Source organism: Aotus nancymaae, unplaced genomic scaffold, assembly GCF_030222135.1.
Source record: "Aotus nancymaae isolate 86718 unplaced genomic scaffold, 86718_ANA_hifiasm-v0.15.2.pri h1tg000003l, whole genome shotgun sequence".
In the NCBI taxonomy this organism is placed as follows: Eukaryota; Metazoa; Chordata; class Mammalia; order Primates; family Aotidae; genus Aotus; species Aotus nancymaae.
This window is the reverse complement of record NW_026988414.1, coordinates 45231828-45303916: the sequence shown is the minus strand read 5'-3', so window position 1 is coordinate 45303916 and position 72089 is coordinate 45231828. Positions and strand designations below refer to the sequence as shown.

Below are 72089 nucleotides of genomic sequence, written 5' to 3'. Positions count from 1 at the left end.
CTCATCCTGCACCTTCTGTCATGTAGATGTAACACTTTCCACATCTTTCTTGCTGGTACTTTTCAACTTTCCATTTCCCTTTGATGAAAGGCCTTTCTGAATTCACGTACACACCAGGGGTCACAAAGACACACATCCACCCATAGTACAACTGGATACTGTGTTTGTGACTAGGGAGAATGTTGTTCATTTAGGTGGAACTGCTCAGCCAATTCAGTTTCCCAGTGGTGCCCTGCATCTCACTTGCTTTAACACACACGCCTCTGTAGAAGAATTATTTTCCTTTAAGGGAATCAGGAGTTTCCGCTGGAGGCATTTAGTCAATTGTGTGATTTTTTTTTTCCTTTAAAAAAGGGATAAAAAAGGCAAGGCATAATCATTTTAGTTCTTATTTTATTTGGGATCAAGAGATTTTTGTTCCCATCAAAACAATAAGATAAAGCGATTTGGCCTTTCCAATCTTACACCAACCCTGAGGTCCTGAGTTCAACCTTTCTCCAAAAAGAAAAATGTCAGGGCTGAAATGCACCAAATTCACCTAATTTTCTGTGCTTCACTCTTCAGGAAGATGGATTAAGATGGCTCACCTCACAAAATGGGCATGACTCACATGAGAAAATAAGAAATGTGGTTTGAGTAACTGTACTATTCTGAGGCAGGTTTTAGGCCCTCTGTGCAATTCTCATTTTATAGCTTACCAGGGACAATTGTGTAATTATACAGTGCACTCTTTCTATTGGCAAGATCCATTGATTCTTAAGTGTACATTTTCGGGCATCCAATAAACTAGGACTATGAGTGAACAAGGTTTTCTGCTCCTGGAACAGTGAAGGGCTAATTAGTTGCATTTGCAGATTAATGACTTTCAACTAGAAAGGGTGAATGCAAAGGGATAAACCACAACCACAGTGACAGAATGCAAATAAAAGTATTTATAAGGGCAGGAGGAGGGGTGGGGGCCAGGAAGGGCCATCGATTACTTTTACCCTCTGCACGGTGACACATTCCAATGAAAGAAGGCGTTCTGCCAGCCCGGCTGCCTTCAACAAAGCCAAGGCATAAACAGAATCTCTTGATAGATACAAGCAAGGCCAGGAGGAGAGGCAGAGAAAGAAATTCTCTACAGAAAGAGCAACAGGGATCAAGAAACCTCTCTCTCTTCTCACCCCAGCCAGCCTTTGCCTTCTCTTTGTCAGAGCAGCCTTCAATTTCAACTCTGCTCTCCTGCCCTGTCTCTCACCCTCATCTATATAAAGGTTGACTTGATCGTTTGCTAGGAAACATCCTAGCCAGTATACAGAATAACGTGTTTAAGTTCTCTGTTTATTCTCATTTCCTGAAATGACATTATGCATCTGAATTTGTCTTGTTATTATTTTTAATCCTCTCTACCACATAAGTACAAAGGTACTGTCGCCTTTCTTTGACTTACTGGGTTAGTAAAAAGGTCTTTCCTCCACTCATAAAATAAAATGAAAGAGTAGGAAAGGGGGTTGCACCAGGATAGAGATCACTGGTTCCCAGACTTCGGGATTTCACTGATTAAAAATATCTTAAAGGAAACTGGGGGGATTGATATAAGATTTAAATGCTATTACAGCCCTAAGTAATCCACTGAATTTTTTTTAAAGAGAACATTTTTATTTACCGTAATAATCAATATGTAAAAGAAAGCATGTTTTGCAACCATGAAAAAGGAAAGGCAATCCCAGAAAGTAAGACAGATATTTAAATATATTTAGCTTGATGAAAAATACCCTACCATCTCATTTGATTCATTTTATTTCTTATTTCTCCATATGTTGCTAGAACAAGATTTTTTTGGCAGGGGGCGGGGATGGAGTCTCACTCTGTCACCCAGGCTGCAGTGCAGTGGCACGATCTCGGCTCACTGCAACCTCTTCCTCCTGGGTTCAAGCGATTCTCCTGCCACAGCCTCCTGAGTAGCTGGGATTATAGGCGTGTGCCACCATGCCCAGCTAATTTTTGTATTTTTAGTAGAGATGGGGTTTTGCCATGTTGGCCAAGCTGGTCTCAAACTCCTGACCTCAGGCGATCCACCCGCCTTGGCCTCTGGCCTCCCAAAGTGCTGAGATTACAGGTGTGAGCCACCCGCCCAGCCAGGGGAAGATTTTTAACCAGACGATAGAGCCCATTGGTGTTAAACTCTTAAGCCAGGAACATGGTCTGGGTGCAAAAATGTCACATCTTGGGGCCAGACTTTCCTGATCCTAACTCTACTTCCAGGCAAGGTTATGACCCCCTTATAAATTCTCATTGCAATCTATGCTTTTCTCGTATGGCACTTATCACAATTGTTATAAATATATATTGCTTGCTGTCTGTTCCCTTTTTTGTCCACACTCTGTCTCCAAGATCTAATATAACATCTACCCATAATAAGCACATAGAATATTTTAACTGGATGAACAAAAAAATATTATTCTAGTTTTCACTCTGCCACTTACCAGCCAGGTGACCTTTGGTAAATTATTTAATCAAGCTGTTTCTTGCCTCATCTAGCTTGTTTGGGGGATCAGATCAGATGATGCAAGTGAAAGAACTATGTCAACTGTAAAATTCTATGTGGCTGCAATTTACCAAAAAGAACAATGGATGAGCCAAGAGGCCTTTCTTTCTTCGAGTTGTATTTCTCTATCTACACAGTTCTGTTAATTGCCTTTTGTTTCAGGCTTGCCAGCTAAATGTCTCCTTCCAGTTAAAATATAACACCAAAGTTAACCTTAAATTTCTAGAAGAAGGTAAAAAGAACACAAGACGAAACATAAGCAATCTGGTTTCCAGATCCTACCCTTCTACCAAACAGTCACAGCACTCACTGTGGTTCTCTATTTCTTGATCAATAAAATGGAAGATATAAACCAGCCCCAAAATCCTAGTGCATGGGAATTGTTTCATCAGGATGATAATATGAGAAATAAGCAACACTCAGGAAAGACCTTACTCTGCTATTTAATAAGCATTCTTGGGCACTTGTGATTTGCTAGGCATTTGTACATATTCTAATTAACTTTAAGTTGTTCTAAATAAGATAATGGAGCTGTTTAAATTTTTCTTTAAAATATCATCCAATGTTTCAAACTATATTTCATTGTCTTTCTGGTGTGGACACCTTGAGCCATCTATTAGATCACTTGGCTTTACTTTGCTTTTTGCGGTTTTGTTTTAGAGACAGGGTATTGCTCTGTCACCCAGCAGGAGTACAGTGGTGTCATCATCACTCACTGCAGCCTCAAACTCCTGGGCTCAAGCAATCCCCCTGCCTCAGCCTTTAGCTAGGACTAAAGGCATGTGCCTCCACACCCAGCTACTTTGCTTTGCTCTGTAACATCTTCTCTAGCATTGGTATACTTCATGAAGACTTAATTTTTTTCTAAACTGATGCTATATATGAGAATAAAAAGTTGAAGGCTGAAGTTCTTCAAATTCAATTCAGCAAATGTTGACTGGGTGCTGTAAAAGAAAAATTGCACCAGATCCAGTTAAACAGGTAAGAAACACTTTATTCCTGAGTATTGCAATAAGAGAGAGAGAGACTGAACTCAACTCTGATGAAACAAAAAGTAAAGAGGAGAAGATCTTTAACCACTAAAGCGAGTTAAAGGAGGGGTGATTAATGTAATTAGCCATCTGTGTTTGATAACTGTCACTTACAGAAGTTAAGATTCTACACTCTCACAGGATGGGAAAACAGGAACCCTATCATTTTGGATTATTGCTTTTTGAAGGGATGGCTCCCAGCTCCTTCAGATATTCCTGGGGTGTAGATTTACATCTCAAAAGGGCAGAGAAAAAATTTACATTTTCAAGTATTCTAAAGTAAATACTATTTAAAAAGAGAAGTCAGGGATTTATAGTCAGAAAGAAATTCATCTAAAGTTTAGTCAAGCTGAGGGCAGTGTTAAGGCGATCTTGGTAAGTATTCACAGGGCTGGGCTAGACACTTTGTCCCCTGCCTTCATGAAGCTTACAGTCTCTTTTTTGGTTTTCCTTATGGTTATTTGGGTACCTGTTCTTCTATACAGATAACTCAACTATATGATCACTCATCTGTGTGGCCCAAATCCAACAGTGTCTAGCCAAATGTCTTTTTGTTCAATTGGCCAGTGGTCTATCTCTGTGTCATTTCTCTCTCTGGCCAGGTGTCTTTTTAGTAATTGTCTCAAACCAACAGAGTTTCATGGTAAGGCTGGAAGCAGGATCTCAGGCTTGGGTTTAACCAAATTTTTCATCAGTAATAACATTTCCTCTTATCCCTCAAATGTGGTTATAAACCATGTATCTGTTTTGCAGTGACAGATCCTAACTTCAGGGTCTCTTCTATTCTACTCAAATCCCTCTGCATCGATTACTGATCTTAAATGTTTGTCTACCAATATTCCATCGAACTTATGAGTAACAACTGTTTTGTGTCAGCTTCCTCCAGTGTCCAGTTGTGCCTGGCCTCAGAATTCTTTGCATACCCTGGAGCCCTCATCTCCTACCACAGCACTCTCAGCTGCACTTTAAATGGCCCCCATCTCCCTTTCATTACATTTAATCACATGGTAAATTTAAAAGATGAATCCAGATACAGAAGGCTCGTTAACTTTAATGGGTCACTTTTTATATGTGGGTGAAAGGCCTTAAACCCTTGTAAATTAGGCTGGGATTTATAAACCATGACAAACGTGATGACAAATACTGATTTCCCAGTAAATTCCTTCAACACTCTATCCCCATACGTGATGAATTGGTGGTATTCCTTCTGTTATTATTTACACAAATGACTTTGGCATTGTCTTGATATGTGAGCAATATACTTAAATCCATGACAGATCTCACAGATTAGGGTAGAGCTATCTATATTCCTCATTTGACTTTTCTACTAAAAAAAACTGACTATAATACATATGTGAATGTAAGAGCAGAAAATTAAAAACATACTTTACATTCTCGTTAAAAAAAATAAAAACAGACCAACTTGAGGGAGATTCAGTGTTTCTCACATAACTGTTCAAATTACTGAGACTCTGGTTCTCTTTCACAAATTATACCTCTGTGGTAAGATTCCTCTTCAGGAAAACTATAGAGATCAATCGGCTCCAGCCATAACATCCTTAATCCCGCTGTTAGACTTTTATAATTTTCTGCCACCAGTGAGTTATTGCTTGACAAGTGTTTAAATGTTATACATTGTGAAGTTTAAATAAAAAAATTCTTTACACAGGAATATAAAAAAGTATATTGCCAATTATATAGATCCCTGAACACTTACTTAATCATGGAGCCAAGTGGAAAACCCTTCAGGAAGCCTGGCTTCTACCATTCCACCATACTGAAGGGCGCCTCAGGAAATAGGCATTTAATTTCTGCAGCCCCATTTCAAGCCCCTAATCTCACTTTGCAGTGCACTGTGCCACTTCTTGTCATCCAAACAAAATGCAGGTAAATGATGGAGAAACTCAGCTTATACCCTTTAAATATTTACCGGCTAGTCTATTCATAGTAATACATGCTGTAGTGTTAGACTCAATTTCACCCTTGAGTGGCTGGCAGACAGTTTGGATAGGCTTACTGAGATCTTTCCTTGGTTTGCCTTTGAGGAGAAGCCATTCCCTTATCTTAAGTGAATTAGTTTAAGAACTTTCCCGGCTAATCCAGGGACTCAACAAATCAGCCAGGCCTGCTGTATTGATGGCTCACTTAACCCAGCCCTGTTAGCTCCTGGGAAAAACATCCTATGGAAGGAGGGTCCCCTGTGCCCCACCTGACCTGATGGATGTGGACCCCAGTCACACAAAGGTTTCCTCATTTCTCAAAGTGAAGTTGGTGTAACTTGCTGAACAGAAAACCTACTTGATGAGTGTGTCATTTTCTTCCACTGCAGGGGCCTTATCCTGAGCAAAAAGGAGGCATTGCTCCCTAACCATGCCTGAGGCTCCCTTTAAAAATAGAACCATTTCCAAGGTCAAGGGAGTAGGAGGCAAAAGGCATTGACTGTAGGTAGACGCATAAATCTTCCTCCCTCTGCTAGTTGTCCAGGTTTTTATTGAAAGTTGGAAGTAGTTTTAAAGTCCATTCAAAATGTGATTCTCATTCTTTAAAACTGAAGTAAATGTAAACATACTGACATGAAAATATCAAAAGCATGAAATTAAATTTAAATCCCATTTATACTTTACACCATCTGTGTATATATGTACATATATTTTATATATTGATATGTATGTGTGTGTATATATACACATGTATATATTTGTCTAGACAAAGAAAAGGTCTGGATGGATCCACTTTCGAATACTATCAGATGTTTCTTTGAGATTCAGAGAGAATGAGGAATCAGAAACCAGAAATTTTACTATGAATTTTTGCATAGCCAGAATTTTTACAACAAGATTATATTGTCACTATCATTTTTTAAGTGTTAATAAAAAAGCGATTTCCCCTGTTTGCTTAATTTTTTATGACACTGGTAAACTTAGGCATCGAGGCTCAATGTTAGCCTGCAGATGGAAAAGCAGAGCCTAATCTCCCTTCCTGCTTAATGACAGCAGATAATCTGACCAAAGTGGCTACAGAGCAGATTGTGGACATTAACAGGAGCTTCCACAGGGTTTTTGACATGTCATTCCGAATCCTTCCCTGAGTGTTCTGATATCATCACAAACCCAACTCTGCATGCTTTATGGCTAATGAATGAATTGCTTCCAGAGCCAGATCTTATCCCTCTCTTCTCAAAGCATCCTTTCTCAAATACAGCCTATGCTTTACTAGGCATTAGCCTACTTGTGGCTTTGGGAAAATATTTAAATAATGTTTTGTTGGGTATTTTTAAAGGTAGTTATGAACAAAAATAGATTAAATCCCCTAGTCCCAATTCTGCCTCAAGGCTCCCAACACACAACCCCTCTAGGCATCAGAAGACCCAGTCATTGCTTTTCTGAAAGCAAAGGAAGGCCCATCATTCCATAATTACTCTCTTGTGCAGATTGGCACAGTATCAGAGCTAACACAACAAAGCACAAAAAAGACCAGGTTATAACATCTCTGCTGCTGTAAATTGAAATAATAAACTTTGGCAAACACAGAGGACAGCAAATTCAATTTGACAGTGTTCTCAAAGAAGACTAAGAACAACAGAGGGACGCTGGCTAAAGAGGATTAGAATCCATTTTATTTGATTATTACATCATTGGATGAGGCAACTTGTAATGCAATTCTCCCAAATTGTTAATTCAACATTCACGAAATAAAGGTAGAAATCAAATTATCATCATGTTCTACATTCAAAATCACTGATTTTCAGGCTGGAAAGAAATCATCTAACTTCCTTTAGCTTCGAGAACTCTTTCTTTAGGAAAACACTCAGGTGAAAGTCCAATATGAAAAACAGATCAATTCCACCTTGCTCACTGTGAAGGGAGAGGGAGAGCTGTAGCTGTGCTCACCTGTCCCGCTTCTGCACATCCCTTACTGCCCATCCCCTCTGCAAGAGCCTGTGGGGATCCCTGAGTCTCTACTAGGGCACATCATTTGGAAAGCAACTGATCTAGGCCATTGCCACCTTCATTTAAAAGATGCAGACTTCAACTCTCTTAAGATCATTAACTAAGAGTGAGGGATAGCGAAAGAAGTGAAACCACATTCTGGCAAAGATTCTTATTGGGAGATCAAGAGTAAATTGATCTTTTAAAGGGGTTAAGTAATAACAGTTAACTTTACTGAGCATTTGCTACCCACTAGAAATAGTGCCAAGTGCTCTGAGTGTTGTTAACACATTTGATTTGTACAAAATCCCCATGAGGTACTATTCTTATCATTAAACAGATGCAAGTATTTGGACTCAGAAAGTTAAATGACTAGCACAAGATCATACAGCTAAGAAGCAGCAGAACCAGTTCAAACCCAGGCAACGTGGCTTGAGTGGCAACGTGCCTACCCCTGTGCTCGCTGACCCCTGCCACTCACACCCTGGCTACCACGACTTGTTACCCAATTGCATTACTGATAAAATGGAAGCAAGGCAAACTTTCACTGGCTTTACCATACTCTGTGGACATAACTATGCGCATCTCCTGCTGGAACTAATATTACACTCAATACCTTAAGGACTGCCATGGTGACAGCTCCTATTCTAATCAAGCCAGGCAACAAACAGGCTACTTCTATCAAGAATACGCTCCTCAAATCCCAAGCTGTGACCAAAAGAGACACTACTGCAGAAACTCTGAAAGACAAAAACAAAAAGCCAAAGCAGGCTTGACAACCAGGATCTACCTCCTCCAAAAGCAGAAAAAAATAAGGACAGATCAAGCTGGGGTATTTGGGGACAAAACCAGACGTGGATAAATAGAGATGGGAAGAGAAAACCAAGGAACAAGTCACAAATAATCCTAGCAGGGGTCAGAGCAGATGAATCGAGTGTGAGTCAGCAATGAAGCACAGTCATCAGGAGAAAAAGGAAAATCATTGTGAAATATCCTGGGAGGAGTGTGACTTGCAAGGACTCTAAAATAAGCCTTCCAATGTCTATTCATCAGCTTACACCTTAAATGTGTTCGGTGTCCAGTACTGGCCATTACATTTTTTAAATAATGGAGAGAAAATAGATAAAGGCCAAAAAGTCACAGCAAAGTTCACTAGAAAGAGGACAAAAAGTCCTTTGGAAAAAGATTAAAATTGTTAATGTCGTTTAACCCACATGAGATAATACTGAGATGAAAAGATCTCAGCTGTATAAAATATGCCTGCAAGAGAATGATGACCATTTGTTCCCCATTTACACAGAAGAATTTATTCATTGGCTCTTTGGATGAACATTTATCAAGTACCTACTATGTGCTGGGAATACAGATGTGGAAAACACTTCTAATTTATATCCTGAAAGGACTTCACAGTCTGGTGAAGAGCTAGACATATAGATAACACTGCAGTGTGATAGTTACCATAATAAAGGCATATATGAAGAGCAAAAGAATACAAAGAAGGAAGTGGTAAACCCTATGACGGTGGAGGTGATGGGGGAGGAGATGACGGAGTCTTGAAAGCAGAGTAGGAGGTTTTCAGAAATTCAAGGAAGTGAAGAGCATTCCAAGCAGAGGGAATAATATGTCTAAGGGAGGAAGATGGAAACTGTGTAGCATATTCAGGAACTGGCAATGAGTTCGACAAAGCAGGAAATTGGAGCATAAGAGAAGAAAAGCAGGAGATAAGCCAGAGACATAGGCTGGGGCTAGATAATAGAGATGTTTTTATGTACACTAATAAGCTAGGTGTTAATATCCAGGCAATTACAATATTTTGTTACAAAATCAAAATACTTCCACGTCCATTAGAATGGGCCCTGTGGTTGCCATCCTCCTCTCCAGACACACTTTCCCTCCAGTGGGACTTTCAGACCCCCTCATAATCCAGTGACTCAAGAGTAATGCCTAGGACTGCAGCCTCCAGTCTCCTCTCCAGGCCTATAACAGTGTCCACTTTGATGGCATGATGGTTGTTAAAAATGCTCAATATCTGCCAACATTTGGGGACTTTAACCATAGCTGAAAGGGAACCACTGAAGAGTTTCAAGCAAAGATGTCACACAATCAGAATATCATAAGCTTAAAAGACAAATTATCGATTGTCAAAGTAACCAAAAAGGAATGAAGCCTCTCTCCATGGAAATATTTTAAAAGATACACAATTTTTTATCCTATAGACAGTTTCAATGCTGCCTGGCCTGTGGGTGACTGGATGAGATGACTCCAAAGCAGTTTTCACTTCATTTATAAGGCTATTCCATGAGCAAACATTGTGGAAACACTGCCTAGTTATATGTTCCTCCTACATCTCTGAGGGAGCTGAAGAAGGTGAGACAGCTGGCTGGGAGTGAGCCTCTTTGCGTGACAATCTCTATTTCACATGCTATAGAGGCACAGGCATCGTTTAGTGTTGAAATTCTTTTCACAGTGTGTGGCAGGTAACCCCTGGCAGTGGTCTTCTGTCCCAGAGCTCTCTACGCTGTTGCCCTCTCTTCACCAGAGACAGCTACAAGGCTAGAGCAAGCTGCTGACTTCACTTTTCCAGATGATGGCAAGCAGGCAGGAACTGTCAAGAGCAAGGAAAGAGCTCCAAAATCACCCAGCAAAACGAGGAGCCGAAGGAGGATCAGAAACCGCATTGCATCTCAGAATCTCACCCCTGAAGCTGTATCTTTCCAAACACACTATGTTTCACCTAAAGTCAATCATTTTCAAATGGTATTATAAAAAATTAAACCTCATCTTTTTCTTTTCTTAAAAAAAAAAAAAAATGTGTATTTCTTGGTAAATCAGTCCTGAATTTTGCCCTGCTTATTTTCTACATCTTTCAGTGACCTGCTGATCTACTACTGTGTGAATGTTCCTCTCCTCATTTACTGAGGATACTACTTGCTTTTCCTTTTTCCCCTCATGCTCACCTAATTAACAGTCAAGCAGCTTCTCATACAAAATCTCCAGGCTTTAAATTTTTCCGTCTGATTAGAAGTTTTAAAAAAGAGCTTTGGGGTTTTAAAACTGCTTTTTCCAAGAATTTTATGTGCTCAACCATCAGACTATCCATCTTAAACCAGGCCAGTGTGAGCAGCAGCCTCTAAAACTCCCAGAGACCGAAAGGCCTGTGTCCTGAGATGATCGTTAGATGTTTCAAGGGCAGGTCCTTTGAGGCCATGCTATGGCCATCTGAGCTTAATCACAGGTAAGACACAAGAGCCATCTTCAAAAGGCCCAATTTCTTTAATCCCTTTTTATCATCCTGTATTTTTAAGAGTTAGAAGAAGCCATGCTTTTAAACTTATGTTAATTCACTTAATAATCATTTATTAACCACCTACTAGGTGCCAGGCACTAAATTAGGTGCTGGAATATAATGATGAACAGAAGATATATATGGTCCACCACCTAATGGAGCGTATATTCAACAGCAGCAGTTCTTAACCTTGGTTGCATATTGGTATCCCCCAAAAAGCTTTGACTACTTCAAATGCACATCCACCTCCAGACCAATTAAATTAAAATCTCCAGGTATGAGACTCAAAATATTTTTCAAAGTTCCCCAGGTGACTCCAAAGAGCAGCCAAGGTTGAGAATTAGACACATCAATCAAATAATTACACAAATAGATATCAAATTATAACATTAATAAAGACTGTAAAGAATTTGTCACACTTTAAGAAGGCTTTGGTGCCATTCATTTACATAAACAACCAAGATTTGCCGAGCACCTGCTTTTATCAGGACTAAGAAGGTAATGTGACTATGGGGCAGAATCAGAAAAAACACTGGCCATCCTGGTTATCCTACAACCTCATGGGTCAGAACTGACGACTGAGCAGTTGGAGATTTCTGGTCATTTCCACTTCCTCCATCATAGGTGCAGAGAGAGATCAACCCACCTCACTCATGCCAGACAGGAATGTGAACCACAGGGCACAAGCAAAAGTGACAGCCAGACCTTCCGAAATGCTGGCAGGATATCTGAGCAATGCTACTTGATTTGAAATCCCATGCTCAGAGGATAAACTGCAGTAGTGTGATGTGGTATGATAATTTGAACTGATAATAAATGTCCAAAGAAAAGGAAAGAGGAAACTTCATACTAGGTCTGTTTGCAGATTTAAAGAGAAAAATAAATTCTGTAAGGCTCCAAGCAAGATTGTCTGGGATTTGCTAAGGGATATGTGCAGAATCCTTATATAATGAGCTTCTTTAAATAAACAAACAGCATTCTGGCTTTACAAAAGCTTCTGGATACAGGAGAGGTTATTAGAAAATAAGAGAGGTGGTGATTTAACCTCACCACTGCAGCTGAGAATGGCCTTCTAGATTTGAATACCTTCCACTCTCACTTGTTTGAATCATCATCCCTCAAGATAATGATGTTTTTTTCTTGTTTCATTTTGTGATTTTCTTTAAGAACTCCCCTGGCATCATTCATCTGATTTACACTGAATCGAAATTAACTGTACTAAACAACCTTTTACTAGTTCATTATATGCTTCTCTCCATTTATTTGACCTTCACCCCGCCTTTAAGTTGTAAACTTGACTTCATATAGATCACTACAGCTATCATCTAATTGTCAGAAAGCAGATAATATTCAACATTAAGGATTGATGATACATGGACAAATACATATCTCTAAAGATAAATATTTTTAAATCCTTTGCCATTCCATTTTTAATTACATAATGACTGTCATATTTTCTTAAACACACACTCAAAAACACCTTTAGAATGAGTTGAGAATTTGCCAGGTTTCCTAAGATCCCAAGAAGAGAGTAGCTAAGACTGGATTTTATTCCAAAGGGGAAGAAACCTTCATTTTTAATAAGTGCAGAAGATTTGGATTTAATTTAAACAAAGCACGAAATCCACTCTATGAACTTACCAGCTCTTTTCTGATCCTGCATCATTTGTCTATGCCATGAAGGATTAGACTCTAAGTTTGATTTTCTGGGGTCTGATGTAAAATGGAACCCAGAAGCTTTGCATGATCACACTGTTAGTCAAGACTCACCATTCACAAAACCTTCTCTTAATTTACAATTAATAATAAATGTAGAAACTGAGGCAAAAAGAAAACAAGATGAATCTGTGAATATGAGGAATACCCAAAGATCATGCTGTATGTTTCTATATGAAAGGTAGAGCCTTTGGCTCAGAGCTTTCTAGGAATTAGCCAAGTCCATAACATAATGCTCGGTAGTTTCCTCAGGCCATTGAAGCCCTATCTGTTCTGCTAAAGAGTGTGAAGAATTTTCCCATGATGCCACTTAAAATATCCCCACCTAGTACAAGCTCAATGCTGCCAGCTTAAAACAGCCCAACCCGGCCGGGTGTGGTGGCTCACACCTGTAATTCCAGCACTTTGACAGGCCGAGGAGGGTGGATCATCTGAGGTCAGAGTTCAAGACCAGCCTGACCAACACAGAGAAACCCCATCTCTACTAAAAATACAAAATTAGCCAGGCATGGTGGCACATGCCTGTAATCCCAGCTACTTGGGAGGCTGAGGTAGGAGAATCGATTGAACCCAGGAAGCGGAGGTTGCAGTGAGCTGAGATCTTGCCATTGCACTCCAGCCTGGGCAACAAGAGCAAAACTCTGTCTCAAAAAACAAAACAGCCCAACCCAATGTTATTTATCATAACAGGTAGGCAGCTAGATCCTGAACTAAAATTATATCTTCCAAAATAGAATTATATGTATAATACGTAGTGTGGTTAACATGTATCGCAAATACCATGCCAATTTACCAATCCTTGTGTTATAACAGTGTTCCATTCGAATAATTTTGGGATTGCCATAAAAGGCAATTGTTCCTTTTATAAAGCAATATCTAAGCAATGTATATAAATTTTCTTAAAAACACGGGGCCTGGTTATGATTTCACAAATGATTATCTCCAAAGTAGAAATAAATAAGATATCAAAGGTAAGGTGAGAATAGCTAAGAACAATACATTATATATTTCAAGACTACAAGAAAAGAAGATCTTTAAAGTTATCGCCACAGAGGGAAGATAAAAGTTTGAAGCGATGAGCATGCTGATTACCCTGAGTTGATCATTATACAATGTATGCATATACTGGAACATCACACTGTACCCAAAAAGCTTTACAATTATTATGCATCAATTACAAATGAAATCAAAAGAAAATTCCTAAGACAAATTGTTTCTAAAAACCAGGAGCTCACAAGTACCCACAACTCTCAACGAACCAAGCCATTGAAATGAGATTTGGTTAGTTTAAGATGTGGTGCCTTTAACCTATCCCCATTTTCCAATTGTCTTAACACTTGACTTGCAGAAAACAAAACAAACAAAATGCATTTAGTGGGCCCGATTAAACAAACCACTACATGGAAAATTCTGACTCAATGATACTTTCATAAATTTAGACCAAAATTAAATCAAAATAATGTGCATAAAGACAGAGTTTTAAAAATTAAATTAAATATTAAAAGACAATGTTGGACTTTTATGGAAGTTTGGAGTCAAATATGCCAAGCTTATTTACCTAAACATATATATGAAAAGTCTTGACACTAAAAGAATCAAAAGAATTCCAGTCAGCATTTCTCAGGCAGGGGAAGTACACATCACAGAAGTCATAACCCTTCTCTCTCAGGATCACTGAGAATGCTCTCTTCTTCCAAGTAAATTCCACTTTCCCAAACCCTAGGAGGGTCTTATAAAGCAAAAGCAACCTGCCCTAAAGTGATTTTTCACTGAGACAGCTACTTTAGCAGGATGCTGTAACACTGACCCTCAAGAAGAGAAGTCACTGAGTATAGATGGGGAAGCATAAAACTTGCGTTTTTAGAGTAGAGTCAAGGCCTAGATACTTGAATGTCTTAAGATAATAATCAACATTTATTACACACTCAGAGCACTCTGGTCTTTTGAGAAACATTAAGAAAAAAAGTAGAAAAATAAATGTGCTTAGAATTCTGCCCATGAAAGCAAGAATAGACAAATAGTTCAAAAAATAATAGTTTCTGTGTGCCAGGTATTCTGCCCAACATGCTAGGTGTCCTCTGCTTATTCTCCAGGCCAGGCTCACCATCCACGCTTTTCCAGCCTGCTCAGTTACCTGGGAGACTAATCCAAATGGAGGTGGGCACCCTTGCCCTCTGGCTTTCAGCTAGTTTCTGCCAATGGGAGTAAGAACCATGAAATGAAGAACAGGAGGGGAGTAGGGGTAGGAAGCTGGAGGAGGGTATAAAATCATGAATGAAGTAGGGAGCAAATCAGAAAGACGGAAAGAGCGGAGAAAGATGGAGAGACGAAATCAGAAAGATGAATTAAATATGATGCTGAGTGCCTAAGGGAGGGAATAAAGCAAAGGTCGCAAAACCCAGGAGGATGGGCTTGGCTTTCCTGGGAGGAAAGGCCCAGGAAGAAGAGCTCTGTGACAGACAGAAGCACTGCTCAGGCTGTGCTACACGAAGGGCAGGACTGTGCACGTGGATTCGTGTGCCTGAAAACCATTCAGAAGGTTATGTTCTCAAAAGGATTTTGTTGAGGTGTCTCAGTGCAGTCTTATCTGCCTCTGAGAGCTGCTTCACACAAGGCCTAAGAAACCATGTTAGAGGCTACAGTTGAAGAGAGGTGTTTCTCTATCTTCAGGTGTAAAAAGAGAGCAAGAATAAATGGTTCATGAATCTGCTGCAATGCCACACTTCAAGTATTTCATTTTAATACTATTCATTTAGAGAATAGATGAGGGAATCAGTAGGTCATTATGACCAGAAATATTTAAATATTTTAATACGACTGAAGACATAAATCCACACTGTACTTACTCCCTGATTTCTTCCATTCACCCAAAACCCTTCTCATTATTCAAAAGAGCTCACCAAATTCTGCCTCTTGAAGGAAAATATCTAGTGTAAAGGACTATTACATATTCCCACCATACTCCCCAAACTTGAATGATAAGCAATTGTGTTCCCCCCGGATGTGCATATGAAGTCTAGCAAATAAGAACATAAAATAATGACAGGAAGAAAACAACCAAAAGCTAAAATTATCAGTGGAGCTGATTAGCATATGTATAAGAGACACTGGTACAGATGTGGGATGCTTTCTTTAGAATGTAAGTTCTTGCAGCAGTGATTCTTAATCATTTTTGGAGTTGTGACATCTTATCATCATTTATTTGCTTTTTATGATCATCACCAACCTCCTCCCAAAAGCTTATTTTTAAATGAGAAGGAATAATTTTATTCTCAAGCATTTGCTTTTATTTTTACTCTCTCTGAGAATCACCCTGGAGGATCATACAAGTCGGTACAGTTATCAGTGGTTAAGAATCCAGGGAACTTAGCCCTTTGCCTTTCTTCTTTCCTATGGTAGCTATTTAATCATCCATGGGCAACAGTAAAGAGTGTACACAGAGGGAAGAAAACTGGAGCGGAAGTTATTTCCACCAGAAAGCTTTCAAAGTTCGGATAGGACATTTTGAAATAGACCTAGAAGAGCAGGGAAGGGATGTTGATGGGACATGCTTTTTCCCACATACACCTGTATTCCATTTAGGTAAATGTTATGAGTGTTGAGAATCCATCTCCACAGACCTCAGTGATTCACCTCATATAAACTCCATTCTGCTAAGCCGTTTTCATAGGTTGCATTGATTATTTGTGTGACTGTGAAACTAAAGCAACCATACACAGAACCCTCGATTTTGCAGTTTACTTTAAGTCAACTTTTAATTCTTTCTATGGGACTTTCTTGGAAGCTCTCTGCATACGCCAAAGCACAGGACATGATCCAGAGTAACTCATTTCTTTTCTAAAAGAAAGCAGTTAATCTTAAACAGGTTTTTTAGAATCAGAGTTGGAAGAGATCTTTTCTACTGAATAAAAATAGTCACCTGTGAATGCAACTGGAAACTAACACTAGACTATATTTCTTCCAATACACTTTAAATTCTTGTTAATGTTCATAACCCTTTTGCCAGGTGTGTAGCCACCAGATGTTAATTGCAGTCTCCTAACAAAGGTGCAGAAAGAAGAAAGGTCAAGTCCTAGATTATGTAACAAGCCAAAACACCCATCTCCCTACCAGTCTTTATCCATGCTTTCCAGTGATTCTTTTCTATTCGTAGGTCTCCAAAGGGACAAAGCGTAGTTTTGTCAGGGAACTGAAGTCTGGAAGAGATAACAGTGCACAACACTGATGAAACTAACTGTGAGCTTTACCCTGCAGCTAGAAGAGGAACACAAGGCCACTCCACATACTAACACGTATGTTGGCATATCTCAACCCACAGATTGAGAGACACTTGTCTCCTCATCCTAGAGCAAGGACTTTCTTTGGCCCACTTAGGTGGAGAAACTTATGTGATAGAAAATACCCTTTGATTTGCCTGGTTGCTTGCACAGACTGGCTACCAATCTGTTCCAAATTGTTAACTTTGTAATTCCAGACAGATTAAGATCAATTCTGGCTTTTATCTACCAAATTATTTATGCAACCAATACATCTGCTTCTCTCCTAGGGAAAAAAAATCTTCAAATTCTTTCAAAATAAACTGGGTGTTTTAGTCATAACAAAATGCAAAAATCGACAAGACATTATAATATCATTGCAGAGCAAATGCTTAAGTTCCATTTAAAGGAAATGTCATCACTGCATATCATATTTCTGGTTGAGCGCTACATCAGCCTAGTCAGAATGATGCCACCAAGACAAAGAGCAAGGGTAAGGGTGGGGCTGAAAGACAGGGAAGGAAGCTTAAGCCAGTATAATAAAAAAGGGAATAAACTTACAGCTAAACAGTTTACTTTTCAAAGGCAGCACAAGGGCAAAATGCTTTGCTCAAAGAGAAAATTAGTTTTCAAAGTATATGCATTCTACAAAGAGCCAAGTTAATTATTCAAAGCAGAGGCCCATGAATTCCCACAATTTAGTCATTCTATTCTGACAAATTCAGGCCCAGCGAGCTGCTTCTTATCACTAAGACTTTGATAATTGGCTTAGACATATCAAATAAACTTTCTGGAGAATTCAGTCATAAGCAGGTATGACATCCTAATAGGGGTTTTATTAGGCCTTTCTCTGTGCAGTAATGTATTAGCAATCACTGTGACATTTTCTGCTCTGGGGGGTTTTGGCCTTGCTCATTTTTTACACTTGCTAGAAAATAAATTTATTCACGGTAGAGATCTAATCCAATACACTACTCTGTTTACCCTGGTTTCTAAAGGAACAGGCCTCTCAGAATTAATGAAAAGTGACATATACATCATAGAAGAAAATGCACTGTCTTCAGCCAGGCATAACTGAATAGTAAGAATCCCTTATGAATCTACAAACTTGGGAATTCAGTTAGTACAGTCTTCTGTAGTCACAATTTTGCCTCCCATTTCATGTAAGAAAAAAAAAACATAGCCAATAGCACGTGTGGATTAAATTTCTCCTCTTTAGCAGTAAATGTAGATGAAAAATAATTTCCCTGAGAAAATGTCTACTGTATATTATCTGGTATGTTGCAATTTGCTCCTTTGCATTTAATATTCCTGACAAGCTGAAATAATTTTAAAGTCTTATTACCGTATATTTACATATTGAAAGTGGAGTTATTATTTGGGTGGAGAACAGTTTGGAATAATTAAAAAAAAAAAAAAAAAAGCCTGCCTACCTACCAGCAAAGGAGGAACAAAATGGATTGAATGATGAAACTCAGTGTCTTCCCATACACCTTCATTCTCTTGATTCATGTGAGAATGTCACTCATGTAAAGACATATAAGGCACCATCAAGGTAATAGTAGTTTGGACAGAGTGAAAACCAAACTGAGATATTAATGTATTTTTATCACGTAACAAGGAAGTATCAACAGAGGTCATTTGTAATTTAATACTCAATATTTTACCACCAACTTCCCATTTTCCATGTTAATGAAGACAAAAGTAACAGAAAAAAATACATAGATGATCTATGTAACTCATTTTAACCATGGGTTTTCTATCTCCTCCTTACCTAAGCTCTTTTTAGCCTCATATATGTTATAATTCAGAAACACTTCCAAGATCTAGAGTCCTCTCAAAATACCACCTCTACCTGCTGGAAGATGCCTAAAATTTTCTAGTTAAATCTTTTATGTGATGTTTTGTTCAATGTTAAAATTCAATTATATTTGTGAAAGATCCTGCATTATAGATATTGCCAACAACAGTAACTTCTGGCACCATGAAAAAGATGAATGTTGTGACACAACCAAAGGATGACACTAGCTCTCTAGCTACACATCCCAACCAAAAGAGAAACTCATAAATGACAGATAAAGAATTCAAAGCATAGGTTGCAAGGAATCTCAGAAAGATCCAAGATAGCATTGAAAATAAACTCTAAGCAACTTCTAAAGCAATCCAGAAAACAAAGAAAGCAATAAATATCTTTAAAAGAAATTAATCAGAGCTTCTGGAATTGAAAAACTGACTTAAGGAATTTCACAATACAATGAAAAGCCTTATCAATAGACTGAGCCAAGTAGAAGAAAGAATTTCAGAGCTTGAAAATGGGTCTTCATAATAAACCCAGTCAGATATAAATTTTAAAAAAAGAATCTTAAAGAATAAACAAAGTATTGGAGAAATGTAGAATCCTGTAAAACAACCAGAGCTATGAAGGAGAAAGAGTAAACAATGTGGAAAACGTATTTGAGGGAATAATATCCTGCTTGAGAGAGAGAATTCCAGATACAAGAAATCTAGAGAACTCCTGCAAGATACTATAAAAAACAAACATCACCGAGGAATATAGTCACCAGAATGTTCAAAATCAACACTAAAGGAAAAAAAAAATCTTAAAGTCAGGTAGAGAAAAGGGTCAGATCACTTATAAAGGGAACTCCATCTGGCTAAAAGCAGAAATCCTACAAGCCAGAAGAGATTGGGGTCTTATTTTCAACATTCTTTAAAAAAGAAAATTCCAACCTACAATGTCATATCCCACCAAACTAAGCTCCATAAGTGAAGGAGAAATAAAATATTTTCCAGACAAGTAAGTGCTAAGGGAATTTGTTACCACTAAACCAGCTCTAAACATGGAAATGAAAGAACAATACCTGCTACTACAAAACCACACTAAGTACATAGCCCACAGACCATATAAAGAAAACCTAGGCAGTTCCATTCAGGACATAGGCATAGGCAAAGACTTTGTGACTAAAGCACCAAAAGCAATGGCAACAAAAGCCAAAATTGATGAATGGGATCCAATTAAACTTAAGAGCTTCTGCACAGCAAAAGAAACTACCATTAGAGTGAACTGGCAACCAACAGAATGGGAAAAATGTTTACAGTCTAGCCATCTGACAAAGGGCTAATAACCAGAATCTATAAAGAACTTAAACAAATTTACAAAAAAACAAACAAATAATTCCATCAAAAATTGGGTGAAGGTTGTGAACAGACACTTTTCAGAAGAAGACATTAATGCAGCCAAAAAACATATGAAAAAAAGCTCAACATCACTGGTCATGAGAGAAATGCAAATCAAAACCACATTGAGATACAATCTCACACCAGTTAGAATAGCGATCATTTAAAAATCAGGAGACAACAGATGCTGGAGGGGATGTGGAGAAATAGGAATGCTTTTACACTGTTGGTAGGAGTGTAAATTAGTTCAACCATTGTGGAAGATAGGGCGGCGATTCCTCAAGCATATAGAAATAGAAATTCCATTTGACCCAGCAATCCCATTACTGGGTATATATCCAAAGGATTATAAAACATTCTACTATAAATACACATGCACACGTATGTTTATTGCAGCACTGTTCACGATAGCAAACACTTGGAACCCACCCAAACGCCCATCAATGATAGACTGGATAAAGAAAATGTGGCACATATACACCATGGAATGCTATGCAGCCATAAAAAAGGATGAGTTCATGTCCTTTGCAGGGACACAGATGAAGCTGGAAAACATCATTCTCAGCAAACTGACACAAGAACAGAAAAACAAACACCGCATGTTCTCACTCATAGGCAAGTGTTGAACAATGAGAGCACATGGACACAGGGAGGGGAGCATCACATACTGGGGCCTGTCAGGGGATGGGGGGGCTAGGGGAGGGATAGCAGGGAGTGAGGGGATTGGAGAGGGATAACAGTAGGAGAAATACCTAATGGAGATGATGGGGGGATGGATGCAGCAAACCACCAGGGCACGTGTATACCTATGTAACAAACCTGCATGATCTGAACATGTACCACAGAACTTAAAGTAAAAAAAAAAAGAATAGAATAAGCATTTGGTTATTTCAAAAAAATATATTAACATGTCTTTAACAACTGTTTATATGTTCATATCCTTACTTTTAGTTATATCGTACTGAGTCTGAGAACACAAGATTACTGCAGCTAAAAAAAAAAAAAAAAATAGAAAGAAAGGATAAACAAGATCAGTAGAATGCTAGCTAGATTAACAAAGAAAAAAAGAGAACAGATCCAAACAAGCATAATCAAAAATGACAAAGGTGGCATTATAACCAAACCCAAGAAAAACAAAAGATCTGCAGAGACTATTATGAATACCTCTATGCACAAAAACTAGAAAATCTAGAGGAAATCAAAAAATTCCAGAAAACATACAACCTCCCCAGATTAAATCAGTATGAAATTTAAACCTGAACAGATGAATAACAAGTTCTAAAATTGAATCAATAGTAAAAAAAAGCCTACCAATCGAAAGACAACCTGGACCAGATGGATTCACAATGAATTCTACCAGATGTGCAAAGAGCTGGTAACAATTCTACTGAAACTATTTCAAAAAATTGAAGAGTTGGGACACCTCCTTAACTCATTCTATGGAGCCAGCATCACCCTAATACCAAAATCTGGCAAAGATACAACAAAAAAAGACAACTACAGGCCAGTATCTCTGATGAATATAGATGCAAATATTCTCAACAAAATAATAGTAAACTGCATTCAGCAGCAGAACAAAAAGTTTATTTACCACAATCAAGTAGGCTTCATCCTTGGGATTCAAAGTTGGTTCAATGTGCAAATCAATAAATGTAATTCACCACATAAACAGAATTAAAAATGAAAATCATATGATCATCTCAGTCAATGCAGAAAAGGCTTTCAATAAAATCCAATCTTCCTTTATGATAAATACCCTCAACAAACTAAGCATCAAAAGGAATGTACCTCAAAATAATAAGAGCCATCTATGACAAACCAACAGTCAACATCACAGTGAATGGGCAAAAGCTGGAAGCACTCCCCTTAAGAACAGGAACAAGATGAGGATGCTCTGTCTCTCTACTCCTATTCAAGATAGTACTGAAAGTTCTAGCCAAAGCAATCAGGCAAGAGAAAGAAATAAAAGGCATCTAAATATGAAAAGAAGAAATCAAATTATCTCTCTTTGCTGGTAATATGGTTCTATACCTAAAAAAACGCATAGTCCCTGCCCAAAGGCTCTCAGAACTCAAAAACGACTTCAGTAAAGTTTCAGAATACAAAATCAATATACAAAAATTAGTATTTCTATATACCAATGACATTCAAGCAGAGAGCCAAATCAAGAATGCAATCCTGTTTACAATAACCACACACACAAAAATAAAATACCTAGGAATGCATCTAACCAAGAAGGTGAATGATCTCTACAAGAACTGGAAAGCACTGCTTGAAGAAATGAGAGATGAGACAAACAAATGGAAAAAATTCCATGCTCATAAATTGGAAGACTCAATATAGTTAAAATGGTCATACTGCCCAAAGCAATCTATTCAATGATATTCCCAAAAGCCCAAAGCAATATATTCAATGATATTCCTATCAAACTACCGGTGCCATTTATCACAGAATTAGAAAACAACATCCTAAAATTTATATGGAACCAACCAAAATAGACCAAATAGCCAAAGCAATCCTAAACAAAAAGAATAAAGCCAGAGGCATCACATTACCTGACTTCCAACTATACTATAAGGCTACAGCATGGTAACCTGTACAGAAACAGACACAGACCAATAGAACAGAACAGAGAACCCAAAAATAAAGCTGCAAACCTACAACCATTGAATCTTCAACAAAGTCAACAAAAACAAGTAACAAGAAAGGACTGTCAATTAATGGTGCTGGAATAACTGGTTAGCCATATGCAAAGAAAGAAACTGGACCCCTACCTGTCACCATGTACAAAAATTAATCTGAGATGAATTAAAGACTTAAACGTAAGACCTCAAACTATGAAAATCCAAGAAAACCTAGGAAATATCTTTCTGGACATCAGCTTTGGCAAAGAGTTTATGACTAAGATCTCAAAAGCAATTGCAACAAAAAATCAGACAAGTAGGATCTAATCAAACTAAAGAGCTTCTGCACAGCAAAAGGGACTATCTACAAAATAAACAGACAACCTACACAACGGGAGAAAATATTCACAAAGTATGCATCTGACAAAAGTCTAATATCTAGAATCTGTAAGGAACTTAATTCAATGAGCAAAAGGAAGTAACCCTTTCAGCTGTTCATACTTTAAAGAGAAATAAAATAAATAACAATAAATAAAAAACAAATAACCCCATTAAAAAGGGAGCAAAGAATATAAACAGACACTTCTCAGAAGGACATATAAATGACCACCAAACATATAAAAAATATTTTGTCAGCCAGGCGTGGTGGCTCACACCTGTAATCCAAGCCCTTTGGAGGCCAAGGCAGGCGGATCACCTGAGGTCAGGAGTTCAAGACCAGCCTGACCAACATGGTGAAACCCCGCCTTAAAAAAAAAAAATTTTGTCATCACTGATCATCAGAGAAATTCAAATCAATCCATAATGAGATACCATTTCACACAAGTCAGAATGGCTTTGTTAAAAAGCCACAGAATAACAGATTCTGGAGAGGCTGCAGAGAAGAGGGAATGCTTATGCACTGTTGGTGAGAATATGAATTAGTTAAGCCACTGTAAAAAGCAGCTGGAGATTTCTCAAAGAATTAAAAATAGAACTACTATTCAACCCTGCAATCCCATTACTGAGCATATACCCCCAAAAAATTATAAATCATTCTACCAAAAAGAAACATGCATTTGTATGTTCGTTGGAACACTGTTCACAATAAGAAAGACATGGAATCAACCTAGGTGCCTATCAATGGTGGATTGAATAAAGAAAATGTGGTGCAAACACACCACGGAATACTATTCAGCCCTTAAAAAGAATTAAATCAGGCCGGTGCAGTGGCTCATGCCTGTAATCCCAGCACTTTGGGAGGCAGAAGCAGGTGGATCACCTGAGGTCGGGAGTTCAAGACCAGCCAGGCCAACATGGAGAAACCCCACCTCTACTAAAAATACAAAATTAGCCAGGCATGATGGTGCATGCCTGTAATCCCAGCTACTCGGGAGGCTGAGGCAGGAAAATCGCTTGAACCCAGGAGGTGGAGGTTGTGGTGAGCCGAGATTGCACCATTGCACTCCTGCCTGTGCAACAAGAGTGAAACTCCATCTCAAAAAAAAGAAAAGAAAAAAAATTAAATCAGGTTCTTTGCAGGAACATGGATGCAGCTAAAGGCCATTATCCTACAGAATTTAATGTAGGAACAGAAAAGCAAATACCACATATTGTCACTAAGTGGGAGCTAAACATTGGGTACACATTTGACATAAAGATAAGAACAAGAGAACTGGGGATGACTAGATGGAAGGAGAGGGGAAAGGGCTGAAAAACTACATATCAGATACTCTGCTCACCACTTGAGCAATGGAATCATTCATACCCCAAGTCTCAACATCACACAATATACCCATGTAACAAACCTGCATGTGTTACCCCTGAATCTAAAATAAAAATTGAATTTTTTAAAAAAAGTAAGGCTAGCCCGGTTGTGGTGGTGCATGCCTGTAGTCCCAGCTACTCAGGAGGCTGAGGCAGGAAAATTGCTTGAAACCAGAAAACAGAAGTTGCAGTGAGCCAGGATTGCACCATTGCACTCCAGGCTAGCAATAAAGTGAGACTCTGTCTCAAAAAAACAAAAAAAGGAAGGCTAGCATTGGAGTCTACGTCTAGTAATAGAAGCAATCATTATATAATACCTGCTTTCAGAGAGGAAGGAAGTGGCAGTCATGCTATCTTACTGACTGTATATTCTGAGCTAGGCATTATACTAGGCATTTTCCACATTACAACCACCTTTGAGATAAATATTACTAATTCAATTTTATATATGAGAAAACAAAATCTTCGAAAAGTCATTTAACCTGTAAAGATACACATAGCTATACCATGTAATTAGAAAGGTAACTGCAGAAGCTAAGATTCAAATCCAGAGGTTGTTCTCAGTCCACAGAGATGGCCGTAAAAGCCCTTAGCATCCAATGGGTGAAAATGGTACTAGGCTGAATCTAATCCCCCAGAACCTGTGAAAATGTTAGGTTTTGTGGCAAAGGAGAATTAAGGTTGTAGGTGGAATTAAGGTTGCTAATCAGCTGACCTTAGATGACAGGCTATCCAATATCATCCAAGAGAGTGCCATGGAATCACAAGGGTTCTCAGTGGGAGACAGAAGCAGAAATGTACCAGAGAGATGGCAGCATAAAAAAGACTGTCTGATGTCGCTAGCTTTGAAGATGGCCACCAGCTAAGGAATACAGTCTCTAGAAGCTGGAATAGACAAGGAAACCAATTGCTTTTGAGCCTCCAGAAGGAATGCAGTCCCACCAACACCTTGATTTTAGCCCAGTGAAACTCATCTCAAGACTTCTGACTTCCCCAACTGCATGATAATAAGTATGTGTGGTTTTAAGCCACTATTTTTGGTCATTTGCTACAGCAGCAATAGGAAACAAATACAGGATGCTTCCAAGTTAGAGAAAGAGCAGGGACTTATCTCACAACTGGGCTAGGGTTAGCCCTGCCAGATTTAACTGAGTGATTGACACATACATCATTGGAATTTGAGTTGGGGGAAGAGTGGTTGTTTGTTTGTTTGTTTGTTTGTCTGTGAAAAAAAAACTCATGTGAGTTGTGTATGCAGAACAGAAACATGGAATTCATGGGACCTGGGGATGTAGAACAGAAACACAGAAAACTCTAGCTTTGGTAGAAGTGACCACTGATGGAAAACAAATCCTGCCTCCAATTTGGCACATGTGGAAGACTGGACAACACAGATGCTACGGAATGAAGCAGATGAAAAGATTCTCCAGAAGCCATTTGCAACAGGCACCCTTGGGTTCCCATTCCTTCCTTTCTCCCTTGCTTTCCAGAGACTCAATTAAGGTTGGCTCTCAGGAAGCCAAGTACTTCAGGAGAGGTGGCCACACCTAGTGTTCAGTGGATGACACTTGATTAATCTCAGCTAATTGTGTTAGTTCTATTACCAGTAAGTGGTTTAGAAGAGAGCATTCAACATAATCTTGGGCATGAGGCAGAAAACAAGGTCTGCAGAGACACTTCCAGAAATGCTTTCCCCTATTCTTGAAAACAACCATGAGGAAAGGTGCTTTCTCTTCTGGCTTTGGACACTGGTCTCTGTTTGGAGCTGCTGCAGAAAGCTGGCACACATACAGAGGCAAGCCTGACAATAAAAGTCAATATACACTGTGAATGGCAGAATAGAAAAATAAAGGCTGGGCGCAGTGGCTCATGCCTGTAATCTCAGCACTTCAGGAGGCTGAGACAGGTGGATCACGAGGTCAGGAATTCAAGATCAGCCTGGCCAACATGGTAAAACTCATCTCTACTAATAATACAAAAATTAGCCGGTGTGGTGGCACAGGTCTGTAGTCCCAGTTACTCAGAAAGCTGAGACAGGAGAATCGCTTGAACCCGGGAGGCAGCGGTTGTAGTGTGTTGAGACCACGCCATTGCACTCCAGCCTGGATGACAGAGCAAGACTCCGACTCAAAAGAAAAATGAAAAGACTCTGGGTTCTTAATGATGTCATCATACCACTGAATTAGCCAACCCTGGACCTCGCCTAATTCTAAAGTTCTTTCATATGAGATATAAATGGCCATTATTAAGTCATTTGAGTTGAGATTCTCAATTACTTGCAACAGAGAGCATCCTAAATGATACGATGGAAAGCAAATCAGTCATCAGTCTCCATGCAATATTCACTGTGTGTGGTTTGGTCTCCTCTCCTGTCATGGCCAACTGTGGCCTGAGCTATTCTTAGTGGACAGGAACCATCATTACCACTGATCTTATTAAAAGATGATGCATCTGTGTGTTAGGATGACTTAATTCTTGAGTTAAAACTTCACGTCTAAGATTTCCCATCCTTAAAGGTTTGGATTCATTTAGTAAGTGTGAAAGCAGAACTTCCATTACAGTTGATATCTACTAGGAGAGATTTAGGTATCATTAGACAACAAGAAACTAAGAACATCTACTCTTAACCACCTTCTTGCTAGATTTTGAAGCTTATGTGTACTCAAGCACACATAACTTTTGCTCAATGGCAAAAGAAAGCAAGTTCATACTTCTTTATTCACTGGGCTTAGGCCCTAACCCCCAATATAAAACTCACTGGTAAACTGAGCATAAACCCCTTGGCTTGGGTACAGGGGCCTACAAGGAGTCTCTGAAGTTGAATCCCACCTCCAGCCTCCCATTTAGGGAAAAAAAGAAAAGAAAATTAAAGAGATCAGTGCTCCAGGTACACACAGGTGGGAGGAAAAAAATGAATACTGGGTGGCCTTGCCATATTGCAATGACTATTGCATAAAATATGAAGACAGGAGAGAGTCACAGCTATGTAAGTGATCTTTTTAATGTAGAGAAAGCCATTGGACCCAATAAATATGGTCTCAGCAGGGTCATAAAATGTGACCAGTAAGATTAGTACTCCACCTCCAAAGGAAAAGAAAGCAGATATAAAATGGGAAGCTAGCAGATGCATATGAGAAAAGTTCCTCCTCAGTATCTAGTCTTTGAAATCTCTAAGGCTTTCCTTTTATAAAAGGATCAGTATTGTACTACTCTTAAAATGTAATGCAAACTTCATTCATAACTGATTTTTACTTTATGGCTTGGATCTGCCTTATGACCTATTACATCTCTAAGTATGTATTTCCCATGGCTCTACGAAAAAGTGAAAATCATAATTGCAACCAAGTCCAGACAATATGCAGAATAATAATGCAGTTAAAAATCCTTACTAGAGTGCTACCTCATTATACACAGGTGGTGTCTATATGGTGGCTAACATACCCATGGGACAAAACAGCTGGCCTTACTGATTGTTTGGCCAAACTTCACTTTGGGGGATTTGGTGGAGTTTTTTGGCCTCTACAACTTCAAGTGTCCCAGAATTCACCAGTGTGCAGTCTGAGCTCTATCCTAAACCATCAAAGAAGCCAAGAAAATGTTATTCTTCAAAAAAAATCTGCTCTCCTCCCTCAGAACTCATCAGCCACACTGGACTCTTTTACCAATGTCCATGAAACTTCATTTTCTCATTCCTACTTTTATTTTCATTGCAATCTTTTCATAGGTTAGCCGCTAAAATGAATATTCACCACCTCTGCACGCAACTCTTTCTTCAGTCTTGTTCTATTTTACCTTTCGAGATTTAGATCATATTCTTGAAGTCTCCGTTCCTGCCAAATGATCATTTTTACATACCATACTGTCTCCTATAGCTTCTGATTACTCATTCTATTCTTTGGCCTGTTCTATCATTTTAATGCCTAGCATATTAACAATAGAAACATCCATGATGCAATTCAAACTATTTTCATCTGAGGAAACTTAGTCTCAGAATTACTGGAACTAGAGAACATAGTGTATGCCTTTGCAGCATAACAAACCATCACAAAACTTGGCAACTTAAAAACAATGAATTAGTATTTTTTATGATTTTGTGGTTGGTCAGGTTTTTTTCTATGATCCCTTACACAGCTGCATGCATCTGGAGGGTCAGCCGGACAAGAAGATATAAGATGACCACACACGTGTAGAAGTTAGCATTGCTGTGAGCATTAGTGTCTTGGTCCTATTCTGCTGACTTATCCTCCAGCAGATTTTCTTATATGGTGGTCTCAGGGCAACAGTTCAAAAAATGGAACGTGAAAGCTACAAGGCTCTTGTGGCCTTGACTCTGTAATGCATATAATTTCACTCCCTCTACATTCCACTGGTCAAAGCAAGTAAGAAAGCCAACCCAATTCAAGGGTATGGGGAAATAGACTTCAACTCTGGTTGAGAGGAGCAGCAAAGTCATGTTGCAAAGTGGAATTCGTACCAGATGGGAGGAACTATAAACATTAATCTATCACACGAGACAAGGAAAGGACCAATTGTCAGGCTGCACTGATACAGTACCCATGAACACTGAACACAGGCTCCTTAGAATGCTTCAGCCTAGGGACAGGATGGGATCCAGGGTCCAATGTATAGGGAGCCAAGCAGATCATTACAATACTGCTTTACCATTGCTGAGTATGGCCCTGATGCAATTTGAAAAGGCATGACTATAAGATACCCTATTACTGAGGGAAAGCCAGTATAGACAGCTCCACTCATGTTGAGAGTAACTAGGTGACGTCTCCATGTTCCTGAGTCTGGTCATCTGTTTTTTATACCACCAAATGTGTTTGTCAACATGCTAAGATTAGGTTGGTATCCTGGAGACTGGACCGTGCTAATCAAACACAGGAGTATAAAGAAGGCACTTGTGTAAAGAACACTGCTGTAATTTGCAAAGATAAAATCCATTAGAGGGTTTTGATTCTTGAGCACCTGCTGCAAAGCAACATGAAAACCCAAATCATATTCAAAAAGTAACTTGGTAATAATTAGATCCAAGTCAGGGAGCCATGTGGTGAAATGAAAGGGGCATGAGCTGGATTTAAATCCTGTCTCTTCCAACTACTAACTCTAAGATTTTGGCAACCTCTATCTGGAGAAGAGCTCTCTCTCTCTAATCCTTAGTTTTCTCATCTGTACATTGAGAATAATTACATTTACCTGGAAGAGTTGCTATAAAATTAGAAAAGGCTCTAGAACATTGTAGTGTGCAATAAATTATAAGTATAAAAAATAGAGTGCTTAATTCTATTGTAAGATATTAATACATACACACTTTAATATCAGATAACACCAAGCTCTAGTCGCTGGGTCATACGGTGAGGACATCCTGTCTCCTGGACTTTGATGGAACACTGTTAACATGTTTAGAGAAATGCAACCCAACCTTTAAAATGTTGCATGACCCCTGCTCTGCCAAACCTTCTGAGCATCTGCTGTTTCTATTCTTACTATGACTCATGCGTTTGTAAAGGACTTGTAAACAAAGAGAGAAATGCACAAGAAGTGCAGGACAGTCTCATAATTTTCCAAGACCTGAATGGAATGTACCCACTGAGGTATGAGAAACAATTCAGCTGATCTCCCAAGGATGAAGATATCACTAATGGTGTTTTATTGTATAGAGTTTAAACAGCAGTCTTAATAACAACCGTATCAGAGGCAATTTTCCCACCCCAGCACGAATACATTGCAATTTAAAATTAAGATTAATTTTCCACCATGATTCCAAAGGAGAGTCAATGCTCTGTCAAATAAAATGGCAATATAAAACTAGGATAGGTGAAAAAATACATAATTTTTCTAAAAAATGAAAGTAATTTGCTTAAAATTATATTTCAAATATAGTTAACTTCATTTTTCTTTTTTCCAAAAATAATTTACTCAATAATGTATTATTTCTTCTTTCTTCCTCTTTCAACCATTGCACTCAGTCTTATATGCTTGCTGAAATAAAAGAAGATGCCAATCATTTTGATGACCATTTCAGCTATTAATCTTCATACTAGAAGCAGAAAAAATTGGTCTTGTACAGTTTGGATTCATCTACTCAAACCTTCAACAAGGAACATCTACACAGGTAAACTTTCCATCATTCTGGAAACACTGACCCTAAATAAGACTTGTTCTGAGTCATATGAGAAATCTAGAAATTCCCAGGGCAATGGAGGGCATTAGCCAAAGCCAGGTAACACTGGGATTGAGGGAAAGTTCACTAGTCAGCGATTCAGATCACGGAATCAAAAATGAAGAAATCTGTGCTCCCTTTAGACTGGAGTTTTTAACTATGGTAGGTACTTGCCTTAGTCTGTTTGGGCTGTCATAACAAAATACCATAGACTGGGTGACTTAAACAATACAAATTTATTTCCCCACCTTTCTGGAGGCTAGACATTCAAGATCAGGGAGCCAGCACGGTTAGGTTCTGGTGAGGGCTCTCTTCCTGGCTTGCAGGCAGCAGCCTTCTTGTTGTGGCCTCATGTGGTCTTTCCTCAGTGGGTGCATGTGAAGAGAGAGAGCAGTCTCTCTTCCACTTCTATTAAGGGCACCACTTCTTTCAAATTAGAGCCCCACTCATATGACTTTATTTGATTTTAATTTCCTCTTTAAAGGTTTTAGCTCCAATTACAGTCACTTTAGAGGTTAGAATTTCAACATATAAATTTTGAGGGGACAAAGTTCAGTCCACAGCTGTGCTCAAAATATAAATAAGTAACTGACAAGCAAGTCAAAGCATGAAGGCAAGGAATAATGGGACAACTAATACTGTTTAACCCAGCCTACATGCTAATTAAAGGGGAATATTAAGGGATACGATTGGAAGGCTGGTTTGAGACCAGATGGAGAAGAACCTTGAATATGAGAGTAAGCAAAATGACTTTACCTTATGGGTAATTGGTTAGATAAAGAAGGTTTTCAAGCAGACAAGCACCATGGTTAATGCTGCACTTTAGAAAAGTATGATGGCAAAAGTATGGAGAATAACTGCAAGGAGATCAGATGAAGGGAGACTAATAAAGAAGTCCCTTCAGTAGTTCAGTAAAGGCTTACTTAGAGTGCTTAATCTTTACAGAGTTCTTACTAAAAATGGGTATGGAAGCTTTTTTCTCTATTTGGCAGATGAGGAAAATGAACCTGTAAACCTCCAAGTCTCTATGGATTAAGAGACTAAGTCATGATCACATGGCTGATAAACTGCAGAACACTAGCATCTGGGACTTCTAACCCCAAGTTCAGTCTCTTTATTCAAATAAATATTTTCTAAGTCAAGAGAAAATGAATAGTTTCCATATGGTTTCCATTCCTCTTAGAAGACAATCCTTATTCTTCTTTAGTAAACTGAACAAGTTTTGGAAAGAATACATCAATTTGGGTTTTCCAAGTAAAAAAAGAAAAGTTGACTTAAATTCCACATTGACAGAAACCTGACCATCATGGTTAACTGAGACCGTAGGTCCCAGTAGGCAGGTGAATCCAAATCCTGCCTGAGCCATGTACTAGTGTGACTCCCTAAGCCTTATTCTTTTCATCTGTAAAATGGAGTGAACATGCCATGAGATCATACATGAAAAGTTCCAGCTGCATAACAAATTTCAATAAATATAAACCATGGTAATTAAATGCACATTTCTCTGTACCTGGTATTCTTAACTATATTAAATAGGAAAGCATATTTCAGTTGTTTAAGCAGCACAAGTTTGTTGAGCAGACTTCATGCTGGTCTTTAGAATCAAATGTGGTTTTCATAGCTGGAAGAATAAGTCACCTGTTGCCAGGAAAATGGCAAGAAGCTTATTTTAAACAATGAAAAAAAAGGAAAATATTACTCTGAGCATTTTTGTTTAATTTCAAATATACAGTCAGAAAGGCAAAGAAAATCCTTGTCTCTCAGAAAAAAAAAGATCCTATATCTACTAGAAGGTCAGGCTTGTAGATTCAGTCTCTCAATGGTATATGTTTATGCTAATTTGTAAAGGTACATTCTGTTGATTACAAATAAAATTATTTTGCTTGGCAGTCAAGTACAGGAAGACAAATATCAAATCTCAGTAGCTACACTTCCAGCTGTTTCGCAAACAGAGATAAAAGGTAATCCCTGAATAAATAGCATTACTTTCAAGATAAAAAATCAAATTTCAAGTGTACAGTGTTCCATAGGCAAAGCCAGGTTCACTCCCAAAGTTTCCAATAATTGGGGTTGAATAATATTTATTAGAAGAACTTGTGCATTGTGTTGAAATTGACAGGAGTGGTGCTTTTTGGCTCAGCATGATGCTAATATCAGTAATTAAGAAAAAGCTTAAAGAGCATCTGCAAAGTGTTTAGCTCGATAAATCTCTTTGCAAGTAAATTTACTGTACTTCATTTTTTTCCAAATATACATTTTTTAAAATTTTAAGGTCATATGGTATCACCCTCATGACTTCTAAGCCCTACCAACACTTTTGCAATTATCAATACCACTGCTACCACTTTCTCCATCACTTCCTCACTTCCAGTCCCAGCTCTGCTCTCAGCTCACCATCTTCACCTCTAAAACCTCCATTACTAGTTCCACCACCACAAATACCATCAGCTCTACCACCAGTGGTACCAGTTCAATCACCAATGTTGCCCACTCCACCACCACCACCATCATCCTCATCATCCCCATGACCATCTCCACATATCCTTCACCATCATAACCAACACCATCCACCAACCATCACCACCCCGTCTACTACCTCCTCATCACAGTCACCACTAGTGTCCTCCTCAGACCGCTAGTTGTATCAAATGCTATAGGCTCTTATGGTTTCCCCTTCCTTCAACACAAATCGTTTAACAGGAACAAGTGGCAATGTTGCAGTTTAGTGATTGAGCAGTTAATCAGTTTATATTCATATGGTAAACTCAAACTCAATATCTGCTGAACTGCTCATTATATAGGATAGAGAATAATGTGAAAATAAGAACGTTTTTTCTTATTTAGTCAATTTGCCACTGCCATTTTGACACCATAATTTTCTTTAATGTGGCCATAATTGTTTAGAAATTTACCCATTTTTCACCTCTCCTTCATTCTCACTCTACAATACATACCCGAGAGTGAGGTTGAGCTAGAGAATGAGGTTCAGGTCTAGGAAAAACTAAATAGTTTGCATATTTGGTAATAGTTATAGTAAAAGTATAATTTTTTTTTTTTTTTTTTTTTGAGACACAGCCTCGCTCCGCAGTGCAGTGGCACGATCTGGGCTCACTACAACCTCCAGGTTCAAGTGATTCTCCTGCCTCAGCTTCCCGAGTAGCCGGGACTACAGGCACGTGCCACCACACCTAGCTAATTTTTGTATTTCTAGTAGAGATGGGGTTTCACCACGTTGGCCAGGATGGTCTCCATCTCTTGGCCTCTTGATCCACCCCTCTCAGCCTCCCAGAGTGCTGGGATTACAGGTGTGAGCCACCGCACCCGGCCCAAAAGTAGAAATTTTAATGATAAAAACGTACCTCAATCAAAGGAACTACATAAAAATCACAAAGTCAAAACAATTCTTGGAATCAGAAACCTATGTTGAAACACCCACTTTGTAAAATCTTTATTCATGTGTAGACAATTAACAATGTGTTAAGCACTATGATACTACTAACGCATTTCCTGCAAAATACATTACACAATTATTGTAGTGACTCAAAACATAAACTCACATACAAAATGTTTCATGTCATTTAGAATTTCCCGACTCCAACTTATTCATGTGAAAAAAAAATTGATCAGCTAACATTTCTCAGGCCAATCGCTATGCTCACCCATTATGGCCAAAAGTACTTTAACTTAAAGAATCCATAATAACTCAAAGTGTCGCATTATAAAAAGATGTTACCTGATGAGAAGCAAATGGAAGATTTGAGAAATAATATTTGGTCGATGCTGAGGAACAAATGTGCTGGATATCCTTCGTCAACTCCTCCCACCCCCGTTTACTCTCGAACTTTGTCTGTTCTGCATTTTAGGAGGTTGATCCTTGACTCATCACTAGATGAATCCCATCAGCTGGGTTTCCTAGCCAACTGGCTTCTACTTAGACATAACCAATTTCTCATCATTGCTGTCTGGGTGCCTCAACGTGTCTAACCCTGCTCACACATCTGAATGTACTCACACCATTAGAGCTCCTTAATTTGAGCCATCTGCTATGAATTCTACTTCCCAATAGCACCCTAATTTAAACAACAATGAAAAGGAGTATTTCAATGCTCTACTTAAAATACTTTGAGAAAAGATCGTTAGCAAAATCTAGTATATAGAGTAAAATACCTTAGCAGCCTGCTTAAAACTAGCATGAAAGAAAATAGTCAGGCAAGATTTTTTTTCCCATGATGTATCTATCTCTCCAGCTTTACCCCCAGCCCTGAATTAGAAAAGATGAAGGGAAACTAAACATTACATTTGAATTTGCTTATCTCAAGCTACAGAGTAGAGACTTCAGGTACAATTCTACCCAGGCAAAAAAATAGTGTGCATTTAGAATGTCCTTATGCCACACCTCTTGAGAATTAGGCATGGCATAGAGAATGCAGAAGAGGAATGAAGCTTCATATTAAAAATCTCTTACATTTTGGCCAGGTGCGGTGACTCACGCCTGCAATTCCAGCACTTTGGGAGTCTGAAGCAGGTGGATCACGTGGTCAAAAGTTTGAGACCAGCCTGACCAACATGGTGAAACCTCATCTCTACTAAAAATAAAAAATTAGCTGGGCATGGTGGCACATGCCTGTAACCTCAGCTACTCAGGAGGCTCAGGCAGGAAAATTGTTTGAACCCAGTGAGCCAAGATCACAGCACTGCACTCCAGCCTGGGCAACACAGCAAGACTATGTCTCAAAAAAAAAAAAAAAAAAAAAAAAAAACTCTTACATTTTTATGATGCCAGAGTTTCCAAAATGCTTTTGCTTCTTTCATATTCTTTGGCTTAAATATTGCATAATTAGGAAATCAAACTGTAACAGTCAATGGAGAAGGCAAACCTAAAAGAAAAAAAGAACATTGAATAATAGTTTTATTATTATAAGAAGTAAATAACATCTAGAGAGTTGGTATACAGGGCAATCTCATCTAATAGAATTGTCCCAATTCTTGTAAAAAAATTGACTATAAAGCAATTTTATTTTAATCAAAACATCTTTCCATTGAGCCAAAGATGTGTTCCCCACAGGAAATATTTTAGTCCTAAGTCTAAATAAAAATCACATTTAACAATGCAACAAATGCCTCTAAAGTCAATTAACTAAAGGAAAAGCTATAATATTCTGACAAAACAATAATCACATTCGAAATAATTCAGAAAATACAAATAAAGTCTCCAGAATAACATTCCCTTAAGGACAGATCCACACAGAAGCAAAATCACCTGAATGGGCTTCAATATAAGGCAGCCACACACTTAAAAAAAATTAAAAAGCCATGCTCTTAATTAAATCTACTTGTGATTATTGTGGAGTATCATCTGAGGGACCCTGAGGAGGTCCCATTCAAAATTCTTTCCTGTACTGCTGTCTGGCATTTCATTCCTGGTGCCTTATTTCTTCAGGTTAAATATTTCTTTCTCCCAGAGTCTTCTTTCAAGGTAGAAATATCTTTCAGAAGGATAACTTGTTGCACCTTAGAAGTCATGTTCTTCAAATTGTAATTTTTGGTCCATCCACATGAGAATTACTACCAGGAATGCTTATTAAAAATGCAGATTCTTGGCCGGGTGCGGTGGCTCATGCCTGTAATCCCAGCACTTTGGGAGGCTGAGGCAGGTGGATCATGAGGTCAGGAGTTCAAGACCAGCCTGGCCAAGATGGTGAAACCTTGTCTCTACTAAAAATATAAAAAATAGCTGGGTGTGGTGGCAGACACCTGTAATCCCAGTTACTTGGGAGGCTGAGACAGGAGAATCGCTTGAAGCTGAGTGGCAGAGATTCTAGTGGGCCAAGGTTGCTCCATTGCACTCCAGCCTGGGCAAAAGAGTGAAACTCCGTCTTAAAAAAAAAAAAATGCAGATTCTTACTCCAACCCTAGACCTTCTGAATCAGCAACCCATGGGTTGGTCTGGAAGTCTGAAATCCTAACAAGCTCCCAGAGGCATGCTAACACTTGAAAATCACTACTCGGTGTGAATAAGGTCATCAAACTCTCCCTCTGTACTATCCCACAGAGGGGAAGGATGTTACCTTGCCCTGTGTATATTCTGTACTCGAGTACCAAAGTGTTTATTCTCTGAGACGCTAGAGTCCTGTAAGGATGCAATTTCAGTATACTCCAGGGCAGGGGCATTACAGTCTGTAAAGCATATTTTATTCACTCTCTATGTTAATCTTTGTAGCAGTTCTGGAAGGATTATTTTTACATCAATTTTCTATATGAAAAGATAGATTTTCAAGGAAAATCTTTCCCAAGGTTACAAAGAACTGACATTCAAAACCACATCTTCTAATGCTAATTACCATGTTCTGCGTTTAGTCTGTAACACTTGTAAAGTTAAATAGCTGATAAAAGGTGGGGACCAGCCAGGTGCGGTGGCTCACGCCTATAATTCAGCTCTTTGAGAGGCTGAGGCGGGCAGATCACCTGAGGTCAGAAATTTGAGACCAGTCTTACCAACATGGAGAAACCCAGTCACTACTAAAAATAAAAAATTAGCCTTGCATGGTGGCACATGCCTGTAATCCCAGCTGCTCGGGAGGCTGAGGCAGGAGAATCACTTGAACCCGGGAGACGGAGGTTGCAATGAGCTGTGATTGTGCCATTGCACTCCAGCCTGGGCAACAAGAACTAGCCTCTGTCTCAAAAAAAAAAAAAAAAAAAAAAAAAAAAAAGTAAGGGGAGGATGAAAAGAGTGAATAAAACTTAGCCTGAAATCTCAAATAATCAAAAGACAAGACCACAGAATGTGATTTAAAACCTTTATGTTGAGGTCAGGCGCAATGACTCATGCCTGTAATCCCAGCACGTTGGGAGGCCAAGGGGGGCAGATCCCCTGAGGTCGGGAGTTCAACACCAGCCTGACCAACATGGAGAAACCCCGTCTCTCTTAAAAATAAAAAATTAGCCATGCGTGGTGGTGCAAGCCTGTAATTCCAGCTACTCGGGAGGATGAGACAGGAGAATTGCTTGAACATGGATGGCGGAGGTTGGGGTGAGCTAAGATCATGCCCTCGCACTGCAGCCTGAGCAACAAGAGCAAGACTCTGTCTCAAATAAATAAATAAACAAAATTCTTATCTTGAACATTTACAATTCAAAGTAAATTGTACTGACTATATCTCAGTCAGACTGTAATACCACAAAAAACACTTGACTCTAATCAAAGGCTAACAGAATATTTGTTGCTCTCAGCCATTTGATTTTACACTAAGCTTTAAGAATCTTTTCCAGTCCAATGTAAAATTTTTAATGTTCCACTATGGACAGAGCACAGTCAAACAGCGTATATTTTGGCTCAGAAAAATAAAATAATCTAATTTTTATTAAGCAAAAATTTAAATAGGGACAAGGTAGAAAAATAGTATGATGAATCCACATGTACCCATCACCCAGTCTCAACAGTTACTGATTCTACCTACAATTCTTGAAAAAAAATTAATTTTTAAAATACTCCTTTAAATTATATAACGATATGCAAATTCAGAATTCTCTACTGCAAATCTTAAAATATTTCCTAAATAAAGAAGCAAATATGCATCTTAACAAATAAATTTATATACACATATTTTTAAGGGGAATGAATTGTTTTCCTTGTGAGAATGCATGCAAAATGCCTGTTTACAGCTCAAAAATGTGTGCATTTTCACAAGCTGTTTGATGGCAAGCACTAATGGTCAGAAAAAATAAAATTTAGTCCTTACAGTCTGTCCTGTCTTTAAGCAAAACGTGTGTCATTTACTTGGGAGCTATACAACAGATGTGAATTTAAAAGGAAGAGACCAGTTATAAAGCACTAGGGGGAAGCCGTGCAGATGTCCCTGTTTTTAATGTGTTACTATGTGGGTCCAATTTATCTCACTGCGAGTGATCTAGGACTTCATGAAACAGCTCCAGATTATAGATCACCCACACTCTTTTTTAAAGGCCTTACATTACAAAAAGAAAAAGCATTCTTAAACCTGGCCATTGAGGCACACAGGGTGGTGTCCTGGACACATTAAATCTGATAAATAAGATGGAAGGAGGGAAATGCTTGGGGGACCTCCATGCAAGGATACAGAATATAAAGACATGTGTAGACAGGGCTTATGCTTTTGTGGGAAGGCCATTTCTATCATCTCCTTACACATTAGATAGTTCATCATACCAAAATCCTGAAACAGCTCCATTATTATTGGGACAAAAAATTACTCTTTTTGCTTTCCTAGAACTATAGCTTTCTACAGACTTGGTAACTATCACCTATTGAGGGCTTGTTTTGTGCCAGGCACTAAACTAGGTCCTTAATATACAAACATAATCACATTTAATGTATATAGCCCTTTGAGATAGATATTGTTAATGGGTTTCAGACATGAAGACGCTGAGATTCAGTTATAAGTAACTTGCCAATCTTAAAACAGCTAGAAAGGGTCTGACCCAGGATCTGCCCTTAGTTCTCCTCTGATTCCAAAGTCTGAAGATTCTAAAGCAGCATATATATATATATATATATATATATATATATATAGAGAGAGAGAGAGAGAGAGAGAGAGAGAGAGAGAGAGACAGAGAGAGAGATTGAACAAATAAATTTTGACAAGTCCATATACTAAAATAATATACTCCTGTTTAAAAGATTAAAAGTAAGGAATGTATTGACATATAACCTCTATTTATTTTGGAGTGAAGGAAGCAAATTTTAGAAGTATACTGTAATAGAATTGTGCATGGAGGGGGGATTCAAAGATGCATAAGGACACACAGCAAACTTACCAGTGGTATTAGTTTCTTCTCATTATTTAAATTTTTTAAACTATATTATCTGATAAAAAGGATAACATTTTTCCATTTGAAACACTAAGTCTTTACTCTTTTCTCCTCAAAAGTCAAACTGCTGGTCTGATCCTGTCCAGTTTTTGAAAGCTGCATCAAGGGATGTTTTGTGGAAGATGAAGGATTTGTCTTTTTTCAGATGTCACCTAATTTGCAAAGCTTCTCCCGACTGCTGGAGGCAGAAATAGATGCTTCTTTCCTGGGTTCCCAGGACATCCTGAATACATTCCGTGTTATAACAGTTATCTCTCTGCTGTAAACATTAGGGTTATACCTCCGCCAAGCTCTGAGATCCTAAAGGGGAGGAACCACACTTCTTTTATCTGGCACATGGCATATGCTTAATAAATATTTGATGAGTGAATAAGTGAATGAGTGAAGGAAAGAAGGAATAAAATGTTGGAGATAATGTTTAATTTCAAAAAGCTGGCGATGTGTTCAAAACCCCCATCAGAGAACTATAGCAGCCCATTATGACCCAGTGAAAGTCTGAGTTGAAGGTGCTGCTGTTGAGAGTCCTGGATCATGAAAGGAACCTGGACTTTGGGATTAGACAATGGATGCAAATTCTGGATCTGCCACTTAGAAATTTTGTGGGAAAGTCTATTCATCTCTTTAAGTCTTAGAGCCTCCATCTATAAAATGAATAGGATAATATTGTCATTTCAGGTTTGCAGTGAAGATAAAATTGGATGAAATCTGCATAATGCCTGGCACATAGTAGGCATGCAGTAGGCATTTGCTGTCATCATTATTACACATCCTATTAGATGAAGAGTATTTGTACTGCCTTCCAGGAGCCCAAGAGTATAAAATTAAGGATTGCTTTTAGGCTATTGATCCAGCACTGACCATTCCTGTAACAGGATGTTTTCTAAATCCTCCAGGTGATCAGATGGGATGTCTGTCTCAGGGGGCATCCACTAGACCAGTCTGACTCTTGGCCAAGGAAGAATGACATGGACTCAAAGTGTCCCCTAGACAGAGAGTTAAGTCTTTGGTGACCTTTGGAAGCCTTGGTTTCAAGTAATCAAAGACAGTGCCCAATTTACAAAAAAAAAAGGAAATATCGGGACTTGAATGCATTATTAGTGGGAACAGATCCTGGAACAACCTTCCTTGTGAGGAGGGAGGAAGGGAGACAAATTGACAAAATCTATCAATGTGTAACGTATCCATTACTATTTTTAAAATTTATGTTATTTTGATTGTTGCATTGTTATTTTGCCTTTTTTAAAAATTTTGATGCACATTTGAGCAATTGTTCATCTAAGAATGTATCCTATGGAAAGGCCCGCAAAAAATGTGCAATTCTACACAAATAGCATGAAGCACTGTTTGCAGGAGTGAAAAATCAGCAACAAACCAAATCTGTAGGGAAATTATATATCCCTCTAGTGGTATACACTGCAGCTGTTAAAATGAAATAGATCTACATACACTTCCATGACAAAAATGTGCAAGGTATATGAATAAGTGAAAAGAAAATTGCAGGGCAACACGAGCTCAATTTTATTAAAAACAATAATAATAATGTTTGTGCATAGAAAAAACCTGAGAATGTATATTCTAAATTATCTCCTACAGGGTGATATGAGGAGGCATTCACTTTCCACTCTATGTAGTACCTTATCATTTAAATATTATAAATGAACATGCATTACTTTGATAATTAAAACACAAAAAAGTTATACTTTCAAATCTAAATTATTAATGGAAGGAAGGTAAAACATGGGACAAAGACTTTGTTAAAGTCTTAAACTATCCTTTTTGATGATTCTAGTCCCCAAGGCCCTTTGACCTTTAGCCAGAGAATTGTCCATGCCCTGTAATTCTGTTAGCTAACCTGACAGGTCTGAGTGATGGTAAATGAGACAGGAGAATATCTAGAATGACTTTTTTCTTTCTTTTTTCAAAATGAACAAAAGCCTAATGTACAACCTGGCTGTGAAATATGTAACTGGAGAAAGTATTGCCCCTTGGTTAAAGAAGTGACCTCCAATGGGCAATAATTCCTCCAGACTGAACATTTTGTTACAATTGTCCACAGAAACTTAAAGAGGTTATTTCCTTGATCTGCAGGGCATTCATTTTCTGCAATAAGCATCTCACAGTGTAAGTATATACCCTACATACAGAAGATTAATGGCATTTCTCTAGTGCTTTTCCCCTTAACTTCTTGATACAAGTGGTGTTGGTGGAAATGATTTGATCTGAATCACTTTTAAGCCTCGGCATTCAAGCATTTCTAGCTGTTCTCTCTTATTTCCACCACTACTGCATATTCTTTCCTTTAAAAAAAAAAAAGTCACCCCTACTCATTTACAATAAAATAAATAAATAAATAAAAATATTTCCCGTTTACCAAATTGATGAAATGGACAAAATCCAGGGTTGGTGAATCCAGGGTTGGTATACTTTTTAAGGGTGCAGATTAGTATGCTTCTTCCAGGAAATAGTTTGTCAACATGAATCAGAATGGAAAATGTAAATCCTTTTAACCCAGCCATCTTACACAACAGTGAAAAGACTTACGCTTCATGAAAAAAAAAAGTAGACACAACTGGTACTGTCATTTAGTATAAGATAGATAGGTTAAACACTGTGGAATATTCAGACAATAAAACATTAATTTTGAGATACGGATGTGTAGGATAGTGTTCCCCCAAAATTGATATTTACCTGAAACCTCAGAATGTGAACCTCTTTGGAAATAGGACATTTTTAGATGTAATTAAGGATCTCAAGATGAAATCATCCTGGGTTTAGTGTGGGCTGTAAATGCAACGACTGGTGTCCTTATTAAAAACAAAGGAGAGGCCAAGGGCTCAGTCCTGTAATCCCAGCACTTTGGGAGGTCAAGGCAGGCAAATCATTTGAAGTTAGGGGTTCGAGACCAGCCTGGCTAACATGGTGAAACCTCATCTCTACTAAAAATTCAAAAAAAATTAGCCAGGCTTAGGGGAGACTGAGACAGGGGAATTGCTTGAACCCGGGAGGCGGAGGTTGCAGTGAACCAAGCTCATGCCACTGTACTCCAGCCTGGACAACTAAGGGAGACTTTGTCTCAAAAAAAAAAAAAAAAAAAAAAAAGGAGAGAACACAGAGAGACACACAGACACATGCAGGGAGGAAGCTAAGAAACACTGAGGATGGTCCGTCCACACCACAGGAAGCTAGGAGAGTGGAACGGAACAGATTTTCACTCAAGGCCTCCAGAAGAACCAACCCATCAACACCTTGATTTCAGATTTCTGGCCTCCTAATTATGAGAAAATAAACTTCTGGCTGTTTTAAGACAGTTTGTGATAATTTGTTACAGTGGCCCTAGGAAACGAATATAGATACAATGTCTGGGATTTGTTTAAAAATGATCCAGTGATGAGGTGAGGAGTTGAAGAGAAATATAGATGAAACAAAATTAGATAACAGGTACATGGGGGGATTATATAATATTTTCAATGTTTTTATATATTTGAAATTTTGTATATTTGAAAAGTTAAAGAAAAATACTACGTAGATTCAAATTCACTGGCATAGAAAGGTATCTATGAACATATTGTTCAGTTGAATAAAATAAGTCACTAAGTTTCCTGGTATCTTATGATTTAACCTGAAGAGAGATTTCTGGAAGACGCATATCACAATGTTATGCCTAGTTATTTCTGAGTAGTGTGATTTGAGTTGATTTCTTCATCCTATTTGTTTGTATTGCTGGAATTGTTTACAACATGAATCGTTTGTATATTAAAATATTAACCTAGTTTCAGTAATAATAACAATATCCCTTCAAATTACAATATAACAAGAAATTCCTTCTGTACCTTCACTATGTCTTTGATAAGTCTGATATTTCTATACCCATTTTAATGAAGATGGAAGCTCAAGAAAATAACCTCCCTAACATCAATAAGGATTTTGGATCAGGTTTTGCCAAAATGGAAGGTGATGTCATTGTCAGTTGTTACACTGGACATTTACTTTTCACTCTCAACAGATGACTTTAAGAAGTTTGATCCCCACTCAGACGTCACCAGATACTGACCTGATGGTAGGACATTTGTCCAGCCTCTGGCTAGAACAGAGATATCCTAAAGCCAGTGTTCTCTCCTTGTGAATAAAGAGGGTCATCCTTTAGCACAGTGACATTCAAGTAGTGCTAGAGGAACGAATGAGAGTCTTCCTCCACTCCAACCAGCCAGGCTGATGAAATGCAAGGAAAACATCCAAAGAGGGTTCAAATTGTAATAGGCAAAAGAAGTAACTCTAGCAAGGAGTAAATACATGACATATTTGCTCCCCACTCCCAGGTCTGTAACAGCCACCACTAACTGACTGCCATTCTTTCAACCTGAAGGTTGGATGCCAATCCAACAGAGATCTGCTCCCAGTGGGGTTGGTACACACAGTGCAACCCATTTGCCATCCCTAGATCCTATGATAAATCAAATTCTCATCAAAGGTCAAACGACCAGTTTCCTGGCAAAATAGCAAAGTAGAAGTGAGTGGCATATTGGAAAAAGAGTACTGTTGTCACTGAGAGTTTGGGATTAAAAAAAACTAAGTATAGCCATACATTTCATTCAGCATTTACTAAGAACCTACTGTGTGTCAGCTGTAGTGATATAAAGAAAACTAAAACACAGTCTCTGCCCTTGAGAAGCTTACAGGAAGAGAAAGCGAATTGCTGTGGAAATTAGGAAGGTAGAGTTCAGAAAGACTATAAAGCAAGATGCACAAGATTCCACTTTGCGTGGGGCTCCCTGTCCTTGATTAGAGATACTAGTCCGAAGGTAGACTCAGAGCTTAGACTTTTCCAAAGCTACAATCCATGGACTGCTCCAGGCAAATGTACAGGCTTTTATTCTTTGCTTTAACCAGAAACCCACAAGGAGTGCAAGAAATCCAAAGGTGCTGATTCTCTGTGGATTATAGGAACAATCATTGCTATCATTTACTGAGCAAGTGTCAGGCACGTTTCATTTATAATCTCTAATCCTCACAACTCTGCAAGGTAGGTTTGTAATCCTCATTTTATTCACAAAGAAAATGAAGTTCGAAGAGGTGAATGACATGACCAGGAGATAGTCTTTAAGAGGGATTTAAACTTAGGTCTCTTTGAGTCTGTGTGCTTCGCAAGATACTAAATGGCCTCTGAAAAGGGAAAAAATAATGTGTGTTAGTGTGGACAGGTACACTAACACATGTATATGACATATACATGGCATATACCCAGGAAAGGCCAAAAACCATACAGTTACTGAGGAGGACACCTTTCTATAAATTACCGGAACTAAACAGTAATGCATGCCATTAACACATTGATAAAGACATATAAATTGAAGAAAGTGGCTTCTGATTATAGGAAATGCTCTCCAAAGCATTTGATTCATGGACTCAAATCAGGAAATAATTTCTCATTGCATACCTTCCTTAGTGTTTATATAGCAACTAAGAACCTAATCCTATTTTTTCAAAATGCCAGATTCTAAGAAAAGAGAACAAGCAGCCAGTGCTCACACCTGTAATTCCAGCACTTTAGAAGGCCAAGGCAGGCAGATCACGAGGTCAGGAGATTGAGACCATCCTGGCTAACACAGTGAAACCCCGTTTCTACTAAAAAATACAAAAAAATTAGCCGGGCGTGGTGGCACCTGCCTGTAGTCTTAGCTACCCTAGAAGCTGAGGCAGGAGAATCGCTTAGAACCTGGGAGGCAGAGGTTGCAGTGAGCCGAGATTGCCCCACTGCACTCCAGCCTGGGCAACAGAGCAACACTCCATCTCAAAAAAAAAAGAAAAAGAAAAAAGAAAACAAGCAGGGAAGGAAATCATTTCAACAGGACAGCAGCAGTAACGTTTCCAGCCTTGGTCTTGGTTGTGCCATTTCTTTCTTCTAAGTTACCATGAGGCCAAGTGACAGAAAGGAAACAAAGAGAACACAACCAGCATATTTTGGAGGAAGGTGAGATGAGGGGCAAAGGCTCACTCCATCTGTCCAAAGATCTCTAATAGAAAAAAAAAAAAATCTCAAGAAACAAGACCAATTTGACTCAAGGTACTACAAAATAAAAAACTTCAAAAATTAAAAATCTTCACATCAAATAAGAGCTTTCTTCCTAGAATAAATAAATCCCTCAGATTAGGTAAACATCCAACATTAAAACACACGATTATTGTAATTTTTTTTTGTATTGCCAGCATGTTCCAGTGCTCGTCGAAACAAAAGATTAAACATCCTTATATTTTTCTTGTGGTTTTGCTGCCAAATGCAAATATCTGACTGTAAGTAAGTCATTACTCTCCTGCTGTTGTGGTCTGATTAATTCTCACAATATTAGCCAGCAATTCATTTTATCCCTTGGCATCACAAGTCCAGTTGAAGGAGATAAGTGGCTGATAAAAGATCTCTGAGAACAGTTATAAATGATTCACTTTAAAAGAATAATAAAGCAACCGCTGGATAAGTGCAGCTGAGTAAACCTTCCATACATTGCACGAAACTAATTTAGTTTAAAAAACTTCGGCAAATTATAGTCAATAATCTTCACTGTCACCCCGCTGCTCACAAAACTTTTGAGAAGAAACTTAATGCTGAAATGCAAATATTTAATTAGATTTTAATGGTGAGGTTTATTTTTCCTAAATCTGGTCATCTGTCTCAATTACATTCCCCATTTTTTACAGTTAACCAGTAATTGTCATTCCCATGGGCTTTGGGGATGTTTTCTCTTTTCTAATTCCTACTTAGCATTTGCTTTTTCACAATGCAGTTCTTGTGGGAAAGGATTTGGTTTGTTCTGCTTTGGAAAAAAAAAAAAAAAAGCAACATTTGGGGGGAAAAAAATGCATGTTCTGAACAATGCTTTTAAAGCTAATTGTCCTTCTGTCCTAATAACAGAGAATCTTCAGCAGCTAAACAATTAATTGTCTTTTTTCTACCTCACTAAACAAGGTAATTAATATGCGTTTGTATTTATGTAATGCCTAAGTAAAGCAGTTCTGTATGTACTAGGAGATTCTAAAGCTATATTTCTTTCAAATGTATTCTGTAGTTTCAATTTTATACGAATTCGCAGAAATCAGTGGAATGTGACTGTTCACGTCCCTTCCTCCAAAACCAATATTAAAATCTGTCTTTCCTTCTGTTAAGCATAAAACTCTTCCGAACTGTTATGGGAGGAGATAATGAAATTGTTTTCCTGAGCCTCTCTGTTCTTTGTTCCAATCATCAAGCTACATATCCCGCTTCAGACCCACCCTTCTCTTTGTGATGGGGCAGGAATTCCGAGAACCACCTTTTGCCAGCTGCTTTGTTAGACTCCGCCAACAGGGGGCACTAAGGGAGACTAGAAGCGGGCAGGAGGAAGAATGAACTTACTCGCCCGTCCTGCCGGCGTTTTGTTCCTATGGGCATCACCCAGCAGCGCTTCTTCACCCTGGCAGCAGCAACTTGCTCCTGTAGCAGGATTTGATTCCAGTTTGCAGTTTTTCTGGCAATGTCAAAACAGTCTCGACTCACGATCTCGTAGACACCAGCACGAGCAAGCAGCGCACCTTCCCCAGAGTTCTGGGTTCCAGCCCCGGGGCGGGGGGCGGGGAGCGGGGCGGGGGGACCTTTCTCTAAGCTTCTAGGTTTGAGGATTTCAACCTCCTCCCAGGCATTTATTCCCCCAAACCAATGCCTTGTCACTGCTTCCCGAAGCTGCTACCTCTGTGATTATCTTAATGTTCATTTTTTGCACTTTCAGTTCATTAACACCTTTAGTGCAGTTTTTAATATTCAGTTCAGTAAAATGAATCGGTGTGGTTTTGGTCTTCTGGCCTGATCTTGACTGCCACAGCCTTGCTTATTTTTTAAAGCAGGTGCACCTGAGTTGGAATTCCAGCACTGCCACTTACTAGCTGTGTGATCTTGGCCAATTACTTAAAATTTCTGAGCTTGGGTTTTTTTCTTATGCAAAAGGGGTATAATATCCTAGAGCTGTTATGCTTAATGAGAGGACCTGAGTCAAGTAGCTTAAAGATAGTAAGGCCAAAAAATGTTGGTTCCTTCCCTCTTCACCTCTTTAAGTTCAAGTTCTCCTGTTTACAGCAGGTAAGAGTCATGCTCTTTCCTTAACAAAAATAAATGTGTGCTTCCTCCTTCCTTACAATACATACCGTATTGTGCCCACTGTAGTTCTGCAGTCTCCTTCCAGTTAGCTGCTCCATGGTGCCTTAATTCCAGGTGTGATCATCACAATAACTCCTTCAAGCCTGTCAATACATTTTTATGTTAACTATATTCTTTTCCACTGCTTTCTGGCAGCCCAGCTTCAAATTATTTTGCCAATGCTCATGACATTTTTCTCTAAGACATTTCTGCATTTCATATTCTCTTCCCATATGGTTTCTGGAACTGTCATTTTGCCCCCATCTCATTTCCCATACATTCTCACCTTCACCCCTCACTCCCCACTTACATTCTCTTACTTCCTGGAAATTTCACATATTGGTAAATTAGTTCCATATCAGGTCACACATGTCTTTTAGAAACATCAAATTTCCCTTTGCTCATTCACTTTTCCTTTGTGAAGCTTTTGGGGTATGGTTCAAAATAGGCCATTGGTAAATATCTACTGAATAAAAAATTAAGGAACTCTCCATTTATTCCAATCATCAATCTTTTTTGTTCCACCCTTTTCAGATTCCTTGGCTTTTACCTTCTGAAAGCTGCTATTTCCTCACTCTGGGCAAGGAAGAATAAACTTGGGTCATATTCCCCTTTCTGTTCCACTCTCTCCATTAATAGTATAATGCAAAAACAAATCTTCAAAGACACAAAGAGATACAAGCTATTCAAAGATATAAGGCAGTGTCCTCATGTCTAACCCTCTTTTACTCAAGAAGCACTCTACTTTCTATTTTTCTTGTATGATCTATCGTTTGATAAGACACTTAGGCACAGTATCCACATGGACAAGCCATATTTGGTTATTGGTATTCAGTTGTAGTTTTTGTAGCTGTATGCATGTGTGTGTGTATGTATGCAAATTAAATATTTGGTGAGTTGGCCTCATTTTCTCAAAAATCTATTTATTTATATCTACCTTATTGCCATAAAGGTGGTAAGGTAGACAGTCTCTGTTACAAATGGACACTCTTTCCATATAATTATGTTTTAAAATTGTTCAGTGTGATTGACCTCATGTTTGGGGCTAGGTCATGCCAAACGTAAAGTTTCACATTTTACTACTTCTGTATTAATATTCCTGCTAAATGGTATGGCATCTTTGATCCTTGGCATTTCGCCCTCATTCCCTCTTTTCAAACAAAATGGCATGTTCGTATCTTGGATTTGCCATTTGTTTTTTTCCACAGAACTCTATTTGGAAACCTACGGCAAGGAATTTGCCAGAGATTTGATGAATCAGGTGTTGACTTCTGTTGCAAGACATGAACAAGACAATTAAAACCATCTGGGCAATAGCCCTCCTTCGCAACCATTTTACAGATAATAAAACCAAGGTCCAGAGACCTGATCCCGGCTGGCCAAATGGCAAAGTGGGAATGGCAGAACTGGGAAGATGTTTTGATCCCCTGAATTTCGAACCAATGTTTGTTCTCTTTGTTTTTATCTTGTTACCTCTTTGGAAACCCCTAAGCCTTAAGCCTTCTTTCAAATCTTGAATGTCTGAAGGGAACTATTTCATTATTTCTAATCTCTTTTCTTTCTGCTTTCATGCATAATTTTTCTCTTTTTCTTTCCACCTCACATTGTATAAATAAAAATGTTAACATATCCATGACTCTTTCTCAGCACTGCACTGCCCCAACACTGCTACTATGTACAACCTTCTTAATTAAGAGGAAACCCAAGTAAAAAGAAGAAAATTAAGAAGCTAAAGACATTCGTAAACATGGGACTTCCAGTTTCAAGATGATGGACTGAACATACAGCACACTCCCTCTCTCTTTACAAATCAAAAGACTAAATGTTTTTAAAATAAACATAATATGCATGTATATACGATGCTTGAAAACAAGAAAGGTCACTTCCAATAACCAAAAAAATGTAGGAAATTTCTGAAATACATAAAACTTAAGAGAAGCAACAGAGAAATTCTGCATATTCATTACAGTATTTCATTAATTACCTCATGACTAAACCACAGCATATTCCTTTATATTATTTTGATAATATATATGTGATGTAGGCCAGGCACAGTGGCTCATGCCTGTAATCCCAGCATTTTGGGAGGCCGAGGCGGGCAGATCACTCGAGGTCAGAAGTTTGAGACCAGCCTGGCCAACATGACGAAACCCCATCTCTACTAAAAGTACAAAAATTAGCCGGGTATGGTGGCAGGCACCTGTAATCCCAGCTCCTCAGGAGGCTGAGGCAGGAGAATCGCTTGAACCTGGGAGATGGGAGTTACAGTGAGTTAAGATTGCACCACTGCACTCCGGCCTGGGCAACAAGAGCAAGACTCCATCTCAAAAAAAAAAAAAAAAATTCTGTGATATATTTTAGGAGCTAAGAAGAATGAGAAAAAGAGTAACATTTATATATTTAGTTCTAAAAGTAACCTTACAGATTTAGTGTTATCATCCCCACTTTATAGATGAAGAAGTAGAGTCCAGAGAAGTAACCTAAGACCTCTTAGCTAGTAAGTGACAGAATGGGGATGGGAGCATCGGTGTTTCTGGCTCTAAAGCCGGGGCAATTTCCACTACACCAAGATGTCTCCTCACACAGTGGAAAGGCAGGCACTTATTGGACATTGCCGTATGACAGGCATGGGACCAGACACAACATTATTTACTTACTTACTTACTTACTTATTTTGAGATGGAGTCTCGCTCTTATTGCTCAGGCTAGAGTGCAGTGGCAGGATCTCGGCTCACTACAACCTCCACCTCCAGGGTTCAAGGGATTCTCCTGCCTCGGCCTCCTGAGAAGCTGGGATTAGCAGGGACTACAGGTATGAGCCACCACACCTGGCTAATTTCTGAATTTTTAGTAGAGGCGTGGTTTCACCATGTTGGGCAGGCTGGTCATGAACTCCTGACCTCAAGTGATCCACCCGCCTTGGCCTCCCAACCTGCTGTGATTACAGGCATGAGTCACCCCGCTCAGCCTACATACATTATCAGTGACACTACATGGTTTAGGTAGTTTGGTTTGCCTGAGGATTTTCAAGGAATATGTTAGTAAGACAAAAATGACTAATCCCATTTACAGGAAGAAAGCTGAGGAATGCAGAGGACAAACCAGTTGACTAGAGTAACAGAAATCACCAGCTCCATTTAAGAAGAGAAGCCGTTTCATCACCAGGTAATGGTCACCAGCCACAGTCTCACTCCTAGTCCCAAGTTGGACCTAGAGTAAACCTTTGTGTGAGGACCAGTCAGAGATTAGGATGGCAGTGCTGTGGGTCTGAAATTAACCAAGATCAAATCCATGATCTTGTTCTCATTAGAGCATGCCCTAATACTCTGGGTGATGTCATACATAAGCCACATTTCATTTCCTTGAAGACATAAAATCATCACTGAGGGAATTATGACAATTCCCAGAAAAAAAAGACCAAGAGACACAAATGCCAGTAAGTCTTCCATCCTCTAGGAAATCTCAGCAACCTCCATAAGGGCTGGCTGGTGGGATGTGGTATCGGTAACTGGCTTGGAGCTCAGAAATCTCACAGATATGTCTTTAAGAGCTCCCGGGAGATTTTGAGCAGGAGTTTTTGATTTCCACTGTGATTCATCCTGTGAGCTTGGTTTTATGCAATAGTACCAATCTCATTTTAGGTACTCTCCTCAGGAAGAGAGCTCAACAACATGGAAAAAAGAAGGAAGAAAGGAATTAACATTTATGATGTGTCTACAATGTGCTTGGCTCAGTGTTCAGTGTTTTAACTATGTTATCTCATTTAATCTGCACAAAGATTTGATGAGCTAAGGCAGAGTATCTCATTTTAGCAGGTGGTGAAACTGAAAATGTGTGCTGTTGAGAAACTTGCTCAAGTTCACACGGTTAGTAGGGTCATGAAGGTTAGTAAGCTTCAACCATGGGTCTATTTGCCAATGAAATTTATGCCTTTCTCATTAAATTACCTTCTATAAGATAGAAAAATTATAAAAGCATTCTGTAAAATAGCCCATCCTATATATCTATGGACTTGAATATAAAAGTGAATAGCAATAAGTAATTTTTGTTATTCTTCTGCTAATCTCTGACTGGAAATAATTTGATATAAAATATCATTTTGCCTTTTTGGGCAAAATTCTGTCTAAATACAGAAAATATTGCATCATTATCTAGTAAATTGCTTTCTTACATGCCATAGTTTATTATCTGCAGATATTGTCAGGGTTTGATGTTTGAGTCATTATGCTTATGGGATTTAATTTTTAATGATGCAAAAATTATGCACAGTATACCATCATTTCTCTCCCAAAACCAGAACCTGATAGCTAATAATTGCTCCTTACCTAGTTTGCTAACGCTTCATGATATTAATTAGAGTGTAACTGGAATCAGAAAAGTGACTCTCTGAAAATGGCCTTTATGGATTCTGTGCTCATTTTCTTCCAGTAACTTCAAGATTAAAATTGTTAGGTACACATCAACAATTTTTTCCCTGACAAACTCTCTACAAACAAGATATAAGATCTAGAAAATCTGGCCAGTGACCTTTTCACTTCACACAAGTACAAATAACTCTGTAGTTGTATTTGTTGCATAATACTAGCTACTGTAACAATAAGCCATCAAATGAGTGGCTTACCACAATAGACAGAAATAAACCTCTATTTATTCTCATGTTACTCCCATACAGGTGTTCCCAACAATGGGTAACTTTCTTCCACATGGTAATTTAGAGACCTAAGTTTCTTCAATTTATGGTACTGCAGTTCCCTAGGGTCTTAGAATACGCTGCTTCCAGGAGTGTGTGTACAATGTTCAAGAGAAACATACACATATAATTAATGTATGCGCAAATCAATAAGAATATCTATCTCACATGGGTAATTGTGAGGATTAAAGTCATATACATATATTTATCTTGCATCATAAATACATAAATATAATTTTAATCTTCATGAGAACCTTGTGAGTTAGAGAATATTATTATATACATTTTACAACTGACAAAACTGAGTTAAAGTACTTTAACTTGCCTAAAATCACTGTTTTAGTGTCGATGACTGCTATGATAAATTACCACAAATATGGTGATTGAAAGCAACAGAAATTTATTCTGTCACACTTCTGGAGGACAGAAAATCAGTATCACTGGACTGAAATCAAATTGTCAGCAAGTCCATGTTTCTCCCAGAAGTTCTAGGAGATGATAATCCATACCTTGCCTCTTAGTATCTGGTGGCAGCCAGAGTTCCTCGGTTTATGGCTAACTCCAAATCTGCCCCAATCTTCACTTTGCCTTCCCTCTCTCTCTCTCCCCCACCCCCACTGTGTGTGTGTGAGTGTTTGTGTATCTGCAAAGTTTCCTTCTAACTCCCTCTTAAAAGGACACATATGATTACATTTAAATATCACCCTAATAATCCACAATAACCTCCCCCATCTCATGAACCCTAACTTAATTATGTGACAAAGATTGTTCTTTCATATAAGGTAACATTTACAGTTTCCAGGAATTAGGACATGAATACTCTTTGGGTATTCCTTTTCCAGCCTACAGCAATCACCCAGCTGCCGCATGGCTGGTCAAGGAATTGAAGCCAGGAAGTCTGCTCCATAATCTAGAATCTCAGCCATTTGCTAAACAGTTTCCCTTAGCCATAAACCAATTCAGCTATCATAAAGCAGAAGTCATGTGATTATTTCCAAAAACAGAAATTAATGACAAAATAGAAATTCAGGCCTTTCCTTCCCCCAAATATTTGCCTTCTCTCCACCAGTCTGGGCCTTATTTTTTTTTTTTTTAATACTTTAAGTTCTGGGATACACGTGCAGAATGTGCAGGTTTCTTACATAGATATACACATGCCATGGTGGTTCGCTGCACCCATCAACCTGTCATCTACATTAGGTATTTTTCCTAATGTTATCTCTCCCTGATCCCCCCACACCCTGACAGACCCTGGCATGTGATGTTCCCCTCCCTGTATCCATGTGTTCTCATTGTTCAACTCCTACTTATGAGTGAGAATATGCAGTGTTTGATTTTCTGTTCCTGTGTTAGTTTGCAGAGAATGATGGTTTGCAGCTTCATCCATGTCCCTGCAAAGGACATGAACTCATTCTTTTTTATGGCAGCATAGTATCCCATGGGGTATATGTGCCACATTGTCTTTATACAGCATCTTCCCCGCCCTGCGGTCCGCTGGTGCTGTGCAGAAAGACAGAGGTGAAGCAGGTAGGTTAGTTTACATAGAGAAACAGACCATCACCGTCTTTGGGAGAAGACACAGTGTAATAGGAATTTAACGGCAGCCCTAACCCCGCCACCTAATCACTCCATGACCTCAGGCTACTCATTTATATTCTAAAACTCAGTGGAGATGAGTCTGACTCACAGGGTTGTTACAAGATCGTTTAAAAAAAAAAAAAAAAAAAAAGCATGTGCAAAAGTGCTGTTACAGTTGGCAATGTGCTAATCATCAGTTATCATTTGCTCAACTTTTATTTCCAAGTAGGATCCCAAGCAGATGAACAATACTGAATAAAAGGGAGAATGAGTAAACCTCCTTAAACCTCAATTTCCCCACCTAGAAATGTTTTAAAGTTCGATTATGCCAAGAGCTTAGAGTCTATCAGATATTTTGTTTTGTTTTTCTTGTTTTAAAGAGTTAATGAAGAAAGATTTCTTAAAGAATTAAAAGTAGATCTACCATTTGCAATCCCAAAGGAAAAAAAGTAATTATATCAAAAAGACACCTACACACGTTTATTCCAACACAATTCACAATTGCAAAGATAGGAAACCAATGTAAGTGCCCATTAACTGATGCCTGGAGAAAAAAAATGTGGTATATATACGTCATGGAATACTATTCAGCCATAAAAAAGAACAAAATAATGTCTTTTGCAGCAACTAGACATTGGAGCTAGAAATAACTCAGGGATGGAAAACCAAATACCATATGCTCTCACTTATAAGTGGGAGCTAAGCTATGGGTACACAAAAGCATACAGAGTGGTATAATGGACATTGGAGACTCAGAAGGGGGGAAGATGGGTGGTGGGTGAGGGATAAAAAAACTACATATTGGGTGCAATGTATACTACTTGGGTGATGGGCAGACTAAAATCTCACATTTCACCACTATACAATTAATCAATGTAACCAAGAACCACTTGGACCCCAAAAGCTATATGAAATATAAATACATATAAGACCTATGTTATATATTAATGTTATATATTATTAATATATGTGATTAATATATAATATGTTGTATATCATTAATATATATTATGTTATATATTATTAATATATAATATTTATATTATATAAATATATTTATGTAACTAATATATTTATATATAATATGTTATTATTTATTAATTACATATATATACACATAATATAGGTCTTAAAATCCAAATATGACTAGTTTTGGAAAACTTTTTCTAAAGAATTATAGTTACGATAGTCCATTAACCAGAACTTGTAGACTTATAGGGAATTTGGTGTCCAAACTTGGTTTCTCTGACCAGTTTTTTTGTTTTGTTTTATTTTGTTTGTTTGGTTGGCTGGTTTTTGGAGACAGAGACTCACTTCTTCTCCCAGGTTGCAGTGCAGAGGCATGATTTCGGCTCACTGCAACCTCTGCCTCCCAGGTTCAAGCACGTGGGCCACCATGTCTGGCTAATTTTCATATTTTTAGTAGAGACGGGATTTCACCACGTTGCCCAGGGTGGTCTTGAACTCCATCCACCCGCCTCTGCCTCCCAAAGTGATGGGATTATGGGTGTGAGCCACTATGTCCAGCCTCTGACTAGTTTTTAACAGATATTTTTATTGCATTTATCCAAAAAAACACATCATATTGCAATGCTTTGAGAAACAAGAAAATCTGTTCTCATTTTACTATTAACAATATTAATGGTTCTTCAAAATCCGGAACCAAGTAATTAACATTCTTTTATGAAAACGCATTTATTACTTTTCAAAGAAAATCTTGTAATGGTTTATTTTTTAAAAAAAACTAAAAACCGGCCGGGCGCGGTGTCTCAAGCCTGTAATCCCAGCAGTTTGGGAGGCCGAGGCGGGTGGATCACGAGGTCAAGAGATCGAGACTATCCTGGTCAACATGGTGAAACCCCATCTCTACTAAAAATACAAAAAATTAGCTGGGCATGGTGGCGCGTGCCTGTAATCCCAGCTACTCAGGAGGCTGAGGCAGGAGAATTGCCTGAACCCAGGAGGCGGAGGTTGCGGTGAGCCAAGATCGCGCCATTGCACTCCAGCCTGGGTAACAAGAGCGAAACTTCGTCTCGAAAAAAAAAAACTAAAAACTAAAAACCATTATGGTACCTGAGATAAAGCAGTCTTCAGACTGAGTCACAAAGCTGTGGGGGCCCCTCCCCCATCTGGCAGTGATGTCATAATGTCCTCGTTAGACACAGGACCTGCTGGGCCACAGAAAGGAGGCTCTGTGAAGACGCACTAGATTACTGGATACCTCCCTTTAATTTCGCAATGAAGTTTATATTGTTTATTCTTATATTTGGAATTTTTTCCCTAAAGAGTAGCACTTCGAAGCCTACTTTTGAAGGTGAGAAAGCATTTAAAACTTTTGTAAAAATAGTAGGTAAGAAGGATGACCCATAATTATGAAAAATTGATATGTGGCCATTTTCTACAGGATGATATAAACTTTATTGTTGGAGATATGGTATGCTTTAGATTTTAAATCTCTGCCTCTAATCCTTTGTGAAAAAATGCAGTTAGAAAAAGAAAGTAGTAAAAGAAATCAACATATTTCTGATCTATGGTGTATGACAAGGGATAGGAATGAGCTTTTTTAGAAATAGAATTTTATTTTAATAAAATATATTACATTTGTGTCTATATTAAATAGGTATTTATAAATTAGTATATATTTATAAACATAAGTATATATCAAGTGTATTTGACATATAATTTATTTTGCTAGTGATGGAAAATATTCTGCCTGCTTGAGGAATAAAATTATCTAGAGTCAATTATTAGTGTTCCCTAAGATTATTTGAGGTAGGGGGTTGGGAGTGGGAGTCTGCAAAATCCAAATTACTATTTTACTTTCCTGTCAAGAATATTGTTCCTTATATTGTGGAGCTATAACCACCCAGGATGGCTCTCCTCTAAAGTCTTGAATGAGTGGTCTAATTGAAGAAAATGGATACTTACATGTCATTACATGAAATCCTACTTTCTCCAGTTCATGCAATGTGTTTCTAATATAATTACTCTGAATTAGTTTGCATTTTTAACACTACTGGAAAAAAAAATCTTTTTTGATATGTTTAAAAATTAAAACCTGATCATCCTGGTATCCCCCTTCTTAAATGTCTTTAGTAACTTACTACTAGGTTTGGGATCAAGTTTTAACTCCTTAACCAAGCATTCAATTCTGAAACAATGTGGCCACTGAAAATTTTCCACTCTCATCTCTGGTTACATTCTCCATCCACACCCTTCACTCCAGACTTACCTGAAGCTCCCAGAGCTTACTGAGCCTGCTCATGATCACAGCTGGAATGAGCTCGCTCTCACCTCGTTTGCCTGGTGAACAATTCCTAGTACTCTAAGCTTATATTGGAACATCATCTCCCTTCTGAAGGGTTTCTGGCCTTCACAGAATTAAGCCCTGTGCATACCACCTGTGCATGTCTATTAAAGCCTTCACCATCCTGCTACATAATCAGCAACGATTCTTGTCTGCATCCAAAATTAAGGTGGGTTCCTTGAATGTAATGTCTGTGCCTTAACTTCTATAAGTTAGTGCCAACTGCAGGGTCTGACACATGGTAGGAGCTCAAAGTTCAACTGCTAAATGACTAACAAACAAATGAATGTTACTCAAACCAAATTATTTTGTTATCCTGTTGTTGTCTTTTTTCTTTAAACAGAACCAAGCCCAAATGTGCCTGAATTTTGGACAATGTCAGCTAAAGGTAAAGTCTTGGCGCTGGGTAGCTTGGGAAATGTTCTGGTTTTCTAAAATCTTACTTAAAGCTAAGATCAGTCTAAATACCTCTAACACTAAGAGTTAATAAGTCAACAGTCAACATTTTGTTGTCACATGTGATAGCAAAATGCAAAACAAACCCAGAAAGGTGATAAAGTGTCACACGTTTTCTGATTCCCCACTCTCTACAAAAGTTTTATTCTCCTATAAATGTTAAGTGTTATTCAATTTATTCATGGTTAAAATTTTTCAATAAGATTCTTGCTTAATACCATCCATCTTTGTATTTGGAGCAATGTGTGCAAAAGCACAGAGAGATGCATGTATAAATGCAAAGCATCTATCAAAATATATGCAGGCATCAAAGTGTATCATAAATATATCAGCATGCATGTCTAGCATGAGGTGCATATTATTTCTATGCATTTGTGTATAAATGCATATGCATACATGGATGTACACATGTATGAAGGTAATGCATGTATCACACAGAAATATAGGCATTGTATATGTGAAATATAGACCCTATTCAGTTGATGAGTGTTTGCATTCTGTATCAACTACTCATTAATATTTGTCACCCCGAAATCAATACTTGCAGCACCTTCACAGTCATTTATGGACATTGGCAGAGCTTTGAAAATTTTTAATAGACTGACACACACATTCCCAGCTGAAGTAGAACAAGGCAACATTCTGCCTTCTTTCTTCAGCTCTCATTCTGTAAATAAGCGTCATTTTTGCAGTCCACCTAGTGCCACATGTTTTGAACTTTTTGTGCTGTTTTTGTTGATGATTTTGTGTTTAAAATGGCCCCCAAATGTAGTGCTAAATTGCTGGTTAGTGTTCCTAGGTGCAAGAAGGCGGTGATGTTTCCTTATGAAGATAATATGTGTTAGAGAAGCTTTGTTCAGGCAAGAGTTACAGTGCTGTTTACTATGAGTTCAGTGTTAATGAATCAATGATGTGTATTAAGTGAAGTATCTTTAAACAGAAACACATGTAAAACAAGATTATATATTAATCAGTTGATGAAAATGTTGTGACCAGACTTGCAGGAATCTAACCCGTATTTACCCTGGGAGCAACAGTTCAGTATTTGCTAATACAGTGTTTATTGTCACTTTCTAGAACATAGTGCCATGAATAATGAGAACAGACTGTACATACCATACACACACATACATAAACAGGCGATAATTTTAGTAAGTGAACATTGTTTACCGTAACACCAATTTATTGTTTTAACAGCTATAAATGGAAGAATGGTGGTCATGGATGATAAAGATCAATTATTTCGCTCAATTCCAGGTAAGAATAAATCCTTCAATTGTCTGGGCACAGTGGCTAATGCCTATAATCCCAGCACTTTGGGAGTCTGAGGCAGCTGGATCACTTGAGCCCAGGAGTTCAAGACCCGCCTGGGCAACATCACAAAAACCTCTTCTCTACAAAACATACAAAAATTAGCCGGGCATGGTGGCATGCCATTGTACTCTAGCCTGGGTGACAGAGTGAGACCCTGTCTCAATACACAAACAAACCAAAGTACTTTAATTAATAGACACATAAATATGCTTACACATCGTAGTGTCTTCATGGTGATACTATTTTTCCTAGTGAAGTGTGGTGTGTGAAAGGGGGTATCATGGTGGCTGACATCTCAGAGAGGACATTTACTGTGTAGGAGAGTTAGAGTTCCTGAGCCTTCTTTTTTAGTTATACTTTGCAGATGACCATTAGCATCTTCCTGTTTTGTAACATTTATTCCTGAAAGCAAATGGAGGAGGTAAGTGAATAATATATAGAATGCTGCCTTTTTTTAAAGTAGACTTTATTTTTAGAGCAGTTCTGGGTTTAAAGAAAAATTTGGCAGAAAGTACAGAATCTCCATATTCCACCCTCCTCAGCTTCTCCTACGTCTGGCATGGGTGTGGTACCTTTGTTACGATTTATGAACCGATAGTGTTGCATTATTAACTGAAGTCCATAGTTTACGTTAGGGTTCATTCTTTGTATCACAGTTCTTACATAATACAAATAACTCTTTAACTGTATAATACAGTTCCCTCTTTGTATTACACAGGTTTTGACAAATGCAAAATGTCACGTGTCTACCATCCCAGTATCATACAAACATTTCACTGCCCTAAAATCCCCTCTGCCCCCATCAGTTCATCCCTTTATTCCTCTCTCCTCCTGAACCCCTGACAATCACTCATCTTTTTACTAGCTCTATAGTTTTGCCTTTTCTAGAATGTCATATAGTTGGAGTCATATAGTGTGTAACCTTTTCAGACTAGCTTCTCTCACTTAACAATACGCATTTAAGATTCCTCCATGTTTTCTTGTAGCTTCAGAGCCCATTTATTTTTATCATTGATACTCCATTGTATGGACATATGCTAGTTCATTCATCTGTTGAAGGACATCTTGGTTGCCTCCAGTTTTTGGCAATTATGAATAAAGCTGCTGTAAACACTTGTGTGCAGGTTTTGACGTGGACATAAATTTTCGACTCATTTGGTAAATATCTATGAATATGATTTCGAGATCATATTGATAAGAGTATGTTCAGGTGCAGCGGCTTGCCTGTAATCCCAGCACTTTGGGAGGGCGAGGTTGGAAGATGAGAGTGTTTATCTTTCTAAGAAACTACCAAACTATCTTCCAAAGTATTTTTGGAATTCTCACCAGCAATGAATGTGAGCTCCTGCTGCTGGATACAGTTTTCATTAATGGACTAATTATATTAATAAGACTAAAATAAACCCCTGATTTGAACGCAAAATTTCATGAAAAAATAATCACATTAATTTCCCCAAAGAAACCTCTGTCCCATAAATAAATGATTGAAAAATAGCATCTGATGATATATCTTAGACCTGTCACTCATTTGTGCACTGGATTGATAAGTGTAGCCATTTGCCTTGTGGTGCTTCAAGAAAATTGAGTGATTCGGCCAGGCCATGTGGCTCACGCCTGTAATCCCAGCACTTTGGGAGGCCGAGGCAGGTGGAACACCTGAGGTCAGGAGTTCAAGACCAGCCTGGCCAACATGGTGAAACCCCTGTCTCTATTAAAAATACAAAAAAAAAAAATAGCTGGATGTGGTGACAGGCACCTGTAATCCCAGCTACTTGGGAGGTTGAGGCAGGAGAATCACTTGAAGTCGAGAGGCAGAGGTTGCACTGAACCAAGATTGTGCCACTGTACTCTAGCCTGGGCAACAGATCGAGACACCATCAAAAAAAAAAAAAAAAGAAGGAAGGAAGGAAGGAAGGAAAGGAGAGAGGGAGGGAGGGAGGGAGGGAGGGAGGGAGGAAGAAAGGAAGGAAGGAAGAAAATTGAGTGATTCTTCTTTGTTTAGAAAAAGTATAAACAGGAATGACAAATGCCTGTTCATTTTATAAATACTTTGTCATTTCTCTTATTTAATATTTAAGTGATTAAATTGAGCTTGATTGATTTTATTGTTTATTGAACACATGCTGCATGTTAGATGTTATAGACACATTATTCCATTAGTCCTCACGGCAACTCTGTGAAGTTGGTATTGTCTTCATTTTACAGGTGAGAAACCTGAGGCTTAGAGAGAAAAGCTGCCCCTACTTGCAACTAGCTTTTCCGTGATTTCCAGTGATTATGAATTCCAAGCCCTTTTCTGGTTCTGACCATCACCTAGATAAAGAAAATGTACTACGAGCACATCTCTCTATAAAAAACCCTTTCAGGAGACAGAAAAACAATTCAGGAGCACAGCCCATTTTAACATAATATGTTTAATTATTCCCAAAATATTAGGCCTCAAAGCATTCAATGAGTCATTGACAACTGTACACATTTCATGGTCTGAGATCATGCATTGACAATTATAATTTTTAAAAATCAGAGAATCTAGACATGGAAGCTTGTCACTGCTTATCACCTCAATATCATTACCTAGAAAATAGCGAAAACCCTTGGAACTTTTGGGTTGGCAGAGGCTGGGATTAGTTGGGGGAAAGGGGAGGAATGACAACATATTGTTATCATTACATGTTTAAGTCAGATATATATTCGGGCAAATGTAAAATTTGGCAGTAAAGCTATCATTTTATTAATAGATTTAGTAAAAAAAAATTCTTGATATCTCTAGATCGAGACATAATCTTATATTTAACTTATTGTAGAAAGTTAAATACGTTGATTCTACTTATTTTTATAAGTGAAGTACACTAGGTTTATTAGTCTTTTCAGTAATAAAACAGCAAAACTAGCCGTTAAGCCTCATGAAGGAAGCATCCACTATACGACCCTTTTAGCGTAAAAGAAAAGTCAGTGCATGACCCAACACTAGAGCATGCACCTTTGCCCCCGAAAGGCTGGTCCCTGGTGTGCAAGTCAATTGTTCTGAATAGTAATCTCTTCAGACCTAAGTCAGAGAAAGTCTGCTGTAGATGCATTTTGACATCTGGTAACCTGGGTTTGAAACCAGATTTTGCCACTTACTATGTGCCAAGGGCAAATAGAGAAACTTCTATGATACTGTAAAATGGAGCTAAGGACAGCTCCTTCGGGATGGCTGTGAAGGTTAAAGGGAAAAGATAAGAGTGCTTGGCTTTAGAGAGTTGCTTTCTCTTTTGCATCGCCTGCGGGATAGGAGACTGGGCAGTTAACACTCTGGATGGGGGAGGGCTTGCTTCTCTGTATTTGCTTTGTAATCTTTATTCCTTCAGGAAAACACACTGAACACCCTGTTTTCCATTGCGTTTTCTTTCTTTCTTTTCAGAATCTGATCTGAATGCTACGAAGGAAGAAAATCCGCCCGATCTAGAGGATCTGAAGATAAAATTAATGCTGGGATTCTCGTTGATAACCCTCCTCTCTTCTGTGGTCCTCTTGGCAATCTGTGGCGCCGCACTGTACAGACTGAAGTACCTGATGCAAGTCTGCAGACCTCTCCGTCTTTACAACAGAGGCATGGCATCGCATTCTCTCGTCTTTAGCAGATCTTAGGAATGTGCGACCTCCAAATTTATCCATACGGCATTCAAATGGATTCCATTTACCTTATTCAGATGGAGGATGGGACTGTCTTTAAGGGATTATCCTACTTGAACTTTTTCCCAATAGTCAACCAGAGATAGAAAAAACCTTAGTCAATTGGAAAGGATATAGAGAATCTAGATATAGGTTTTTTTGGTTTTTTTTTTTTTTTTTTTTTTTTAATGTAGCCCTGGAACAAAAGGGCTATATAATCTGTTCTAAATAGCATATCTGTTTAGTGTCTAATGTTTCTCATTCAAACAAGCCTTGAGACTTTCTAAAAACAGCCAATCTCTGTCACCTTTAAACTGTGAGGCCTGTCCATGTGCTCTTTCTTATAAAAACATTAAATTCAACTCAAGCCTGATTGAGGGAATTATTTAAAATTTTCACACAGTGTAAAATTTTGAAGATTACCTTCAAAAATCCTAACAGAGTTGCTTAATGTCAGTAATGATCCTTAATTCCATTCTTTCTATTACGGTGTTTTTGATGAATGGTGTATTTCTCTGGTCCATTAAAACTGTGTTCCTACGTATTTATTCCCCTTCATTCAATTTCTTGCACATTCTTCTTATTAAACTTTTATTAAGGCAACTTTTACTGTTTTAGTAAACTGGTTTATAAATTCTAGTAGAGATGTGAAACATGCTTCATTCATAAAGTGTTAAATATCAAATTATAATGAAAGAAAAACTATATATCATTTCTATAGTGTTAGTAATACATTGGGCAATATTAATAAATTTTTAATTTTTGAATGTTTTTTAAGCTGAGTTACAATGTATACAATTAAAAACAATTCTTAACATATGTTCTTTCTTTCCAGTCATGAAAGTTGTGAGAGACAATATTCCATCAATCCTGAGCTGGCCTCAATGCCTTACTTTCATCCATCAGAAGGTGTATCAGATACATCCTTTTACAAGAGTGCAGAGAGTGGCATATTTTGCGGCACCACTTCTTCAGATGTGAGAAGATCAGGGACAAAAATATCAGAATCTATGGACGTAAACAACGTCATAGAGTTTCCCGATGAAAGTAACCTGATGAAGATATCATACTGACGAATAGATACCTTTAATTCTTTTGTCATCAAAAGACCTTTATGTCTTCTGTTAATGTCATGATTTTGAAACTCTGCTGAGACAAACATTCTGGTGTTTAAAGAAGGGTGTATTCAATAAAAATTATCTCTTGGTTATAAAATTTAATGGAAAACACGCAAGAAAATAATTTAAGGTGTGAAAAACTCATTGGGTAAAAACATTCCTGGAGAGTGATTTTGAAAGATATTTTCTCTAGGCTGGTTCATTTTAAAATGAGGACATTTATATATTTATCTTCCCTGGAGGCATTTTGAGAACATCAGGGTACTCACCACTACCTGTGTACTTTCCCTCGTAAAGCTTGTTTGGATTTTTATTTTTGGTTGGTTTACAGCTCTCGGTGGCTTTGAATCTTGACAGAGCTGTTGTGGAGGTTTTCTTGGGTCCCCTGGGTGTCGGATTACCAAGGTAGGACTTGTCACCCAAAGTGCTACCTGTTTCAGAAGTCAAGTTGTAACCTCCAGCACAGGCCTTGGTGATCACTAAGCATTTGAAAACATTAATTTTCAGTTGATAATATTTTAGGAGCCTCACTGTAGTTAGAAAAAACAGTAATTTATTTGACAACATTTGTTTCAGCTTCAGGTACATGACAAAAAGAAAACCTAAAGGGCTTTGTGAAGACTTTTGTCAAGATCCTGCCTACCGATGGTAATCACGGTGTGTTTGCAGTAAACTGTGAGGTGGTATGTTGGTTTTATATTTTACTTTATTGTGGTTATTATGGCTGAATGATTGTGCAGCAGTCTACCCGGTATGAGGGTTTCCAGGCCCTTATTTCTTGATGACACGGTGCTACCTTGGTTGTTTACACATTTTCAGATGAAGCCATTAAAGCTAGTGAATTGGTTAAGTTTATGCACCTAGAGTAATGGAGCCGGGAACCATCCTATGAGTATCTTTTTATCAGTCAAATTTCTAAAATATATAAGTGGTAGTTCTACTCATTAAATTGCTGAAATTATGTAAGTGAAAAATAATCAGCATAAAGGCTTTAATACTTTTGGAAAAATCATTTATAGAGACAGTAAAACCTTTATAGGGACTTACGTTCCTTTATATGAGCATCGATGCTAAAAAGAGGGGAAAATAGAATTTGGAATTACAAGACCTGGAAAGTTCTACCAGCTGTGACCTGAGCAAGTCTCTTAGATGCTTTCTAAGCTGTAAATTATGGAGTTAGTAACAACCCCACAGTGATTATGAAAGTCAGTTATGCTAAAATATAGGAAAGTGCCTTGTATATGTCAAACATATGTATAGTCATCTTTAACGAAACATAAACAATTAAGTTTTTATTCCTCGTTGTTATTTGGAAAGAAGATTTGTGGTGTTTCCTTATACTAAAAGTAGAGGACAGTATTCCGTTTTCCAGCTTAAGATCTTTAACTGGAAACAATGTATACTGACTCTGGATTAGAAATCAAATATTGTTATATTACCCTCTATGATGCCATGTTTGTATAGCTGTGGTAGAGATTTTCTTTTTTTCATTCAACAAGGTCTATCACTGCATTGTCCCACAGAGCAGCCACTACCCACATGTGGCTATTTAACTTAATTAAAATTAAATAAAGCTTAACATTTTGTTCCACAAGTTGCACTAACCATATTTCAAATGCTCAGTAGCTCCACATGGCTAGTGGCTACCCTGGACAGCACAGAAATAGAACATTTCATCGTTGCAGAAGGTTTATGGGATAGTGCTGGTCTGTGATGAAAATAATTGTAAAGGCTAAGCCAAGAATATGAAATGATTTTATTAGCAGAAAAGCAACTAACATTAAAGAAAAAATTTAGGCCAGGTGCAGTGGCTCATGCCTGTAATCCTAGCACTTTAAGAGGCTGAGGCAGGCAGATCACTTGAGGTTAGAAGTTCAAGACCAACCTGGCCAACATGGTGAAACCTCAACTCTATTAAAGATACAAAAATTAACCAGGCGTGATGGTACACACCTGTAATCCCAGCTACTTGGGAGGCTGAGGCATGAGAATCACCTGAACCCAGGAGGCAGAGGTTGCAGTGAGCTGAGATGGCACCAGTCTGAGCGACAGAGCAAGACTCTATCTCAAAAAGAAAAAAGAAAATCAAAATTAAAGCTTGGAACATCTTTTACTTAATTATCAGATTAACACTGACCTTTGTTAGCAAACTGAATGACACGATTAAGTCATATATTCTAGATAGAAAGATTCATTTAAGAGCCCAGATATTGAAGTATGTTTACTCATTATGATATATAAGTTCAGTTATTTCTCCTTTGATAATGTGATACCACCAAAAGCTTGGAACTTACTCAAGTGACAGTGGTTGATTCCAGACTGCAGCCGGTCTGTGATACATTTGTGAAACCAGATGAAGAAATCATTGACTATAACACAAGGTATGCGCTTTTTTCTTATTATACTTTAAGTTCTGGGGTAAATGTACAGAACGTGCAGGTTTGTTACATAGCTATACATGTGCCATGGTGGTTTGCTGCAGCCATCAGCCTGTCATCTACATTAGATATTTCTCCTAATGCTATTCATCCCCTAGCGCCTCCCACCCCATGACAGGCCCCAGTGTGTGATGTTCCCCCACTGTGTCATGTGTTCTCATTGTTCAACACCCACTTATGAATGAGAACATGCGGTGTTTAGTTTTCTGTTCTTGTGTTAGTTTGCTAAGAATGATGATTTCCAGCTTCATCCATGTCCCTGCAAAAGACATGAATTCATCCTTTCTTATGGCTGCATAGTATTTCATGGTGTATATGTGCCACATTTTCTTTATCGAGTCTACCACTGATGGGCATTTGGGTTGGTTCCAAGTCTTTGCTGTAGTGAACAGTGCTGCAGTAAACATACTTGTACATGTGTCTTTTTTTTTTTTTAATATAAAGATGAGGTTTCACCATGTTGGTCAGGCTGGTCTTGAACTCCCGAGCTCAAGTGATCCGCCGGCCTTGGCCTCCAAAGCGCTTGGATTACAGGCGTGAGCCACTACACCTGGCCACATGTGTCTTTATAGTAGAATGATTTATAATCCTTTGGGTATATACCTAGTAGTGGGATTGCTTGGTCAAATGGTATTTCTATTTCTGGATCCTTGAGGAATCGCCACACTGTCTTCCACAATGGTTGAACTAATTTACACTCCCACCGACAGTGTAGAAGTGTTCCTAGTTCTCCACATCCTCTCCAGCATCTGCTGTTTCCTGACTTTTTAATGATTGCCATTCTAACTGTCATGAGATGGTATCTCAGTGTGGTTTTGATTTTCACTTTTCTAATGACCAGTGAGGATGAGCTTTTTTTCATGTTTGTTGGCTGCACATAAATGTCTTCTTTTGAGAAGTGTCTATTCATATCCTTCACCACTTTTTGATGGGGCTATTTGTTTTTTTCTTGTAAGTTTGTTTAAGCTCCTTGTAGATTCTGGATATTAGCCCTTTGTTGGATGGATAGATTGCAAACATTTTCTCCCATTCTGTAGGTTGCCTGTTCACTCTGATAGTTTTTTTGCTGTGCAGAAGCTCTTTAGTTTAATTAGGTCCCATTTGCCAATTTTAGCTTTTTGGTATTTTAGTCATGAAGTCCTTGCCCATGCCTATGTCCTGTATGGTTTTGCCTAGGTTTTCTTCTAGGGTTTTTATGGTGTTAGGTCTTATGTTTAGATCTTTAATCCATCTTGAGTTAATTTTAGTGTAAGGTGTCAGGAAGGGGTCCAGTTTCTGCTTTCTGCACATGGCCAGCCAGTTTTCTCAACACCATATATTAAATGGTACTACCTAGGTTCTCTTCTAGGGTTTTTATGGCTTTAGGTCTTACATTTAAGTCTTTAATCCATCTTGAGTTAATTTTTGTATAAGGTGTGAGGAAGAGGTCCAGTTTCAGTTTTCTGCATATGGCTAGCCAGTTTTCCCAACTGGCTGCACTCAACATTTTTTCCTTCATTTCAACCTTGGTGAATCTGATGATTATGATTATGTGTCTTGGGGCTGCTCCTCTTGAGGAGTATCTTTATGGCGTTCTCTGTGTTTCAACATCTGAATGTTGGCCTGTCTTCCTAGGTTGGGGAAGTTCTCCTGGATAATATCCTGAAGAGTGTTTTCCAACTTGGTTCCATTCGCCCCATCACTTTCAGGTAGACCAATCAAATGTACATTTGGTCTTTTCACATCGTACCATATTTCTCGGAGGCTTTGTTCATTTCTTTCCATTCTTTTTTCTTTAGTCTTGTCTTCACACCTTATTTCATTAAGTTGATCTTCAATATCTGATATCCTTTCTTCCACTTGATCAATTTGGGTATTGATACTTGTGTATGCTTCACAGAGTTCTCATGCTGTGTCTTTCAGCTCCATCAGGTCATTTATGTTCTTCTCTAAACTGGTTATTCTAGTTAGCAATTCATCTCACCTTTTTTAGGGTTCTTAGCATCCTTGCATTGGGTTAGAACATGCTCCTTTATCTCAGAGTAGTTTGTAATTACCTTCTGAAGCCTACCTCTGTCAATTCATCAAACTCATTCTCCATCCAGTATTGTTCCCTTGCTGGTGAGGAGTTGTGATCCTTTGGAGGAGAATAGGCGTTCTGGTTTTTGGAATTTTCAGCCTTTCTGCACTGGTTTTTCCTCATCTTCATGGATTTGGTCTTTGATGTTGGTGATCTTTGGTCTTTGACGTTGGTGACCTTTGGATGGGGTTTTTGTGTGGACATCCTTTTTGTTGATGTTGATGCTATTCCTTTCTGTTTGTTAGTTTTTCTTCTAACAATCAGGCCCCTCTGCTGCAGTCTGCTGGAGTTTGCTGGAGGTTCACTCCAGACCCTGTTTGCCTGGATCACCAGCGGAGGCTACAGAACAGCAAACATTGCTGCCTGTTCCTTCCTCTGGAAGCTTTGTCCCAGAGGGGCACCCGCCGGATGTCAGCTGGAGCTCTCCTGCATGAGGTATTCATCAACCCCTGCTGGGAGGTGTCTCCCCATCAAGAGGCATGGGGGTAAGGTACCCACTCAAGGAGGCTATCTGTCCCTTAGCAGGGCTCAAGTGCTGTGCTGGGAGATCCATTGCTCTCTTCAGAGCCAGCAGACAGGAATGTTTAAGTCTGCTTAAGCTGTACCCATAGCTACCCTTTCTCCCAGGTCCTCTGGCCCAGGGAGATGCGAGTTTGATTTGTAAGACCCTGACTGGTGCTACTGCCTTTCTTTCAGATATGCCCTGCCCAGAAAGGAGGAATCTAGAAAGGCAGTCTGGCTACGGCAGCTGTGCCGAGCTGCAGTGGGCCCCACCCAGTTCAAAATTCCTGGTGGCTTTGTTTCCACTGTGAGGGGAAAATCACCTACTCAAGCCTCAGTAATGGTGGCAGCCCCTCCCCGCCAAGCTCAGTTGTCCCAGGTCAACTTCAGACTGCTGTACTGGCAGAAAGAATTTCAAGCCAGTGGATCCTAGCTTGCTGGGCTCCATGGGGGTGGGATCTGCTGAGCTAGCCCACTTGGCTCCCTGGCTTTAGTCCCCTTTCCAGGGAAGTGAATGGTTCTGTCTCACTGGCATTCCAGGAACCACTGGGGTATGATAAAAAAAAAACTCCTGCAGCCAGCTCAGTGTCTTCCCAAATGGACACCCAGTTTTGTGCTTGAAACCCAGGGCCCTGGTGGTGTAGGTACCCAAGGGAATCTCCTGGTCTGCAGGTTATAAAGACTGTGGGAAAAGCATAGTATCTGGGCCTGAATGCACCATTCCTCACAGTCCCTCACTGCTTCCCTTGGCTAGGGGAAGGAATTTCCCAACCCTTTGTACTTCCTGGGCAAAGCAATGCCCCACCCTGCTTCTGCTCACCCTCTGTGGGCTGTACCCACTGTCTAACTAGTCCCAGTGAGATGAGCCAGGTACCTCAGTTGAAAATACAGAAATCACCCACCTTCTGCATTGATTTCGCTGTGAGCTGCAGATCAGGCTGTTCCTATTCAGCCATCTTGCCAGTCACCTGGACCTTATTTTTATAATACTAAGATATTATTCAACCTTTAATATTAAAGTATTAGGATTATAATGTGAGGTTCCATGACATAAGCCGAAAGTAAGAAGCAAACATTTTTGTCCACTTTTGTCCCTAATTAGAGAAGTGAAATAAGTAATAGGTGAAAAAAAGAAAAGATGTAGAAAAACAGCAAAAGATGAACAAAACAGAAACTAGATAATCTCAACTTGATAAAAGAAAATTTATTTTAGTCATTAGATTCTCTAAGGTCCACACAAAAGAAAATATATTGAAGGCAGCTAGACAGGAGGGCAAGGTCACCTACAAAGAGAACCCTAGCAGGTTAACAGTGAACTTTTCAGCAGGAACCTCACAAGCCAGAAGAAATCAGGGGTCCATATTCAACAGCCTCAAATAAAGAAATTTAAACCAAGAATTTCATATCCAGCCAAACTAAGCTTTATAAGTAAAGGAGAAATAAAATCCTTTTCAGACAAGCAAATTCTAAGAGAATTTGTTAGCACCAGACCTGCCTTACAAGAAGTCCTTAAGAAAGACTAAACACAGAAACAAAAGACTGAAACTTGTTACCACAAAAACACACTTAAGTAAACAGTTCACTGACACTATAAAGCAGCTATACAATCAAGACTACTTATGTAGAGCTAGCTAACAACCCAATGACAACACCAAATCTGCACATATCAATATTAACCTTAAACATATATGGGCTAAATGCCCCTACTTAAAAGGCACAGAGTAGCAAGCTGGATAAAGAAACAAAACCCACTGTATGCTGTTCTCAAGAGACCATGTCACATGCAATGACACCATAGATTCAAAGTAAAGAGACAGAAAAAGATCTATCAAGCATATGGCAAACAAAAAAGCAGGGACTGCTATTCTTATTTCAGACAAAACAGACTTTAAACCAACAATGACCAAAAAGAACAAAGAAGGACATTCATTACATAATGATAAAGGGTTCAATTCAACAAGAAGACTTAACTATCTTAATATTTTTGCGCCCAACACTGGGGCACCCAGATTCATAAAACAAGCTTTTAGAGACCTATAAGTTTGTAGATAATTACAATTAATAGTGGGAAACTTCGATACCCCACTCACAGTGTTAGACAGATCATCAAGGCAGAAAACTAACAAAGATATTCAGGATCTAAACTTGATACCTGACCAAATGGACCTAATAGACATATATGGAATACTCCACCCAACAACACCAGGCTACACATTCTTCTCATCTGTACATGGCACATAATCTGAGATCAACCACACACTCAGCCATAAAGTCATTCTCAACAAATTTAAAAACAATGAAATCATATCAATCACACTCTCAGACCACAGCACAGTAAGAATAAAAATCAATACCAAGAAGATCTCTCAAAAACATACAATTAGTGGCCAGGTGTGGTGGCTCATGCTTGTAATCCCAGCACTTGGAAAGGCCAAGGAGGGAGGATCACTTGAGCCCAGGAGTTTGAGACCAGCCTGAGCAACATGGTGAAACCTCATCTCTACAAAGAAATACAAAAATTAGCTGGGCATGGTGGCACATTAGCTAGGCATGGTCAGAAAAGCTATTATTAAAAAGTCAAAAAACAGATGTTGGTGAAGTGGCAGAGAAAAGGAAATGCTTATACACTGCTGGTGGGAATATAAATTACTTCGGCCATTGTGAAAGTAGTTTGGAGATTTCTCAAAGAACTTATAACAGAACTATTATTAAACCCAGCAATACCATTAGTAGGTATGTACCCAAGAGAATGTAAGTCTACCATTCTACCATAAAGACACATGCATGCTACCAACCTGGACAACATGATAAAACCCAGTCTCCATTAAAAAATAGTGACAATAATAATAATAAATTTTAAAATTACCTGGGCACAGTGGTGTGTGCCTGTAGTTCCAGCTACTTGGGAGGCAGAGGTGGGAAAATCACTTGAGTCCAGGAGGTCAAGACTGTAGTGAGCTGAGATCACACCATTGCACTTCAGCCTGGTAACAGAGTGAGACAGGGTCTCAAAAAAGACAAAACAAAAGAAAAAGGTGCACACATGTGTAAGTTTACTACAGCCCTTTTCAAAATAGCAAGGGCATGAAATCAACTTAGATGCCCATCAATGGTAGATGGAATAAAGAAAATATGGTACATATACACCGTGGAATACTATGCAGCTATGAAAAAGAATGAAATCATGTCTTTCACAGCAACATGGATATAGTTGGAGGCCATTATCCTAAGTGAAATAATGCAGGAACAGAACACCAAATACCACATGTTCTCACTTATAACTGGGAGCTGAACAATTTGAGTGCACATGAATACAAACAGGGGAAAAAGAGACACCAAAACCTATTTGAGCATAGAGGATGGAAAGAGGATGAAGATCAAAAAGTTCCCTACTAGGTATTAGGCTACTGCCTGGGTGATGAAAACAATTATACCAAACCTCAGCCACAGGCAATTTACCCATGTAACAAACCTGCACATATAACCTCCAACCTAAAATAAAAGT

General features: G+C 38.5%; 1 protein-coding gene across 1 annotated transcript; it reads left to right on the top strand.

Annotated features, from left to right (window-relative positions):
- The first annotated feature begins 58356 nt into the window (after nt 1–58356).
- LOC135274895 (equatorin-like) lies at nt 58357–63860 on the top strand. The gene is made up of 3 exons (XM_064376207.1): nt 58357–58757; nt 62218–62371; nt 63304–63860. The coding sequence occupies exons 1-3, from the start codon at nt 58712–58714 to the stop codon at nt 63539–63541; spliced, it is 438 nt and encodes a 145-aa protein (XP_064232277.1). The 5' UTR covers nt 58357–58711; the 3' UTR covers nt 63542–63860.
- Nucleotides 63861–72089: the final 8229 nt, after the last annotated feature.

Bases quoted from the DNA above. Each gene is read 5' to 3' on its own strand.
- LOC135274895 (XM_064376207.1), top strand. From the start codon at position 58,712: ATGGTGGTCATGGATGATAAAGATCAATTATTTCGCTCAATTCCAG. The intron at 58,758-62,217 runs GTAAGAATAAAT...CTTTCTTTTCAG, and splicing joins ATTATTTCGCTCAATTCCAG to AATCTGATCTGAATGCTACG. The intron at 62,372-63,303 runs GCAAGTCTGCAG...CTTTCTTTCCAG, and splicing joins TACAGACTGAAGTACCTGAT to TCATGAAAGTTGTGAGAGAC.